The 72,089-nt window shown below is 34.1% G+C and overlaps 3 protein-coding genes and 3 pseudogenes across 5 annotated transcripts; 4 read left to right on the top strand and 2 right to left on the bottom strand.

Moving 5' to 3' along the window:
- Positions 1-6,401: 6,401 nt before the first annotated feature.
- LOC143555418 (putative inorganic phosphate transporter 1-9) lies at positions 6,402-9,439 on the top strand. The gene is made up of 2 exons (XM_077044979.1): positions 6,402-7,571; positions 8,428-9,439. The coding sequence occupies exons 1-2, from the start codon at positions 6,832-6,834 to the stop codon at positions 9,314-9,316; spliced, it is 1,629 nt and encodes a 542-aa protein (XP_076901094.1). The 5' UTR covers positions 6,402-6,831; the 3' UTR covers positions 9,317-9,439.
- A 13,011-nt stretch (positions 9,440-22,450) lies between these two features.
- On the top strand, positions 22,451-24,272 carry LOC143555443 (glucan endo-1,3-beta-glucosidase 12-like). The gene is made up of 2 exons (XM_077044986.1): positions 22,451-24,001; positions 24,143-24,272. The coding sequence occupies exons 1-2, from the start codon at positions 22,654-22,656 to the stop codon at positions 24,172-24,174; spliced, it is 1,380 nt and encodes a 459-aa protein (XP_076901101.1). The 5' UTR covers positions 22,451-22,653; the 3' UTR covers positions 24,175-24,272.
- A 4,904-nt stretch (positions 24,273-29,176) lies between these two features.
- LOC143555442 (putative protein phosphatase 2C 27) lies at positions 29,177-32,320 on the top strand (annotated as a pseudogene). The gene is made up of 4 exons (XR_013139202.1): positions 29,177-29,666; positions 30,298-30,474; positions 30,588-30,793; positions 31,553-32,320. The product of XR_013139202.1 is annotated as a putative protein phosphatase 2C 27 (transcript).
- Positions 32,321-33,448: 1,128 nt separating this feature from the next.
- On the bottom strand, positions 33,449-36,876 carry LOC143555417 (uncharacterized). The gene is made up of 9 exons (XM_077044977.1): positions 36,348-36,876; positions 35,160-35,186; positions 34,954-35,033; positions 34,776-34,848; positions 34,616-34,673; positions 34,395-34,446; positions 34,268-34,292; positions 33,945-34,039; positions 33,449-33,775 (listed from the first exon to the last, which is right to left on the bottom strand). The coding sequence occupies exons 1-9, from the start codon at positions 36,453-36,455 to the stop codon at positions 33,718-33,720; spliced, it is 576 nt and encodes a 191-aa protein (XP_076901092.1). The 5' UTR covers positions 36,456-36,876; the 3' UTR covers positions 33,449-33,717.
- Positions 36,877-48,779: 11,903 nt separating this feature from the next.
- Positions 48,780-50,783, top strand: LOC143555416 (alkane hydroxylase MAH1-like; annotated as a pseudogene).
- Positions 50,784-57,703: 6,920 nt separating this feature from the next.
- LOC143555440 (alkane hydroxylase MAH1-like) lies at positions 57,704-59,589 on the bottom strand (annotated as a pseudogene). Its single transcript, XR_013139201.1, has 2 exons — positions 58,547-59,589; positions 57,704-58,426 (listed from the first exon to the last, which is right to left on the bottom strand). The product of XR_013139201.1 is annotated as an alkane hydroxylase MAH1-like (transcript).
- Positions 59,590-72,089: the final 12,500 nt, after the last annotated feature.

The raw sequence follows: 72,089 nt of genomic DNA, 5'->3' as shown, positions 1-72,089 counted from the left end.
CAGACAAACGTACACGACAGCCTAAGGGCCAACGATTACTTTTGTTCATAATGTTTTAGAGACACGTAATCTCATGTAATCAATTTAGTTAGACTCGTTTAAACACGTTATAAAAGTTGGGCGTATTCACCTTTAGAAAAGATCAGCTTCACTTCATTGATCGGTTCGTCTTTCTTTAGCTATCTCGGACCTATAGTACGAGTATAACCTTTTGTAATTACCAGTTCTTTAATCTAGCTTAAGACCTTTAGTCTCTTTTTGTATAATCTTTACCTCGATTATATTTTCTTTGTGAACCTTTAGTTCAAAATATTTTTCTTTCTTTTACAAGTTTAAAACCTTTAGTTTAACTTGTTTACTTTTCTAAATACAACGTTTCTTCTTCTCGAAGAAACGTATACTTTATTTTCTTACACATTATTTAAATTACAAACTTAAATAATATAAATTACAAAGAATTACTTTATATTTGCATCTCTTTCTTTTATATTTTCCTTGTTATATTTTCATTTGTTTATTCTCGAGGTATTGAGTATACCCTCAACTAGGGTCTAAGCCTTTAATTAATATTTTATTCAGGCATTATCCCTATCTTGATTGGCTTATTATTTCTTAGACTCTCGGCAGCATTTCGACGCTTGCACGTTCATCGAGAGTCTTGATCAACACCTTCTTTGGCATACAAATTAAAGCACGTCGATCGTCGGGCTTCGTTGGCACGCACTTCGAGGCGAGTGTCGGGTCGTCCCTTGATAGCACGTACTTCAAGGAACCATTGTAGGTGTGTGGCACAGACTTCAAGGTAATGGTCGGTTTTGGCACGGAAAACGAGGAGGATCGGTGGCACGCTTAACGAGGTAGTGAGAGAGTGTTTTAGAGAGAGAAAGTGTTGTGATTGAGTTGTGAGATGGAATGATGGGTTGGTGACCCTATTTGTTGCCGATGGTCAGGTGACCCATCGCGATACGCGATGGGTCTTGATAAGGATCCGTCGCGTATCGCGATGGGTTAAAGGATTCTTATATATTATTTTAATCGGTAGCGATACGCGATGGACCTACTTGAAGGTCATCGCGTATCGCGATTAGGCTTGACGTATCATCATATAGTTTTGCCACATGGCTGAAGCAGTGCTACGTGGGGATACGTGGTGGGACACGTGCCTGTTTTCAGACCACGTCATCGTGATACGCGATGACGTTGAGTCTTAGGGGATCGCGTATCGCGATCGGACCGAATAACAAATTTTTATATTTAGTCCTTGGACTTTGAAATTGGTCATTTTTTATCCGACATTTTCGTGATGTTACATGCGGTGAATGGATAGAGCTCCCCCGTACTATCGTGGCGGGAAAGCGTTTCTCCAGTCTTGAAATCCTTCACAGTAAAACCGAAAGGGTCGAATTTCGTAGAAGTCCAATTTTCAATATTAAATTTTCGGACAGAAAGTAAATTTTTATTAATGGATGGTGCGTAAAGGATGTTATTTAACTTATATGTTCGGTTTTGGGTTGGGTATATGGTGTTGCCGGATCCTCGAATAGGGACATGATTGCCATTACCAACAAAAATCGAGTTTACATGAGAATTCGACAAACAGGAAGAAAGTTTACCTGGGTCCGGAGTGTGATGGGATGGTGCCCCAGAGTCCATATACCAAGCCGGGTCAACCATAGTTGAGGTGGATTGTTTCATACCGTTAAGGTTTATTTTACCCATAGCGTAAGTGATAGCATTTGCATCAGTGTTCGAGAAACTAGCAAACTCAAAATTAGAACCGTGCTGTGGTCCGTTTGATGGCAGTGCGGTGGGCTGCCAAGGCTGTTGTTGTTGTCAGCCATAAGTTGGGCTTACAAAATTTTTTGCCCCATTAGTCATTTGTTGAGGTTGAGAGTTGGGCCCAGCCTGCTTAGACCATGGATGGGAATTGGGTTGTCCTCACTGTTGGGCCTTGGAATGTTGTTGAGTTGGATATGAGCTGGGTGGTGGGAACCAATTGCTATTGGGCCATTGATTATTGTTGTTGGGTCCCGATTGAGTTGACCAATTTGTAGAATTGGAATTGATATGGTATGAATTTTGATTTCCTTGGAATGAGCCGCGTCCTCGGCCGCGTTGATTCCGACCTCGTCCACGGTAACCATAGCCACGACCTCCACCTCGATAGCTTGTTGAGTTATTAAATTGGCGCTGATTAAAATTACCATTATTATTACCTTGGTAGTGATCACCTCTGGAAGCCATCAAAGCCGATTGGTGTTGTCTAGCAGCTTGTCTCTTTTGTTCAAGATCAATTTCTGTGAGGGCTTCGTCCCACGTGGGTGTTGACTTATTAATAATGGCTGCGACCACGTCGTATTCACGTGGTAATCCCTTAACCAGTTATAGAACCAGTCGTGATTCACTAACTGGTTGATCAACATCGCCTAATTGTTCGGCTATGTCTTTCAATTTTTGACAATAATCCTCATGGATGTGCATGCCGTCAACAACATATTCGAAAATTGTTGTTCTAACACAGCAGCCCGGGCACGTTTGTTATTTATGTAAATACCTTCGAGGCGAAGCCAAGCCGCACGAGCGGTGGTGTTGGTAGATCCATTGTAGGACAAGTGAATCAAGTTCGGACCATTCTGCATAGTCGTCGGAATCCGGGGTAGGAGATTCGACATCGTCGATGTGCTCCAAAACTTTGTAAACTTTGGCGTGTAACCGGAATAACTTCGTCCAATATGAGCTTTACCCTGGGGTTGCTTTCTTTTCAAATGAGATAACAGAACTACATATTATTAAATGGTATCACAGCCTAACTCTAGATCCTAAAACAAGGTCGTTGTTTTTTTTCTTTCTTCTTTCCTTCTCGGTTTCGATTGACCATGGGAGACAAATCCAAACTAACTGATGGAGAATCATCTGATTCATCCAAACACAAGCCTCTACACCCCACGTACTCCATAACCAACATCCAAACAAAGATCAAAACCTTAGACGGAACCAACATCACGTACTCAACTAATAAAAACTTGTAATCAACCATTGACACCACTAACAAGTCCAGTATGTCTTCCCAGGATGGTCAAGTAATTTTAGATATTACAAGGTCTGTCATAGGCTTCATCTTGAAGGTTAAGGTCTTTCCCATGTCATTTATGAATTCTCTATGCATTATGGATGATGATAGAATTGTTGGAGCGATAAGGCGCTCGACCTTGATGGTTTGAACTTCATATTCATCGAAAGATTCTTAGGGGGGTGTTTGTTTACCACTTAATAGGACCATTCAAAGGTAAAAATCTGAATCGCTTAGACTTAAGAGTGTTTAGCACCTTCAAAAATGAATCTGAATAGAACTTTAAGCCCTGATTCAATCAGATAAAACAAGAGTCTAAATAAGAATGAGGACCAAAATAACCCCTGATGCAACGCTCCTTTCTGTTCCTCACAATCGCCTCTTTGTTCCTCCCTCCCAATCAACAAGCATTTCTCATCGGCGATCGCTCCCGACCCTCAACCAGGTAATTTTTTTCTCCAATAGCAATGAAAGCGAATTCTATTTCTGAAATTGATGAACCGTTTGGTTCATTCTTTGTTCTATCATATGCTAAAGTGTTTGTGTGTTTATAGTTCATATTGACGGTATTGGTCATATTTGTTAGAGATTAGGGTTCAATTCTAGAGATTAGGGCTTCAATGGTGAAACAAAGTTGGATTGTCTGAAAACACATATGGCAAGCTGTTAATAATAAGTTTTGGATGTTAAATGCATAAATGTTTTTTAGGGCTCTTAATTTAATTTGGAGGTTTTGAAAATTGACTGATTTAGGGTTAATTCCTTGCATATTGATAGTGATTATCCTCATTTGGTATGTAATAACTGCATTAGATGTTCCTAACATTTTCTATTTGTTAAATATGTATGAGGTGTAACCATTATAGGGGGTTGCATTTTGAGGGCTTGGGTCGAAGTGGGAAGAACCTTAAACATGATTTTCACAGCTTTGTATTCAAATATTGATCAGACTTTAAAAGATCATATAAAATCAATCGTATATTCGATTGAGGTGTTTAATATATTTTCAGAAAGCTTGTTGGGTCTATTGTTACAATTTCCGATTATATAAATCAATTTGGGTAGTAGGGTGGGTTAAAATCATATAGAACAGTAGCTGTGCAAAAAGTTGTAAAAGTTGAACTGATTTTTATCCTATCTTTCAAAAATCATATAAAATTAACCATAGATCCAATTGATTCGTATAATATATTTTCGAAAATCTTGTTGAGTCTTCTTTTACCAATTTTGATCATATGAATCAAACTTGGGTAGTAGAGTGGGTCAAAACCATCTCGAACAGCAGCTGTGCGTAAAGTTTTTAAAGCTGAAACTTAAGTAATTGATTTCAGAATGGTTTAAATACCAAAATTGAGTTAAAAATGAATATGGTGGTATTAAATGGTTAATTGAGTCTATTGAAATGTGTTTGAAGAGTTTAAAGAGAATTTAGGGATAAACACAAAAATCTATGCAAATTCTTTTAAGCTGTTTAGCGGGTAAAACGTAGGGGTAAGTTGGGAATTAACCCAAAATGTTTTTGAAATGTTGGCATAGGCTCACGCTTGAGGTTGATATGTTTCATCTCAAACAAACCCTCATGTGATGAAATTAGATTGAATGGCAATGTGTTATTATTTGACATGTTATGAGTTCTAGTAGATTCTACGAACGAAGATAAGTGATTCTTACACTTTATCTATAATATAATGCAAAGTTATTGCAAGTAATACATTAGATATAGTAGTCAATGTTAAAATGGTTAGTTGTTAAATATAATATAGGGAAAATTCCCAAAATAAGCGTTTATGAAAACGTTTTTCAGGTTTTAAGTGTCATTTGAAAAAATTTCTTAAAATAGGTATTATAATCTAGTCATGACGAGTAGTTTGTATAACCAATTAAAACTTGAAACGTGTTTTTAAACTAACCATAACAAGCAGATTTACTAACTATTTACTCGTCACGACTAACTAAGTTTTATGTCTCGTAATCAACGCTCACGGGTAATTCATAAGTTCTTTAGTCACGACGAGTAAATTGTAAGGTTAAAGTAGTCGCGGCGAGTTAACATCTAATAAACTACTCGTGTAAGGAATGTAAACTAGGAAAACTAGTCGTCACGACTAAAAGACTTATGAATTACTCGTGGGCGTTGTTTACGATGCATGAAACTTATTTAGTCATGACGAGTAAATGATTAGTGAACATGCTCGTTACGGTTAGTTTAAGGACACGTGGCAAGTTTAACTGGTTCTACAAACTACTCGTATGTAATCATAAACTACTCGTCACGACTAGTTTATAATACCTATTTTGGAAATTTCTTGCAAATGATACCTAAAACCTGAAAAACGTTTTCATAAACCCTTATTTTGAGAATTTTCCCTATAATATATTGTTATCATATGCAATTCTATGTATTAGTGATACTAATTGGTGTTGTATTCATTACGTGACGCTTCCAAGTAGAATGGGAAGGTTGAAGATCAAGTACTCGGGACGTTAACACGCATCTTTAAATTGGAGTTTTATTCTTTTGAAATTTAGAAATGTTGTTTTGGTCAAGTATTGTTTTCTTATTTTAAAGTAATGCATGTAAGGGTAAGGGTTCCAATTAGGATAAATAAAATCTAGTTTGTTGATATATTTCATTTGGATTTTCTATGATGTTCTTTTGTATTTTTTTTTATAATTATTTATCATTAAGAAATCTAACCAAATAAGATTTCATTCGACATAAACTAGTTTAAAGAGGTAAGATAATTATTTGCCACAGTTATACGGATGTCCAACCAAACATACTTAACTAGTTCAACACTTATTGGTTCAAATTATCTTAATGGTTCAACATTTGCCAAACAGCCCCTTAGGTCTGAATCAGCTTTAGGCATATTATGGAGCATTTTCACTCAATCGATAGCATCAGTAAATGTTGTAATTGCTCATTCATTTTCAACGTATTCGGAACATAAGTCCAACGTAAATGTACGCCTTTTTAGCACATATAAGTACCATTTAGAGGACACAAATTGTAGCTGTTGGATTCATATTTTGGATAATGCTTAGTTGCTTGCAAGTCAAACATATAATACAAAGCTAGCCCCCGCATAACAAGAGGGTCATGCTATTTAGTTTGATTCCGAAACACCAATTTGAAGTTGGTGAGTTGACTTTCCAGTTGTTAGCCCAACATATAAATCGTCAGTATATATAAGTGCTCCAACCATATAATCGGAATCCCAAAATCCAAATTACACAACCGATAATATCATATTCCAAGCCCGGCTAACCAGTAAAACTCAAGACCGAGCCTATATTGATCCCAATCGGTCCTCGGGTTTCCAGTTTTGCTATTTTTCGGCTTAATATGGTCCCAGGCCGATTCCATTTCCCTAACTTTGGATTAATGTATAGATTATATTCAGTACCTTTAAATTTAATTTTTTATTAAACGGAAAAAAGTGTCGTCACGTTTTAACAAGTCAACAAGTTACACAATAACGACAGTGTAAAAAAAACAATACTACACCCTTACAAACATAAGTATACATTGTTTGTTTGATTCAACCAAATGGAAGATCATCACAGTACACATATAAAAGACAAAAATAAACCTTAAATTCGACAACTTCAAGAATGTTGTCCCACCATGAAACTCCCTGGCAATTTCCAATGACATAATTTTAGTATTTATGTCAATTTATACTTACCATGTACGTTATCTTGTTTTATAAATTCTTGTGTTCGAATCAAGTGAAGTAAACTAGTTTCAATACAATATGGCACTTAAAGTTTTATCTGCTCTAGACGTCGCCAAGACGCAATATTACCATTTTAAAGCGATCATAATAGCAGGTATGGGGTTACTTACCGATAGTTATGATTTATTTTGTATCCCTCCTATCATGAGAATGATAGGAAGGATATATTATCCTGAAGTGGATAGAACCGTGGAACAGAAGAAATGGTTCGAGGTCCCAACGGTCATTGCATCCACAATGATCGGGTTAGCATTAATAGGGACCGTGATTGGTCAACTAGTTTTCGGTCGTCTTGGTGACCGTGTTGGCCGGCGCCATGTGTACGGCGTTTCACTCATGATGATGGTGGTGGGGTCTATTGGATGCGGATTTTCCCTCTCGAGGTTAACCTCAATGATGTTTGTGAGCCTTGGATTGTTTAGAATATTGCTTGGTATAGGGATAGGAGGGGATTATCCATTATCGGCCACGATTATGGCAGAGTTTGCCAATAAGCGAACTCGTGGAGTGTTTATTGCAGGTGTGTTCTCCATGCAAGGATTCGGGATACTTTTGAGTTCGCTAGTAACGATGATCGTGTGCTCTATTTTTCAAGCTAGTGCGGGTGAGCTAACGGCTCCATTGGACCTCCCACTATCAGAAAGAACTGCTCCGGTACCACCAGAATCAGACTTGGCATGGAGGCTTATTCTCATGATTGGTGCAATTCCAGCATCTATGACTTATTATTGGCGGATGAAGATGCCTGAAACCCCCCGGTACTAACCACAACTAGTTGACTTCATGTAGCTATCAAACTTTCTGTCCCAAGAAAACAAATCAACAACTCTTTTATAAAAACATATAATATAAGTGCATGATGTTTTTCTTAAGTAGCTAACATAAGTCAAAACATTTTAGTACTCATTTTTCAGTGATACATACAGCATACTTTTGTTAAAAAAAAATCATTTAAATGTAGCAAACTTAATTTAAAATTTGTGGTAACCGGTCTGGAGACATTAATTGGCAAGTTTTAAAATTTTGGTATATCCAAAAGAAATATACTTTAGATTCGATACATACAATAACAATTTATTTCAAATTCGGCCCATTTTGATGTAAAGCAAAGTGTCAAGTCCTGTATCGATAATCAACACACAAACTAAACGAATAACTCGCGTTTATATTAATCAGAAAATATAACTCTAAAATCTGATTACAACTCTCTCAAACCCTAACTTGGTTTGACTCTTGATAAACCCTAACTCGGTTACACCAACTCCACACTCTCTAATGTCTAACCATAACTCGGTTTATATGGACTAACCTAACTTGCTAGCCAAAACATTACCAAATATTATAAAACCCTAATTCTTGGATTGGGCCTTACACTTGGGTTAAACAACAATTGACCCAACAAAGTGTGTTTTCTATGTAGGTATTGATGGTTTTGGCTCGCGTTGTTTCCGACATGATTTGTCGCAAATGGTTTTTTTAATATTTATAGAAATTTACTGGTAATTCTGTCGATAATCTTTTGGTAAAATCCGTCAGTTGATTATTAAAATTAAATGAGTTAAAAATAGGATATTAAATCATTTAAAGTTTTTGTTTTTTTTGTTACTTCCACAGATATACAGCTTTGGTTGAGAAAAACACACTTCAAGCAGCAAAAGATATGCAAAAAGTGATGAATGTACCACTGAGTACAATCCAGGAAGATGTAGAGATGATGAACACACCGAAGACTCGCGCAGCTTTCTCGAACACCTACCCTTTCTTCTCTCGTGAATTCTTCAGAAGACATGGCCGGGATCTCATAGCCGCATCCCTCAATTGGTGCATCATCGACATTGTTTTTTATAGTCTCAACTTATTCCAATATCATGCATTTAGAGGTCGCATGATTCCAAAGAGCCACATGAACATATACAAAGATGCATTGCAGATAGCGAAGTTCCAAGCACTCGTTGCGATCTGTGCGACGATTCCTGGATATTTCGTGACAGTTTACATGATTGATTACATCGGGAGAGTCAAGATTCAGGCAGCCGGGTTCTTTTTCATGGCGTTAAGCTTGTTCACAATCGCAAAAGTTAACAAAGGCGGTTGGGGATCTGATCCAGGTATAGGTATCATTATTCTCTATGGACTTACATTCTTTTTCTCAAATTTTGGGCCAAACACGACCACGTTCATAGTTCCAGCGGAGTTGTTCCCGGCTAGGTTTCGTGCAACATGCCATGGGATTTCGGGTACAGTTGGAAAAGTAGGGGCGATAATCGGGACGATTGGGTTTTTGTGGGCTTCTCGTGAACCTCCACATGGGTTTGGGGTGGCACATACATTAACCGCGATGGGTGGGGTGTGTGTTTTAGGGTTTTTCATGACATATTTCTTTACTAGAGAGACAATGGGGCGGTCGCTGGAGGAGAATGAGAATGTTGATGAGTTCATTGGTGTTTGGTTCGTGAGATTTTGGCCTTGGGCTAAAAGAAATGAAATGAATATCGATGAATAATGTCTCTCCATCCTATCTAAAGATATTCTTATCATGTTTTGATACAAGATAATAATAAGATTTGATTAGCTATCCCAAATACCTCTTAGTGGAAAGTAGAGGTGATGATTATATAGATGGTTAAATATAGTTATATGTACAAAGATAAACTGAGATTGTATTGTATCATATTTATTTCAGTAATAAGGAAATGTGGTGTGTTAGTTATTATGTTTACCACCAAAAGGCAAGTATTCTTACTAAAAAGATATCATTCTAGTGTATTAAGTTGTGTGTTGAAAAAGGTAGATTTTAGGAGTAGATTCAGTGTGGAATGGATGTAGGTTAATCATGTTCAGGGTGTTCAACACCAACTCAGATTGAAGACTCCTAATATATTGGAAAGATTTAATATAATAATAATTTGCTTATTATTATAATTAAGTTAGTCTTATCTTGATAGTTTTATTTGATTTGGGTTCAAATATGTATTTGAATGTGAGTAGGACTAGAACCAGGGTGTTATATAATCCCTTGATTATTTGTTTGTTTTATTAAGTTTTTCTTGTTTGTTGTTTTGTTAATAAAAGAGTAGTAGAGAATTCTACAAATCTCGTGTTCGTGTTCTTGATTCACCCGCTAAAAGTTTAACAAGTGGTATCATAGCTATGTTTTGGGCTCGTAAATGCATCCGTTCAGGTCCAAAAGAAGCAATCGGATCCGTAGCAGACTAGAGGAACACTATGGTTCTATTGGAAAATGATATCGTGGCAGATCTTCAGTTTACCGGTGGGATAAGGAAGATTAATCAGATGAACTACAACACTTGGTCTACCTATATGATGTCGTGTCTACAAGGACAAGATCTGTCAGAAGTTGTTAATGGTCCGGATACTGTCCTACTCAAAAACGACGTGAACGGGGCAATCAGCAAGTGAAGAATCAAAACGGGTAAGGCGTTTTATGTTCTCAAGACTACGATTGAAGAGGAGTTGTTTGAACACATACGAGACCTTCAAACACCTAAACAAGCATGGGATGCCTTGACAACTTTGTTTTCCAAGAAGAATGATGCAAAATTGCAACTTCTTAAGAATGAATTGTTGTCCGTAAGCCAAAAAGATTTGACAATACCGCAATATTTTCATAAGGTGAAGACCTTGTGTAGAGAAATCGGATAGCTGGATCAAGAGGCAAGAACTAGGGAACTTAGAAGGAAATTAATCATTATACATGGTTGAAGGATGTTGCTATACAATGTTGTGGTTGAGTTTGAAAACCTACTGGTCGGGCAAGAGTCTTTATCCAAGCAAATGGAGGAGACGTCGATTGGAGGATCAGCAATAGCCGAGGACACAACTCTTTGTGCAAATCGTGGTAAAGGTAAATTGCAGACAAGCAAATGGTCAGGTCAAAAGACTTATGGGGACCGATCTAAGAAACCAAAATGGAAGAAACATAATCTAAAACAAGAAAGGGAAACAAGTGACTCGGGTAATGATAAAAAGTACAAGAAACCTTGGAGAAGTTTTCCCTTTAATTGTCATAAGTGCAGACAACGAGGTCACATGGCTAAATATTGTAGAACGCCACCGAATGAGGAAGGCATCCAAGAATCAAGTACAAAGAGATGCGAGTATTGCAGGCTATGAAAGACCTTAAAGGAACAAGTATGTATCTAGAGGGAGTGTTGAGTTTGACACTTTAGCCGAAGCCGAAAGACGTGATCTGTGTTGAGTTGTAACTATTTCGATTTGACGTTCTTCGTGTGTGTCATGGTTAGATGAAGGTTGGTGTTGAGAGGGAGTGTTAAACATGTTCAACACTAGCTCAGATTGAAAACTCATTTTGGAGAAAATCTAATATAATAATAGTTCGTTTATTATTATAATTAAGTTAATCGAATCTGATAAGTTAGTCATATCTTGATAGTTCTATTTGATTTGGGTTCAAATTATGTATCTGAATGTGAGTAGGATTAGGACCATGGTGTTATATAAACCATCGGTTATTTGTTTGTTTTATTATTTTTTCTCGTTTGTCATTTTCTTAATAAAAAAGTAGCAGAGAGTCCTAAAAATCTCGTGTATGCGTTCTTGATTCACCCGCTAACAAATCATACTATTAAAAAATATTATTCTTCTTGCACAACGCCAGTGCAATGGCATGGGTTTGTTGTGGCGCACTGCGGTCTTGGGTTTGTGCCTTGTGGTGGTGTTTGGCGCCACCTTGCCCGCATGGAATGTGGGTGACGCCCAAGCAACCACCACAATCATTTGTCTTATGTAGCTATCTTTTGAACACCATAATGGAGTACCACCCAACTAAGCATGTCGTTGAAGTTTTCGTTCCCAAAGTATGGAGTGGTCGTCGAGCATGGAGCTAGTGGACCAAATAGTAGTCGCTTCACAGTTAATTGTCACATTTAAGGAAAAAAAATACAAAACATCTTTGCAAGTTCAACAGCAGAGTCAAATGTGACATGTTTACTGCCCTGAATAAGGTGCTGACATTCTACGGAAGTCCCTGATGTAACACTTGATTCACTTTGCTTCAATATTCACCATGTCAGACACCAGCCTAGACATGCAGTTGAATTTAGTAGTGTACTCGCGGTGTGTCATCTTTCCCGCCTTTAAATTAAAAAACCTTATCTCAGCCATCTCAACTTCCGCATCAGCACAGAACCATGTCATAACCATTTTATTCAAATCATCTCACTTCATAGCCTTGATTTCTTCTAGAGTCTTTCCTTGCTCTACTGTCTCCCACCAGAACATAGCCTTATTACCAAACGACTGGGTAGCATAACCCACTGCTTGATCGGGACGGCACTCGCTAATTTAGATAACCTTGTCCATATCGGTTATCCACTGGAGAGTAGCGACTACATCCCACAAGCCAGTCAGCTTCAGCGGGTCACAACCCTTGAATGGCTTGTAGTTGCACCCACCTCGACTTCTCTTCCCTTCTCCAACGTTCACAGACCGAACTTCATTTGATTCATCTTTCTCATTCTCATCATCATTCTTGGAGTTCTCTCTGGTCTTCTCAGTGGTTTTAACTTAGCTTCCAGCAGACCCTTCTAGATGTAGATTCTTCACCGTAGTAGCTACAGCTTGAGCAATGGAAACTTGAATAGCATGGCCAAGTTAATTACCTTCGTCTCGCTCGGTTACATTCTTTCATCTCTGGTGTCAGTAACTAGTTCTTCAGAGGGTATCGGGGTGACATGTGACCTACCACGGCTTCCCGTACGACCTCCTTGACCAATAGCCTTCTTTTCTCTAGCCATTCGTATTTTATAAGGAAACACAAACGTCATCACTCTTGGAACTATTTAGTACAAGGATAATAAGGCAAGCAGGTAATAACAGTGGCCAGCTGTGATTAGTTCATCACGTTACTTTCTGTGTCCTATACACTTCCCTTTGTGAGTCCATTTGTGATAGGTTCTACTTTTAAACAGTTAGACAAACAATCAAACATTTCATATAATTACATAACCCTATCTCTAGTACTTAGGCTAACTTTCTTATACAATCCTACATTATACATGAATTTAATCATGTACTTTACCTTTACTCGGCTTGCTTGAGTGACACATGGCTTTCTTGAACTGATATCTTCTTTTTTTTAATACTTAAGTCTCATTCTTTATTCGAGTCTAAGCATGTAGGATGCTTATCTCTCTCAAACTCATGCTCTGATGCCAACTTGTAAGGCCCAATCTCAATGCCTTACTTTAGCGTTGTATTTACTCATAACCACAGTTCTATAAACCATAGTGAATTAAAACTTTCGTGGAAACATTAAACTTCAACCATATATTACATCATCATCCAAATCTCAATATAACAATCAAACACTTGTTTTAAAGCATAATATAAAACATCACATTAAAACATCATAACATTCTTCTCAAGATACCAGCTTCTTCAGTCCAATATCATGTGTCCCCTCAAGCCAGCTGTTTTAACATATTTGTCTACGTGCATACTAAAAGTTAGCTACACTGAGTGAGTTTTAGTTAATCAGACAACATACATTACATACACATACTTACATATACATATTATATACTTAACTTGTTTGCCTTCCTTTCATGCATACATTCGTACTTTTATACTTTCATACTTTTAACTTAGTTTCAGTAATTAATAAATACAAAAAGAAGGGTCCTATAGAGAGATAGATATGAGAGGAGGGTTTCAAAGACGGAGGAGGTTATGGCTACCAACATTGTTCCTATAAACAGCACAAATTGACAGACACCGCAACCGAACAACCGTGACGGAGATGAGAATGTGGCTTCGAATTTCAATCTGGGCTATTTATTGGCAGCTTCGAATTTGGATCTGGGTTATGGGGGGAGAAATGTGTGATGGTGATTACCAGCAGTGGTTGATGACGGAGTTTGGAAGGTGAAGGTGTTGGAGACGAGATGGAGGGTAGTTGGGTAGTATTTACAAATGGTTTTAGGTTTTACTTTATATTCCAAACTTACTAGCTGACACTTACAGGTTTAATAAATTTATTAATATGTAACATTTATTAATTTTAGAAATAGATAATTCGGATATCTGAAATATCCGAAAATTTTAAAAGTTACTATCCGAATCCTAAATTTCGGATATACGAATTTTCAGGTATCCGAATTTTCGGATAATTCGGATTATCGGATACGGATTTTTTTAGCACCCCTAATCATCACTCCATGATTCTGTTTACTTTTTTAAACGATTAATAATATTTGAAGACCATATTATTCCTTAATTAGTCATAACCAAGCAACATTGTATTCCTCAATAACTTATAAATTATATTGTGTTATAAATTACATTGTTTCTTGGATTTAGTTAATCTGAATTAGTTTTCTTCAAATACCATTGACATGTGTTTATTCTATAAGTTGTTTTGTTTTATCTTATACATTGTTTACTTATTCTAGAAATTGTATGTAAGTTATAGTGTATTATTCTGCAACTTATTTAGCTTATAAATTTGTTTATCTTATGCAAAACACACTACAACCGATGAAATTATTTCCATTCTTATGTGTAGTTTTCATTTCAAAAGTTCTCTTTCGTGTTTGATGAATAACAACCAAAAATCAAAATCATGAAAAGAAAATTAAAATATGAATTCCTAAATCACAGTGAAAATGTTTTTAACAACAATCACAGACCCAATCATTGACATTTTCATAAACATAATTTGATCTCTATTATTAACTTATATTAGTTCATCCCATTTAAAAACTACATGACCAGTAACAATGATTATGTAAAACTGGGTAACCCAAATCGATTGGAACAACAAAACTGTATAATATAATGATAGTCAAATTATAAACTTGATTAAAATCAAATCGACTGGAACAAGAAACCATATAAAAATGATGAAAGTGAACCGCATACGTAATAGAAACTTTAGATGGAATCCATAATTAGTTACTGAATTTTGGTGATGACCACATACACAACACACTAACCTTTTTAATGATCAAATTCCTTTCATAGTTTTACAAACCAGGCACTAACCAAATTTCATAGAAATTAATTACAATTCAATCGATTTCCAATTCCCATATGAAATTAATTACAATTCAATCGATTTCCAATTCCCTCCGGACATTCCAATTCTGTCATAAACATTTCATGAACCAAGCGACCCCTTTCAAAACACACCTAATTACTTTAATGTTTTCCTTCAATTTCACCAGCATACAAACAACTGAACAAGTGACATTCAACTTGGAATACAACACACCATTCAAACCGATTACTGTGTTTTCGTTAACACTCACATAGAAAATACCAATAACCCACCAATCTATACTACAAAACAAACAAACAAAATTAAAGAACACCCTAGAAATTGGGGTGGGGGGGGGGGGGGTTCAAAAACTGCTTAAATCGAACACAATCAAGAAACCCACCTTGCTTCTTCATCAGCAGGTTGATCGGGTTTGTAGGGGACTTCTTCTCCATTATCTTCAATAATGGAAAACGATTTTGTTAAATTAACCAAAATAACCATAAGTTTTATCATACTAACTGAAGAAATAACACAATTAAGGAGACGATTGGTGATTACAAAACCCTCTTATCAATAAGATGATGAAAAAAATATTGATTTTTGAGGAAGATTATTGTAGATTAAGAACACACCTTAGTCTATGAATTTCAAAAAACACTATGACTGTGAATTGGAAAAAACACTTTGTAAATGACGAAAGAATGTGAGAGAAAGATATGTTATGTTTGCTAAATTGTAGGAGTGAACATAGATAATCATGTGACAATTCTGCATGTGATTTTTAAAATATAGACATATTTACCCTTGAATCTCTATAGTTATGTCATTAAAATATAACACACCTTGCTTTTAAACAACTTTCCATCTAGACCATAGGATCACCTCATCCAATGGTCAAGATCATTTTCAAACTTCTTAGACATATTGAACCTTTTAGAATAACCTTACATATATATATATATACTAGGTTAGGTACCCGTGTATAACACGGGTTTAACCGGTCTAATTTTATGAGTCAAAAACGTTTGAAATTTTGATAATAAAAAGGCATGATAAACAAATTTGCTTATTAAATTAAAAAAAAAGTACAAACATACATTACATTTAAAAATAAAAGTTATAAAAGCATAATTAATCAAGTGCATAATGCTAGTAATACTAAAAGAATTCAATAAATGTTTTAACTATATTTATGAAAAAAAAATCATATGTTTAATAGTGTCTTGGAGAACATTAAAGGCGAGCTCTCATTGCTTCTTTGCGCACAGCTCTCGTTGGGTTTCTGCTCCATCTCATAGCATTTGTTCACATCCAATAATGTCAAAGTTGGAATAAAAGTTACAGTGTGGGCATTTCATGTTTGCTAAACAATTATGTATGAAAATGTTAGTTCAAAATACGCGACTATAATGATGTGTAGAAACAACAATCAATAAAGCATGTATGTTAATAATAAATTTGATAGGTAATGAATTCAACAATTTACCTGAATGGTTTCAAGACCAGTTTAGATTACCAATTGCATCATCAAGTTAAACACCCACAACTAAACTCAAGAAACTAAAATGTATAAAACATTAGTTCAAATTATATTACTACAATGACGTATAGAAAATTGTTTTGCTGAAGCACAATGCAATAACTAATGAATTCGATAATTTACTTGAACGGTTTCAGGATACCACTTATTTTGCATTATCAAGTTGACTGTCCATAATAACCTTTAAAAAACGAAAGTATAGTAATCAAGAACATAGAGGTGAGAAAATTAACAAAAATTTGAAAGGAAGGTCAATTAGTAATCAGGTACTAAATCGCAGGTACTAAGTCACAAAGTAACTTTTTTTTGTTAATATCGTAATCGGGTCAATTAGACCCGATTTCAATTAGTTAACGCCTAATCTTTCATCTCAAGTGAGCACTTCTAATGTAATCAAGTACTAAGTCACAGGTTGCATCATTTATTTCTAAAACACTAATCTTAATTGAATTTCGATTCTTAACAGTAAATTATAAATAAATGGGGTTCTAATCATATGCTTATAATTATTTTTTGAAGTGATGCAACAGTGATGTTTATTCAGGGTAAAGACTTATTATTCTTCGAATAATATACATACAAAAGCATCTATATTTTTTAGATAATTAGAGGGACAGTATAGTTATATCTACAGCATGTTGAAAGTTAAGGCTGTAGTTTTCTTAAATTCAGTTCGTTAAAGGAACCTAAACCATAAAATCAAACCAGAACCAAACTATTAGTAACGATTTGGCTTTCGTTTAATCGCACCAATCAAAATTGGCTAAACCTATGAAAATAAAAATACATAAATATAAAAGAGGCATACCCATATTATACATCAGGTAATTAATCAAATTATAATGGTTGTTACCTAAACATTAAGATGTTAAACAATAGATTAAACTAAACAAATCAGACAGATAACGAATTCAAAAATATAATAAATTCGCATCCTAATAAAGGAGGTATAAGAGTACCTGAGATAATAGAACCATGTGTTATACCATGTTCAAGCTCTCAACTTTAGATATAAAATCTTCCTGTAACACATAAATAGAAATTAGATAAAAAAAACTTATAGTCTGATGTGAAATTTATATGGCTGTATATTGATGCATAGTTCAACATCTAATATTAGAACATTAATTTAAAAAAAAGGAACACTCAAAGGGGGTTTGCAGATTCTTCAAAAATCATAAACCCATATAAAACCTTGCTTTTCATATTTCATTAGAAAGCTTGACTAGGTTAAAATTAATCTAAAATTAAGAATATTACATACCTACTTGCATATTGGTTTAAGTGAAAAGGTGTTTATAGCAGCACAAACAAAATCCGAATTCAGACCCCGATGGACAGATTTCTAATTATGTTTACAATTAGTAATTACAAACAGAAAATGATTCAGAAATTAACTGCAATTTAAAAAAGAAAACGACCTAAGATTCCGTTTGCGGTATTTAGGGTTTATGATGTGATAGAAATCGCAGCAAATTGTAAAAAAACAGCAAACAAAATTAGTAAAACACCTTAAACAATCGAACAGCAATGATTGGGAACGTGATGATACGGATTTGTTTACACACTATCGTTCGGTTATAGATACACAAGGAAACTAAGAGAGAGGATAATTATTTGGGGTTTCTGAATTTAGGTTTGGGTAAGAGCGGCTGATTGAGAAAGGAGTGGGGCTTTAGGCGGGATTTTGAGAATGAGAAGGGGCTAAGGTGATAACCCGTGTCAAATAAAAGTTTTATTTATTAATTAGTATATATATATATATATATATATATATATATATATAAAAGGGTTAAAATAAAAATACATAGTTTTGTAGGAAGAGTAGGAATTACACAAAAATTAGAGTTAAGAAACTATATTGCATAAATCTTTAATCCTAGGAAACTATTTGGTAGTTTAAAAACTACCAATCTCAACCATTAGATCATAGATCCAATGGCCTAGATTGATTCTTACTCTTTCTAGAAAACTATTTCTTTTTATTTTAACCCACCCCTATATATATATATATATAGTTTGGATCAAATACAAATGAAATTAACGTACTATTGTGAGAATCGGGTAGAGTAATTACATACACAAGTAGAGTAATTATGTAATTACTCTATGATGTAATTGCATAATTATTCTACTTGTATACATAATTACTCTACTTGATTCTCACAATTAGCACGTTAATTTTATTTGTACGTTAACGTTCCCCTTTATATACAGCTACATACATACGCTCAACCATTTCTATCATTCAATTAAAATTCATGTAGTACACACTTACTTTAAGTGTTACCACTTAAGGTAAGTGTATTAACTAAGCACATAGAAGTATGTATATAGCCCCGAAAAAAAACATAACGGAGAAAATGAGACTAGAAACTCACCTGGGTCATGTTTCTCTTGGAGTTAACTGTAACACCCCTCCTTAGCTGTGCATGACAAAATGTGAAACAATTATAAATATCAATTAACTACCCCTAACTAGATCATATTCTAAGTAAGTGAAACCCCTAACGAATGAAGGTCAGGGGCAGCGCCCCTGGAAACAAGGTCCTAGGGGCTGCAGCCCCTAGCATGGTCCAAGGGACAGAAAACTGAAGTTTAAACGAATCAAGTTACATTTGAGTCGAGTTTCATTCTAATCGAATCGAGTTTTCATTCCAATTGAATCGAGTCTTCATTCTAATCGAATCAAGTTTTCATTTGATTCGTTCCGTTTCATTTTGATTTAATTCGTTTCAATTCGACTTGATTCGAGCATTCTTCAATATACGATTTAGACCGATTTTCATGCCTTTTGCTATAATCAATTTCTTTCGACCCGTTCTACCGTTATGACGAGTCCTGGGCCATAGCCATTCTATCTTCTTGTTTACACTGTCCGAACATCCCTCGCCCGTCCCATTCATTCCAAGCAATTTGTTTATGTTCAAGTTTACGTTTTCTTACACGGTAAGGTCCGATTTGCCTTAGTACCAAATCTTAAAACATACTGACATCTAAAACCTAACCTTTATATCAAGAACATACCTTTTCGGTTCGGATTTAAGTCTAGATGTAGATCTGGACGTGTTTCTTGTTGTGGTGATGCTTGAATCACGAAATATGCCCTCCTTTAGCTCGGATTAAATTCGGGTTTGAATGAGAGTGTTTGTGTGTGTTTTTTAGTGTGTGGACGCAATGGCGTATAGGGTTTAAGGATGTTTAAATACCCTAAGCTCATGAACCTAAGGTCCATCACCATCTCTTATTCAATCTTTTATTATTCAAACTCACACTCTATTATTTATTATTTAACTTGACTAAATAATAACATACTAGGGTCAAGTTATTCTACAAATGGTAACAAAAATGAGAAGTGTGAGAAGTCATAAATAATTGACATGTGTCAAGTGAGGGCCAAAAAAAGGGTATAGAGATAATTGTACACATTTCTCTCTCCACATGCAAGGCACATGTTAATACCCCCCCCCCAATCATTTTAGAACGTTTATAACTTTTTTGTATGATATTTTTTTTTTAAAGAAAATCATCATAATAACAAGCGTTTTTTAATCATTAATATGAGTATGATTTTGTTATATAAATTTAAAACAAAAATTACGTCATTGTGTCTTTTCGCACACAATTGTCTCTTTTTTCGTCATTGTGTCTTTTCGCACACCATTGTGTCTTTTCGCACCCCATTGTGTCTTTTCGCTTATCATTGTGTCTTTTTTCTTCATTGTGTGTTTTTTCGTCATTGTGCATTTTCGCACACCATTGTGTCTTTTGGCACACCATTGTGTCTTTTCGCTTATCATCGTGTCTTTTTTCGTTATTGTGTCTTTTCGCACACCATTGTGTCTTTTCACTTATCATTATGTCTTTTTTCATCATTGTGTCTTTCAACTGATCATTATGTTTTTTTAAATACTAATAACACCGTTGTGTAATAATAATATGTAAAAATAATGATAAAATAACAACAAATTATCTAATACATAAAACACAATGATTAATACATGTTACACAATAACTTGAAACGTAAAACACAATGGTGAATACGTATAACACAATGACCTAAAACGTAAGACACAATGGTGAATACGTATAACACAATGACCTAAAACGTAAGACACAATGGTGAATACGTATAACATAATGACCTAAAACGTAAGACACAATGGTAAATATATATAACACAATGACTTGAAACGTAAAACACAATGGAAACAACATATTACACAATGACTTGAACATAATATACAATGAACGCAATACTATTTTTCTCAAATTAAATTAATTTGTCATATGTCAATCCGAATAAAAGACAATGAACGTATTACACAATGACTAAAAGTTAATGATGAAAAAAACGACACAATGACGTAATCTTTGTTTTAATTTTTGTCTTTAATATGAGTAACAATTAAAATATATAATGATCAAAATGTATAATACAATTCATATGAAAACTCAACAAAAAGACACAATGAACAACAAAAAAACACAACTAAAAGAACCCATTAATTTTTTTTATTTTTATATAACAATACGATACTCATATTAAAGATAAAAAAAACTCTTATTATTATGGTGAATTTTTTTTTAAATAATTTCGTATGAAAAAATTATAAACATTTAAAAATGATGAGGGAATTGACATGTAGTTTGCATGTGGAAAGAGAAAGTCAACAAAGGTGAGTTATTATCTTCATGCCATTTCCATCATATTTATTAAATTAATCTCACCATTCTCATTTTTGTTGTCCTTTGTATTTTAACTTTGGATCGTTGATCGATCAATTTTTTACTTTTTTCACGAAGACCGTTTTTTGAGCGTTTTCTGAGCGTTTTAGGGTTTTGGCTGAGCGTTTAAGTTTTTGTGAGCGTTTTCTTATCGTTTTAGGTTTTTGCCTTTTAGCGTCGCGCGTACCTCTCGTACGTTAAGGCATTAACGTACAGTATCTCTACCTAAAAGTATTGATGTTACATATAAGAGCATTCTCATCCAACCCTCTATTTTATGTGATGGGTGTTTTTATACTTTAGAGAGTGATTTAGGGTGTTGTGAGTGAAGAATTTTTATATTTTAGAAAAAAAAAAACAATAACTTTTTTTATATATTTGAATAACTCCTGTTCAACCCTTATAACTTTTTAATATTTTTTAAAAGTGGTTATGGGTGAGTGAAAGAGAAAAAATAAATGATAAATGTATAAATAAGTATTATTTAATTGAAATAGAGAGAGAAAATATCATAAGTTTTAATGTAAGTTTTGATTTAAAGATAGATGATGAGATAAGAATACTCTAAATGACATACCAATATTGGTCACTCACCTAGGGCCGTCAAACCTTTACTCTAAATGACATACACCCTTTACATCTTAAATTTTTGTTTTTGTTTATTTTTTTTCCTTAACCACTCATATAAAATGTGACCACTGATAATTGTTTTTTTTTTCTTTTATGAATTTTAACATATAATGTTTTGTAAAACTCTAGATATAATGTTACGGAGTTCTTATTCTTAACTATGTTTTATTGTAATTAACTTTTATTCAAAACGAAATTGTGTGATAATATACAAATTAGTAAAACATGCATGTCATTGATCAAAACTATTTTCCTTTTGTCTTTTGATTTTCTCAAGTTTTTTTAATTTACTAAATAGATTTTTTTTTAATAGTAATTTGTATTATTAGTTTTTTTTATCTACATTTTCTTATAAACGTTCTTAAAAATCGACCCTCCGCTACGGTTAGTTTGATTCACACTTTGACATAAATTCATATCGCAAGGTTAATACCGGTCTAAAAGAAGTAGAAACCAGTTTCACCGTATCTACATGTCGAACCCTTCACGAAGCATGGGCAACTGATGTAGAAATAGTGAAAACCGGCCCGCCGTATCCACATTTCGCAACCGAAACGGAACATAGACACTTACCACTAGTTATTACTTCTTATATAAAGATCGCTACAGAAATTAATCCAAAGTAAACGAGTCAAATATGAAATAGTGTTGATTCAAGAGGGTACAACAGACCGAGAGCATCTTTACTCTTTCGACCAACGCAGCTGGACCCAAAGACCAATTCCACCGTAAATCTACTTTTTCACTCACTTTTTGAATTTTATTCACCACTTTTCGAAATATCCAATTATAATGTCTCACTTTATGCTCCCATAAAACCATATAATGATACACATCCTATCAAAAAACATAAATGTAACGTTTAATAAATAACAAGAACTAGTTAATTACTAGCTAGCAATAACTTCACTTGATAACAATGGCCATCATATTTCTCCTCCCTCTCCTCCTCCACCTCCTTTGCCCATTCCCCACCGTGTCGGCCGTCGGCGTAAACTACGGCACGCTCGGAAACAACCTCCCGTCGCCTAAAACCGTAGCCCAACTCCTCCAATCCACAATCATAGACAAAGTTAAAATATATGACACCAACCCTCAAATCCTCCAAGCCTTCTCCAACTCCGGCATTGACGTAATTGTCGCAGTTGAAAACAACAATGTAGCTAACATAAGCGCCTCCAAGTCCGCAGCCGAGGACTGGTTCTCCGCCCGCATAGCCCCGTTCATCCCAGCCACTTCCATTGTCGCAATTGCGGTCGGTAACGAGTATTTAGCATCCGGCGATGATAACATGGACCCAAATGCCCTTATTCAAGCCATGCAAAACCTTCATGAAGTCTTGTCATCACGAGGACTTGATAGGAAAATCAAGATCAGCACCCCGCATAGCATGGCGGTGTTAGCCGCCTCGTTTCCGCCTTCGGCTGCCACTTTTGCCGCCACCCTCATGCCCACAATGACCTCTATTCTCACATTCTTAGCCGACACGGGCTCACCGTTTATGGTCAACGCATACCCTTATTTTGCTTATCGGGACAATCCTGATACTGTCCCACTTGAGTACGCGTTACTTGGGAACGCAAGTGGGGTCCATGACCCCAAAGGGTACGTCTACACAAACATGTTAGACGCACAGATCGACGCGATCCGGTCTGCGATCGCGTCGTTAGGATTCGAGGGCCGACAGATTCGTATTATGGTTTCTGAATCTGGCTGGCCCTCAAAAGGTGAGCCCGGTGAGACAGCAGCCTCACCGGACAACGCGAAAACCTATAACACTAGGTTAATCAACAAGGCCCAATCAAACAAAAGGACCCCAATGAAACCTAATGATAAAATAGATATATTTCTATTTGCTTTATTTAATGAAAACAAAAAACCAGGGGGTGCAAGTGAGAGAAACTTTGGGCTTTTTAATGGGGATGGTTCAAAGGTTTATGATATGGATTTGAGTTGTGAATTTTGTAGTGGGTCAAAAATGGAGTTTGGGTTTGGGCCAGGGTCAAAAATGGTTCAAAGGGGTCCATCGGTTTGGTGTGTGGCTAAGCCACATGCGGATGAGAAGCTGGTTCAGGGTGTATTGGACTTTTGTTGTGGGCCGGGTGGTGTGGACTGTAGGGAGGTTTATGAAAATGGGGCCTGTTTTGGGCCCAATAAGGTTCATGCACATGCCTCATATGCAATGAATGCATATTATCAAATGCATGGGAGGAATTATTGGAATTGTGATTTTAAAGGAAGTGGGCTTGTCACATTCAGTGACCCAAGTAAGTTTTTTTCCATATATTATATTATTTATTTAAATAGTCATTTTTGATCTTTTATATGTGGGTATGTTGGAATTAGTTTTTTGCAAGGGATATTAAGTAAATTATTACTTATTAATGATTTTTTTTTATTTTTAATAGGTTATGGAACATGCAAATACTCCCAACAGTAGAACAAAGGGTTGATGGTGGATGAAATTTGAAAGCCTATGATCATGATTTGTAACTTATGTGTTAGATGTTGCGTAAAATGTATCATGATAAACTCTTATTGACTTTTTTCACGAAAGTGAGTTCGTGTTTATTTCCATGATTGTAAGCAGTAGTGTGCTACGCGAGTTCTAAAAAAAAGGACCCTGAAATCAACAATAAAAACCAAAATATGTTATTGTCAATAGCTCAAAACAGTAACAATTCAAAATAGAACTCAATCTATAGCTGATGCTTTCACCTACCACTAACATAAATAATGGTTGGTTTGTTAGGTGAACAAAATACAATTATCAAAATTCAACTCCACGTGTTAGTTGATACTTATGGACTTATGGTCCTAGGCTATGGATACATGTAATTGCCCAACAGTATGGACACTTCTTTAACCAATTAATTATCACGTTCAATGCAAAGGGGTATTAATGAGGAGCATTCACTAACTTTTCATTTAAAAATGTGTAATGCTTTAATTAAAAAAAAAACAAGTATTATTCATTTCTTTATAGAAATGTGAGTGAGTTATTTTGATTGGATGGAATTGAATGTGGCCTCACCCTCTTTAACTAGTTGTAAAACTATGTGTAACTAGTAAAGCGTGACACAACAGAAGTTGGTTAGTATTGCTTTTGTACATTATGATGTTGGTATGTTCAGTTTGTTGCGGTGATGACACAAACGAAAACGTACAACCACGATTTAAATTGAAGATTATTTTGTTATTCCTTAACAATTGATAAAACCTTTTTTGTAAATAAATGAATTTACTTTTGTCAAATTATTCACCTCCACTTCAAGCTTATATTTTGTCCATCTAATCTCCACTATGCTTTCTTGTTTGTACATTGAAAAAAAAAAAGAAAGAGAAAAATGGACTAATAAAACTATGTCACGTACGTTGCACTGAGAACCAATAGAAACCAACAAAAATAATAGTGATGTTGTGGGGTGGGTGGGTGGGGGATGTTGTTTTTTAACATATAGTTAATGTGAGTCAAATTGCCGCTTTCCATCCTATGTGGCCATTGGTAGCACCGGCCAACACTCCACCTTTGGGGGGGGGGGGGTGTTGTTTTTTAACATATAGTTAATGTGAGTCAAATTGCCGCTTTCCATCCTATGTGGCCATTGGTAGCACTGGCCAATACCACTCCACCTTGTTGGCGCTGCCTAGCAGTGAACAAGTTGTGGGAATTCCCACGGTGACATTGTTGATGTTGATTCAATTAGTAGTTAGAGATACGAATGAAGAAGACAAAGTTTGGCGGATGCAATTGAGGGTTTATTTGTTTGCTAACTTACGCGTGTGAAATATCAATTTAATTTTGCTAACTTACGTGTGTAGTAACGTGAACCGGATCGTTTTGTATGAAGAGGGTTGAAACTTGAAAAGGTTTTTTTAACTTTTTCAAATTTTATGTTTATATTTATTAGTTATATGTTTGATTTTTATATTTTCTTGTGTGACATGATTTCTAGTTTCCTTTTCACTTGAAGTCTTCTGCTTCTACCATGCATTATCGCTAATAATTTTAAGAAAGTAAGGTTATTATTGACTATCATATATTAAAACAAATCGATTAAAGATATTTTGAAAACCAGCCCGCTATATTCATAATACCAACCGTTAGAAGTTGACTTATAACATCTTTTAATCTTTTTCGAGAGAAAAAGGTTGCTTTTACACAATAACCAAATGGTTGACTTTATGAAACTTTATGTAGTAGGTGTAGATGACACATTCAATTGTCAAGGATAGGTGGGGTGAGTGTGGTTAGTATTTATGGTTGTGTGTTGACCTGTGAATTCAAAGAACAGTCATTTACAGTTAACGATAAAAGAAAAAAAAGTCAAAATGAAGTACAACAACAGTCCTTGGACTTTGTCTAGGCTAACCTTTCTAGGGTTTTCCTTTTTTTTGAACGGTTAGGTTATTTGGAACACTGACAAGCTACTGCCCCATCTGTTCATTTTCATTCCACACTAAAAAAGAAACCCATCATAAAATGAGAAAACTTAACCTGATACAACATATTTTTTGTCACAAGTGCAATGTGACATGAACTTAGAACAGGTTAACACTAAAGGTGGGAGAAACACTTGGTTTTGGACCCTACCAGGAACCGGTCCTACTAGCTTGACCTTCAACCCGAACCAGGTTTCGGTCAAAAACCGACAATACTCAGAACCGATTCCTATCCGACCGAATTCTTGACTTTTGTTGACTAAACCGGAACCTATCATTATACGGTTCCGGTTAAAAAAAACGGTTTTACCCACCTCTAGCTAACACCTCTCTCTTTTCAACTTAAAGTATTTGGATGTCTCCACTTGGCCTGAAATCATAGATAAAATTAGATTAAGATAACGTTGTTTTTAACCTATGATATTATGGTTAAGTTAATTTTTAGAAGAAGATAACGGTGTTTTTTAACGTGTGATATTATGATTAAGTTAATTTTTTGGTATCTTAAAAAAACAATTTTTTGTTTCAAAATTTTAATCTAATTTGCAGGATTTTTATATAAATATTAAGTCTCTTCTCATTAAACCATCACCAATAAAAGGTGTTTTTGTGGACGTTTTTGAATACCTAAATGCCTCTGAGCCTACAATAATACCCCCATCTCTCCTTTATTCTCTCTCCTCTCTCCTCCTATTCATTTCACGAATACATTAGTAGTATATTCTTCACTAAGAATCTAACTACAGCTTCTCTCCTCCACAGCATACTCTCTCTCTTTCACATCATATTCTTTTTCCTTAAAAACACCCCAAAAATCTCATATTTCTGATGCTCTTACCGTTTAGTTCACTATAAAATGAAGGGTAAAATGGACAAAACTTTTAGAATAATAATAATAAAGCATATATTCATGACTATAGACTGTAGTGCAAAATTAGGCATCTTTATCATCTTAGTCCAACAAAATTTATAATCCAAATCTAAACAAATCCATCATCTTCATTATAAAATTTATATAAAAATATATATATATCATGTTCGTCACTTATTCCCACAATCAAACAAATTCATCAAATCCACAATGAGTGAAGAATGAGACAGTCAAAGAAATTAAAATGTCTAAAACAAAGACGTTATCCCACTAAGAGTAATGGAGCTACAGAAAATGTGTTTAAAAACACCGCTCAACTTAATTAATTTGAGAAAAACAATAATTATAACTATTAACTTTTTTAATATTTTCAAATTAAATTTGAATATCCAATATACATACATATAAGTGTTCAAACACGTATACACATGTTATTGTTGTAAGATGGTTACAACATACGAATAAAACACATCTAGAAGATGTCACATCGTTTATTATAAACTAGCTTTAGAAACCCGTGTATTACACGGGATAAATTAATGTATAAATTACACTGAATAATTTAATACAAATAAAATAAAGATAATTAAGTCTCTTATATTATGGTAAAAAATGTATTACAAATATAGTTGTTTTATATCATCGAAAATATTTGAATTTTAAATCGAAAATAGGTTGTTCTACTATCGGTATATAATAATGAAGCAATGCCACTGGAAGCAACATTTAAAATAATGAGGCATCTCGATGTGAAAAATATAGAAAAAGTTTTTCACAAAAATGTTATACATTCCATAACCGGCCATAGACAAATCAACAACATATTTTTTTTAAACAACTTTCATGTTGTCCTTATAAGCACACTATTGTTCAACTATCACAATAGTCTTATAATAAATATAAATAATGGAATATTTGTCTATGATTTTTTAAGACTAAATATTGGTAAAAAAATTGATAAAAATTATTATAGTTTTCTTTAATATGAAGATGCCAAAAAAGTTGAATGTTAATGTACTCTTTAAACATAAACTCCTTTATATAGACATTTCAATTTTAAAGAAAATATATTTAGACACGTAATAATTATATTAATAATTTTATTGTATTAAGTATGTTTAGAATATAATTTATGACATTAATAATTCAATCAATGGAGATTGACCAATTAATACGGTTTGTTGAATTTATAATCAATTCTATATTTAGAACCAAAAATTTTTTCTTTTCCATCAATAGAAGAGAAGTGATTTTGACGGGAATTTGATAGTGAGAGTTAATATCAGAATGCAACGTGTCAAAATTATTTTATTTTATTAGTATAGGTATATGTATTTATTCTTGTTAAATTCAAAACCTACATGGACCATCATGACACAAAACTGAAGTTGATGGCAATCTTATGATCTCACTTAATCCAACATGAAGATAGATCTTTACGATATCAATATATCTTTGTCCTAATAATTAAAGCCTTGAGTCTTAAAAAAACGTTTTGAAATTTCAAACTTTGGCCTATTAGCTGACGCTAATCTCAACTAAATAAATGTATGAGAACAGTCCCAACTTTCAACTTATGTTCTTTCATTAAGTTTTTTTTAACGAAGTCTAACCCAGTTATTTTCTATGATGTGGATGATAGTAAGTCCCACCACATCAAAATAATCTAACAGAAAATAGATGGTGGGACCCACCACCATATTCAATACCAGACAACAACCACTACTTGGTACCACACCACACCACCCATCATCACCACCATCGTCGCATCACACCACACCACACAACATTGTCGGTTTGTGAAATATCCTTAGCCAAATAGGGTTAGGTTTTTTGGTAATGAGTATGAAAATGGAGGTAGGTTTCACTATCATCCAAGTCATAAAAACTAATCAGGTTACATTTTGTTAGAAAATAGCTCAGTAGAAGAAAATTATGTTGAAAGTTAGGACTTTCCTTATACATTTCTTTAACTAGGATTAACACCAGTCAATAGCTCGAAGAATTATTGAAATTCATCTTTATAATTTTTAAAAAATAAAACAACTAAGCACTAATTGAGAATTTGATAGTCAATGGGGTGCTAAAGAATTATTCATGAATATAAGGGGTGCAAATGTAACTAATCATTTCATAAATAAACACTCTTTTGGCAAATTTACCCTTTCTTGCTTATTACCACTTCAAGTAGTGGTTTCTAGGGTTTCCGAAATTGGGTGGCATTTGACACCAACAAAACCATCACAATCATATTTCAATTCGCCACGAATTGATTCAAAATCAAGACTTTTTAATGGGTTTTCAAGAAATGATCATGGGTTTTGTGCAGATTACTGAACCTGCAATGATATTAAAGAGAAAGATGAAGTTGTTTTGATTACTATTGGGAAGAATTTTGTGGGTTTTGTTTTGTTTTGTATATATTTGTTTGGTGTTTAAGTATGGCTGCTGGCAATGGTTTTTCACCATCTTGTGTGATTGTAGAAGATGGTTTTGATAATAATATTTCTTCTGGGGTGGAAGAAAGATTGAAGAATTCGGACCCGGAGGTTGGGAAACCGCCAAGACATTTGTCGGTTGTTCGGCGTAGCATGAGCATGTTGCCGCCTTCAAATCTGGTATATTAACGAACTTTCAGTGAGTTGTTTGTGAACTGTTCAACGGGAAGTTCGTTAATTTAATAAACGACTGAACATGAATAAAAAAGTTTGTTCATTTAGTTAAATGAAAGAACGTGAGCATATGCTTTGTTCATTCATTTTGTGAATGTTTGTTCATTTAAATTCGTTTATGTTCGTTCATTTACGCTGAATAGTTTGCATTTGTTTAAGTTTGTTCTTTATGCTCTTTAATATATTCATTTAAATTTTGTAGGCCCATTACAATTTATTATAGTTTTAATTACTTTTTAGGCCCAACACACATTCACTTTTAGTTGGTTTACCTTAGTTATGTTGTCCGCTTACTTTCATGAACTTTTCGTTTATATTGTTAGCTAACGAACATAAATAAACACAAACACACTCATTTTCTTAACAAACGATAAAAAAAACTTTGTTCGAGTCTGCTCTTTTGTCTGGTTAATTATAAGCCAACATACACAAACATGCTCCGTTCGCGTTCGTTCGATTCTTTACAGGCCTATATTTTAGTTTTGAAAACTTGACTGAAACATGTAATTATGTTGTCAAGGTTTTTAGTTTTTCATTCATGTTATCATTTATTGACTTTTGTAAGTAATTCTGTTAGGACTTTGACCTTGGGATTATTGGGGATTCTGAATATAATCCGGTGATGATTCGATCAGGAAGTTGTGCCGAAAAAGGACCAAAGGAATACATGGAAGATGAACATTTATGTGTAGATAACCTTCTAGAACATTTAGACACGATAGAAGGCTTACCTCCACTCGGAGCATTCTATGGAGTATGTACATTAAAACAAATCAAATGTTTGTGATTTTCAGTAAATTTGTTTTATATATATATATATATATATATATATATTAAAAGTTAACGGTTGTGATTTGATGTGAACAGGTTTTTGATGGGCATGGTGGAACGGATGCTGCAGTGTATGCTAGAAAGAACATATTGAGGTTCATAACTGAGGAACCGCAGTTCCCGGGTTGTTTGAGAAAAGCGATAAGAAATGCATACATAAAAGTCGATCAAGCGTTTGCAGAAAACAGTAATGTTGATATATCTTCAGGAACCACTGCATTGACCACTCTTGTTTTTGGAAGGTAGGTGAGCCTCTTCTTGTTTTCATACATGCCCGGTCATTCGGTCAAGTGAGCCGAGTGACGGTCAAATTGGGTGGCTTCTAGTTAGGTTGACCAAGAACACTTTTTGTCCAAAATATATAATCTTTTTGGAAAGTATTAGTGTGCCAAGTATTTAGTTACAATCTAGTTTTTGTTTGAATATAATGGAAAATTTTTGCATTGAAAATTCACTTTGGTTGACTTTCCGCGCGTGTGACTCCTTTGTAATGTAACATAAGTCAAATTGACTCATTCATATTAGGGGTCAACTTTATGCTCAAACCGAACCAAAAACCGAAATTTCGGTTTTTGAAATTTTGAATACGATCGTTTCAATTTTTTTTATTATTTTGGGCTTTGGCAAGAAAAAAAATGGCCCAAAATAATGAATTTGAGCCTAAATCTTTTTTTATTATTATCAATTAATATTTTTTATACATTTGGGCTAAAATGTTTGGATTACACTATTTATTAAACTTTTATAAATTAATTAAATTTCAAAATGAAAAACAATAAATTCTGTTCGATTTGTTTTTTTGGGTTAATTTACATGCGAAACCAAACTAAAAGTTCGGTTTCAACTAAAACATATAACCAAACAGTTGGGTTTTGTATGGTTCGTTTATTTTGGTTTATTCGGTTATAGATCGGGTTTTTAGGTTTCATGCACACCCTAGTTCGTATTCACACAAATACATCTCAGTATATGTCTTTAATTTTTAATCTGTATTTGTTCAGGACGATGATAGTTGCAAATGCTGGTGATTGTCGAGCGGTTTTAGGAAAACGAGGCAAAGCAATAGAATTATCAAACGACCACAAACCGAACAGTATATCAGAAAAGCATAGAATCGAACAGCTCGGTGGTGTAATTTATGACGGGTACTTAAACGGTCAATTATCAGTGTCCCGAGCTCTCGGTGATTGGCACATGAAAGGCCCGAAAGGCTCTGCGTGCCCATTAAGTGCGGACCCGGAGTTGCAAGAAATATTATTGATGGAAGATGATGAGTTTCTGATAATGGGATGTGATGGTTTGTGGGATGTCATGAGTAGTCAATGTGCGGTGACAATAGCCCGAAAGGAATTAATGATTCATAATGACCCGGAAAGATGCTCGAGAGTGCTCGTTTGTGAAGCGCTTAAACGGAATACGTGTGACAATTTAACGGTGATTGTGATATGTTTTTCACCAGATCCACCACCTTGGATTGAGATTCAATCTCAAATGGGACATAGGAGTGTTTGTTTAGAAGGGTTAAAACTTTCTTAAGGGTGCTTTAGATGGTAATTTGTGAAACTTTATGTTTATAACGCGTGTACTTGTTTTGGGAAAATATGATGGAAGTCCGAAATTATCGATCTTTTTGTACTCGTTTCGGGAATATATGTGGTATCAAATAGAGGCGTCAATCATGTCGGCTGGTGGGTTGACAGGTTGAATTGTTTTAATAAACCAAATACGGCTCGTTAAATTATTTGTGTTAAAAACATCAACCATAATCCGGACATACTTAAAATAGAGTAACATGAGCACACCACATCTACACATATATCTAAACGTATCAAACGGGTTGGTGGGCGGTATAATACAAGTTGTATATAGCGAGCCGAACACCCAATCGTTTGCCATTCTAGACCCACTCTCTAAAAACTCGAATCAGGCTTAAATGAGCTTAAGCCCAAAAATAAACTTGTTTAAAAAATAAGCCTGAGTTTGAGCTAGATATGATCAACAAAACCGGTTCCTGGAACCGAACCGGTGGACCCGAACAGGACCCGAACCGGTTCCTACCCGTTTTTTTTAGGAACCGGACCCTATCTGATTCAACCCGATGATCCGTGACCGGTTCTTGCATTTCTGAGTGGGGGCGGGTAGGAACCGGAACCGAACCGGAACTGGTTCCTAACCGTTTTTTTTGGCCGTTTTTTGACCGTTGGGGTCAAAAATAGCCGTTTTTTGACCGGTTACGGTACAGGAACCGGGTTAGGAACCGGTAAGAACCGGTTAGATAGGTTAGGAGTCCGAGGGTGGGAGAACCGGTTCGGTTCCCTAACCGGTTCGAGCCTGGAACCGGTTTAAAAGGTGGTTTTGAATATAGGAACCGGTTAGGAACCGGTTCCGGTTCCTAGTCCCAAACCGTTTTGAACATCTCTAGTTTGAGCTTCACTTATTGAGCTTGAGTCATCTCGTGAATCTAAACAAGCATATATTTATATAATTTGTATTTAATATGTTAAACATATATTTATATAATGTGTATAAAGTATGAAAACCCGAACTAAATAATATATATTAGGTTGCACGTAAAAATATAATTACACCGTATTTAACAAATAATTAAAAATGTAAAAATTAATTTATAAATTATAAACAACCCGAAATGAAGTTTGAGAAACTACTCAAAATCTAACTCGAGCTATAGAAATAGAGCTCGAACCAAGCCGAGTTCGAGCCTAGTCGAGCTCAAGTTTGGCTAGCTTAAAACTAAGTTGTAAATGCGTTAATCAGGCTAGTGTGTTTTTAATAAATGGGTTAAACGTGTCGTAAGTTGACATGTTAAATCAAACAGGTCAAGCCAAACACAACCCGTGTGTATTAAAACAAGTTAGACATGACAACCAAAAACCTAATTAACTTCATGTCAGAAATTCCCATATCAAGAAATGTTTTTGTGGCTTGGAATGTGTTATGAACCAAATTTAGGTTACTCAACTGGATCAATTAATAAAAATACGAAGATTACAAAAAGATGTGCCCTGTTTTCGGTCTAAATTGTTCACATATTGAACTCGTACAATGGGTTCAAAGCTTACAAAATGTATATTGTAAAGTAATTCCTAAGTGTTCTTTAGCTTCGCGTCTTCACGAGCAGTTCATACCATTCCATGATCACAGGTTCTCAAAGTTCACCATGAACTTCATCATCTTCTTCATCGTGGCTCGACTCATGCTTATGACTGCAGACAAACATTAAGACATCAGGTTCTCTCTTTCGAGCCATGGTTATGTTTTATCTCTTTTATAATAAAAAAATTTAAAAATCATGCAAATTGTATTTTAATGCATAAAATCATTTTATAATCAAGTATAAAAATGAACCCAATCACCAAAAGATTTAAAATTTACCTTGAGGATGAGCTGCAATGTTTGCTAAGGTTGTGACATAAAACTTTGCTCACCCCTCCTACTTTAACCGATCCTTTCTTTATCAATTCTGCCAGCTGCGGTTATGAACCATAACAGACGAGTAAGCACATAAGAAAAAAAAATAATAAAATGCTCCAGGTCAAGACATGTTGAGTAACGCGCCAATATGGTCCAGATAAATTTTGAATACCGTCCGGACCATATTGTCACGTACCATCTTTTGTTCAAAATTTAATCATAAAAAGGTGCTAAATTAATTCAAAATTTAATTATAAAACAGGTTGTAGAAAGCATAGACTCACGTCATCTTCGGTTTCCTCAAGTAATCTGGAACAGGTATACAAAACAAATTAAACATGCTGGTATATTTTTACAAGTAAACAACATACAAGATTGAATATGTTTTGGTAGATTGATTTCATATCTCACCTTCCACAATAAGAGGATATCTCCTTTGAGTAAGCCCGCAGTTCTTGCTTATCTGGAAAATGAAATGAAAACTTACACGAGAAAAGACCTTTTTTGTAAAATATATAAAGCATTTACATAAACAATCATGCTGGTTTAGTCACTAGGGATAATATAGTCCTGTTAAGCTAAACTATAACTGTATAAGACAAGTTACTGAAAGAAGTTTCACCAATACATACTGCTAGTGATGTTATCCCAGTCATCCACTTTCATCCATATTCTTTTATTTGAATCTACCTGCATAAATGGCCACAAAGCACCATTGTTAATATCAGATATATATGTTTAAGCAATTATTAATTAATTAATATTAGATATATGATATGTTTAAGCACGCACCTTCTGAAGAGTATAGTCTTGCATCTTATCACAAAGCCCATCCAGGAGGTCAACCACTCTCAGATCACTGACTCTGTATAACAAAAGTTAGTTAATTTAGTAAACAAATGTTGGTTCATCTGATCACTGCAAAAGTTTCTAGCTTTAGTACAGAGTGGTAAGTATTTTGATATATTACTTGTAATCTATCACTTTTCCTTGGCGTTGACCTTTGGAGTCCAATCGGTTTCTCAAGTCCAGATGGCTTTTTGGCTTCTCCTAGAAAGATACAAAAAGTAAAATTAATATTAATAGAAAATTCATAGGATTTATGTTATAAATTCTTCATAAAAAGTATGATGCGGGAATGAAATAATGCATTTGAAAGAAAGCAGAAAGACATACCTTTATCATTCCGTGTTCCAGCTCCTCCTGCAAAATTAAAACCAGTTGATCAATTCATAATTTTACCATAAAGGCTCACTTAAGGTGTGTCACTAAGAATGTGCATGTATTAAAATTCAACTTCCAGTAGATAAAAGTTAAAGTTCACATTATAGCACCTATGATAAGCTTTGTTCTTAACAAAACAAACCGTGGAACCTAATTTTAATTCTAAACAATACATCTCTTCATCAATCTCCAACTAAAAAACTCACCAGTTAGTCAATTTAAACTTTGTATTATAGTCTTATAGGGTCACATGCTCAATTCACGCAAAATCTAGTTCCAGATTGCTAGAACGAATTGCAGATAGCGGCGCAAACGAGCAGAGCTGCTAGAGAGCCACTCCAGATCGGATCGATAAAAAGCTCGAAATGAGCCGAGCCTTATCGCGCCCGAGCCATTCCTGAGCCTCAAATAAAGCTCGTTTAATTATCGGGCCTGAGCTCAAGCTTTGTATGGAAAGATGGTTTAGGCTCGTCAAGCCTCAACGAGCTTAGCATATTTTAAGTTTCAACATTCAACTCTTTTCTATTAATTTTACATTACACTACCAAGCTCGAGAGCTTTAGCTCGTTTAAGGTACTACACACGAGCTCGAGCTGATCTTAGGCTTGTTAACGCCTTTATCAAAACACATAAATATAACTAAAAATGTATATGAATTAATCAATAAATAGTAAATGAGCCAAACCTAAGCTGAGCTCGAGCTTGATAAATTTGATTCCAGAGTCGAGCTCGAGCTTTAGAAATAGAGCTCGAAATAAGCCAAGCTCAAGTACCGGTAAGTCAAACGAGCCGAGCTCGAGCCTATTCTCGGCTCCGCTCGTGTACACCCCCAATTAGTTATCACAGACTATTTAATAGACATTCAGATACTTACTTCTATTTTCGTTACGAGTATTACCAAAAAAAGTTAAATCTACTAGTTACTTGTGTCTAAGTTTATAATTACCTAACCTACCTCATGACAGAACCAAGTATTAAGTTGAAAAACTAATTTGTTAATATTTGTGCATTTTGCTCTGTAAGGATTCATACAATTTCTCCAATCTTACCAAAAGCAATAATTAGATACGAAATAAGAACCAGATCGGACAATTACAAAACCTAAAACGAACGAATTGTAATTGATTACTATTTACTTACAGCTACGGCATTACACGCTCTGCATTTATCATGAATCGAATGAGCAAATGATAATAAAGCCACGAATACAGTCACGGCGAAGATCAACCGTCGCAACGCCGCCGTCATCTTCGGTTATAATCTTCTGCCGGTGTAAACCTACACAGTACACACACTGAAACACGCACTTATTCCGTAAACTGTGATTTAAAAAACTGACCGCTGACCGGAGATTTTCGTTACGTGGAAGACGAGTGTTTCGACCAATCAGAAGGAAACACCTGGCACCGGATGGTAGGGTCTTGACACGTCAGGTTAATTAATTGTATTATTCATTTTACACCCCTTAAGTTTCGACTGTTGTAAAATACACTTCCTCGTCTCTTGATGCCAGATTTTTTATTAAGTCACATGCTTAACCGATGTTTGTCATCGGATTTGAACCCTTGACATTTAAGGAATGAAGCACCTTGGCCAGCAAACAGGGGGCACTAGTGGCCAGCCCTTGCCACGCTGGTCGTGTACACCACAAAGCCAGCCAGCCAGATGAGACACGAATGATAACGCGTGCCCCTCTACAGGGCCGGCCCAACAGTATATGAAACTAAAGCCCTAGCTTTAGACTCTCAAAATTGTGAGACCCATTTTAGAACAAAATTATTCCTTTAACTTTGATATTAATATACAGTTGCATTATTTGAGTTTTATCAAATAATCAATCTGCATTGCACTGGTATTCCCATCTATTTCCTTCCACAAAGAGCATGGGATTGAATCCCCTCCATGTCCTTTCATTCTTTCTTTCTTACAACTTATTTTTTGTGCAACCAATTTTTTATTTATTTATATATTTTTACTTTCTACAATGTGTACTTTATATTTCTAATACTTAGTTCCCTATTTGATTGGAGTATATTAAATTTGATTTGAATACATGTTCGCTATTATATTTTAAAAAATACTTTATCGTGTTGGTCAGTTTGATTGTTTCTTTTTAAGAGTGTTATATTATATTATTATATGATATACGTAATTGACCCTTACTATCAACGGACTTTCATGGGTTAAGGTTTCTAAAATTTGATTATTTTCATCAATCTTTCATGATTCAATGTTTAATTTCATAATTCAAGATTTTTTCTTAGTTGATTATTGGCGTAATTTTTTCTCATTCATTAAATCTACTAAGTTCGTTAGTTGGTTTATGTTAAAGTTCTTTTTATCTGTCTTATAATTGTCGATTTTGAATCGGAGTAGCTAAAACAACATTCCATATAAAATCTTATTAGTTAATTTCATCACGTTTCGACGTGTTATGACCGTAAGTAAAAAAAATATATATATTTTGGAAAAAAGACCTCATATATATTAATTCGCTTCAGGCCACTAAAAAGGTTGGGCCGCCACTGCTCCTCTAGCGGCCGCGAGTGAGAGAGATGACCATCTGAAGTGGGGGATAAGCTTGCATATTCATTTGGTGTGTGCTTGATATCTGTTGTATAGACTACATATTCACAATGAAGAAAAAGCTATGGCTATTGGCCTGTTTGTTGTTTTACAACATGGGCTTTTTTTATAAGCTATTACATGGGCTTTTTTATAAAAGCTATTTCCTGGTCCAAGTGTATTTTTTTGGCACAATTTATTAAGTTCTTTTGTTTTTAAATGGTTTAATGTTTTACTTGTTATAAATATAAAAGTAAAAAAAGTGTAATGGAGAGTTGACTGAATAAAGATCTAAATGATATAAGAAACTTACTCTGTAAGTGATGAGAAAGTTGTAACTTAATCTTGTGGTCTAGAATATCATCTAACCTTATAAGAAACATAGTCATGGTGATGAAACATTCAATTTTATAAATTATACACATATCTCTTAGTCATTCCAACAAAACTTTAGATAATAAAAAAAGGTCAGCATGCAATTCAAATAAGCCTAAATAGAATTAGAGGCACACACACAAAAACGAAAGCCCTAAATTCACCCCCAATTCTACATTTATGATCTTCCTCTATCACCACAACAGATTCACACTTGAAAAATAAATTAGCTATATGTATTGGATTTAGTCATTTTGACACCTAATTAGAGTACCTTTTCAAAGACATTGTAATCGATAATGAACGATCCAGGTTTGTAGACGACGTTAAAGGAAACAACCAACAACAAAATTGTGGCATATTGGTTGGTGATAGGTAACGACACTTCGTCCAAGTACTTGGTACTATAATCGTTGGAGGAAGAATACCGACTCCTGAAGATGCTCCAGAATCTTTTCGGTTGTTCGTCCGAGAACTACGATCTTTAGCTCTGGAACTGAATCACTTTCTTGTATCTGAGAAGACTTTCCTGCTTAATAGGAAGGAAGCTTAATCGAAATGAAGCAGAAGTTTTCTTCTATGATCGATCGATATACACATCAACAACTCCGAATTGGATTAGTTTCTCCTCAACAAATAAGTGCTTGGTCCAAAAAAAATCCTGCCTAATGGCGAGATTGTTGGAGAGGTGACAAAACCTTATAACTTTCATTACAAAACCAATAAACAAGAAAAAGATGGAACCTCCACGCTCTTTAGCACGAGATTTTGAGTCTCGCGTGTCAACCATTTCACCACCAAGGCATCTTGAAAGTGAATCGTATTCCATGAATATGATATCTATCTAGTGTGATGTATGGAATAGTGGAGTGTTGGAGTCTTTCTATTGATCGGTCATGTCATATAGGCTCGAATTGGACGTCCAATTTCTTTGATTTGAATTATCCAGAGAATGCCTTATATAGATATCCAATATATCAAAAAGATGGACAATCAAATCTATTTCTCGATTCAATAGAACCCCAAAGAGGTGAATAGGGTCCCAAATAACGAGAGATATGTAAAAAGCAGGTCCGATATGCCTATTCCTAATCCTAAATGGAATGTAACGACGTAGGGATCCATATGTAAACATAGTATCTATTTAGATACGCTCAAATGACCCCTTCTCACGGTGAACCCATAATGAGAAGTTCTAACGAATCACCTACGAAAATTAGCCAAAGAAATGAGAAAAACAGAGGGCTGATGCTCAATGGAGCCAGCCATGGTGACGAAACGCAATAACCGTCCACATAAGCACCCAATCATGAAATCGTTGCTATCCGGCGCCACCGAGGGTTACGAATCAGAACCCGATAACACCACAACCGATTTATGATGAAGTGGAGAGAGACTACCACTGAAGATACACACCATCACTGTCGGGCGCCACCAAGGGTTCCGAATCAGAACCCGGAAACACCACATACACGATTTAAGGTGTGCCAAAACAATGGTCAACGACAAAAGATCAGGAAATATATTATTCTTTGTTTAAGTAATCAAATAATGAACACACTGCTAGTGTTGTCAGTGGTATATTTAGTTGTCTCCTAGTTACAACAAATGAAACAACAGATATATGCATTTAGTGTCTACAAAGGCTCATTACCATTTTTACATAATCCTTTTGTTTATACACTTTCTGGTGAAGGTTTTACTCAACCCACATGAGCTTCAACTGTGAGCACGAATCTCGCTTTTGTAGCATAACAAAATACTCCATTGACCCATAACCTCATTCATAATCCATCTGGAAGTTTATGTTAACAAAAGAAGTTAATAATTTTTCACCTTTCCTTAACCAACATATATAAGTTGGTCGTCTTCTGATGTGTGTATAATGATGCTCTTTCTAAATGACTCACAACTAAGCTTTAAATTTATTAAACGAAAATCCTAATGAATCCACACACAACCGGCAAGTGTACCGATCACTAATAGTATAGACCTAAGGAAGTCCGAGTATCGAACACAAGGACACTTGAAAACGTATATGATACTTAACCCTAACCAAGACTCACCTAATAATATTTAAATGATTTTTAATATAATTAACTACTTAACCTAACTTACTTTAACTAAATTAATTAACTAAACTTAACTTAATTAAATGAAACTCTTGACGAAACTTGGAAACTTTACTGCAATCGGAGAAAACGTCTACCTAGGTAAGAATCATATTGAAGGTATAATAAGATAATGGATTGAGGATTCTCACGACACCGATTCCTAAGGATGACACAACTAAGGTTCACTCAAGAAAGCTAGATCACCTCTCAGTCTCACTAACAAACTCTAACTTACACTTAGTTGATTTTAAGAACAAACCGAGAAACGAATTGTTAAAGTGCTCTAATGTCGACTCTCCTCTCGGTCTCACCGACACACTACCCTAATGGAGACGAATACTACGCAACCAAGGATAGAAGAACAATTTAGTTTAACTTAAACTAGATCAACTAATCGCTCAAAACCCAAACCCGACAAGAACCAAACCCGCTCTCGCGCGATCCTAATCCTAACAAGTAAAAGCTATGAGACGACTTTACTTCCTATCACCTCTCGGTCTCTAAGAAGGTGTTCACCCGCTGATTATATTCAATTAAAACACTCACTTAAACCCTACGGTTGATCACCCCGCAAACAAACCCTAAACACCAAGTAAAGAGTTCTAACAAGCAACAATCAATCAAAACGTATTCAATTAATCAAAGCAAGAGGTATATGAGTGTAATTAATAAATTCACAGCCACTAAACACAACCTAATTCAATATTAAACCAAACTTTTCATTAACAATTCAAGCCATGATAATCAACAATCCATATTACTCATTAAAACCTAACAATATTCATCTAACCTAGGTAGAACTAACAAGTTTAGCCGAACATGATATTTGGACAGCAGCTATACATCAAAGTAAACATCATATAACTCAACATAAACATAATTAAAATCATTCAAGAATCGATCTCAATCAAGCACAAGTCAATCTTCAAGTTACTTGCAAAACAATTCAAGTTAAAGATCAAAATTAACTAGTTATGAATCTTGAACAAGAACATAAAGTTTATGGATGAATACTTAAGATATATGGCTGAGTTTCTTGATGAATATGATCCCTAGCTGCTGTACCAAGTTGTCCTAAGCCTCCTTCTTCTTCACTTGGTCACACAAGATGCAAAAACGACTTTCTTTGAAACCCTAGATGCTGCCAAACGGAAGTTTTATGGCTGGTTGATGCTGATTTGGGGATTTAGGGGCTGTTAGGGTTCTTTTTTCTTTTGTTTAATTAATATATTATGCATGTAAGGCTTATAACTTGTGGGCTTGGGTCGGGCCTTGAGTTGTAGTTTTCAAAGTTTCTCAAATAAGCCCCTAGAGTCTTCAAACTTGCCACTTTTCTTCATTAAAACTCATAACCTACAAGTAAACATCAATCTTTGTAAAATTAAGCAAAAACAAGCTAAACCTCTTAATAATTAAACTAAAAAGCAATTAAATCATGATAAAACGATAAGGAAATTAAGTGTGTTTTACAACACATCATCTTCCGCCGCCATCTCCGTTTCAACAGCAACGTGAAGGTTCGACTGGTGTCGAAAAAAACTGGCGGTTAAGCAATCAACAACCCAGTAACCCAAATTTAAAGACAAAAACATGATCAATTGAAGAGATTGATTGAATCTGATTGGCTGCCCAGAACAGTGGCGGATCTAGACGATAATTTCAGGGGTAGCGTAAGCAAATTTAACCGTACTTTAAGATTTGTATTTTACCGGTTTCGCGTTTACCGGTGCCTATTTACGTGTTTTGCGTGTAGCGGAGCCCAATATAGGGTTTCGCTTGTACAAGTGTCTGGTTAGGCGTGTGTGGCGTGTCCCAGGCCCGACTTCTTGAAACAAGCGTACCGACATCCGATTAACCCGTTTGCAATGACGGATCAAAACAAGTTGGTTTATAATGGGTCGCCCCAAAATAACTCAAACTTGTTTGCTTATTGATGTTGTAAAATTATTCAAACTTAATTAATATATTAATACAATAATTTTATTGATATCTTTTGATCATATTATATTGTTACTGAGTAGTTTTAGTGTTTACTCAACAAATATATTACTAAACACAATATTAATTATATAAGAAAATAAAAGACAATTGTAAACCAAATATAATAAATAAAAAATCTAAATCTATTAACTAATCTAACAACAAAACGTATCATTTAAACATATTAATTTTATCTATTCAATTTAACTAGAATTTTTTATTAACAAGTAATGTGAAATGTTTAACTATAAAGTGATTTAAAATTCAAATCAAACTAAATAGTATTATTTGTAACTTTGTTGAACTAAAAGGGTTAATAATAAGTTTGCTTATAATTTATTTTTACTTTTTATAAAATCCACGTTCCTATTCAATCTTCCCCACTCATCTTTCTCTCTCTTTCAAGATATCATCCTCTATAGATTCCAAGTTAGTTGCAGGTTTTTGTTAATTTTGAAAGGTATCGTTGAAAGGTTTTAAAACATTTTTAAGGGTAACATAATATAATTTCAGGGGTAACATAATACATAAAATGTAAAAAATAATTAAAAATTTTCACTTCGCCGGAATAGTTGAGGGGTAGCGGGTGCTACCCCTCCCTCTCAAATAGATCCGCCCCTGGCCCAGAAACACCCTAAAGACGAATACCATAATGGTAAATGACAACAAATTATCACCATCGTAACACTAATGCAAAAGCGATGCATCGCTGGTAAAGAAGCAAGGAGATGAGAGAGACGAAGGTAAAGTATGAGGGAAAGAGGATACGTGTGATGTAAAGAAAGAAAGACTGATGAATGAGTGAAGAAATAAGGTTGCTATATGTACAGCCACCTGTCGTTTACACAACACCTGTGTAAAGTAATATTAACACGTGGAGCAGTGTACCCAACCCACAGCCAGAGTTATAACATTTAAAGCTAAGATTACAATATTTAAAGCATTATGTACAACTTTTCTTATTAAGAAAGTTGTTATTTAATATATATATATATATATATATATATATATATATATATATATAGAATTTGTATATAATTATCTTTTATTTTTAATTTATATTGTTATTTCACATTTTTAAACACAAAAGAAAAAAGAAAAACAAAAAAGAAACTCGATGGAGCAATATTAGAAGATAAATCCTAAAACTGGCTTCAACTACAGCACACAATCTTAGACTAAATATTATTTGGTTTTAACTTATGATGATGATATGTACATAAATTTGTAATCCATTGACACATTCACATAATATATGATAACATATATTTAACTCATGATAATGATAACATAAACTTAACTCATGTTTAACTTCATGATAATGAGAACATTTACATAAGTTTGTAATCCACTACTAATAACACTTTTTTAGAAATAAAAACTAAAGAACTCTAATCAAAATTGTATTACATATATAGATAAAAGAAGAATACAACAATCTTTATCATACACTGACGTACGCAACTACAATATCCGTGGATTTCAGAAATACACAAATCCTAAACCAAACTTTCCTCCACCGCCGATCTCATCCTCCTCTGTCAATCCATATCCACCACCACCGTCCACCACTCTCTGGCATCAACAATCCACCGTCACCATCAGCAACTTTGATGAAGAGTGTCCGACAACTCGTCGAAAAATTGCAGTTACGCTTCCCCTTTGTTCATAGGTTTGTTTTAAGCAATTGTTTTTAGAAATTGATCAGTTTAACTTCTAAAGTGATCAAATTAATCATCAATTCATCCAAGCAAACACACCTGAATCTTCAATTGAATCAATTTTTGACTTGAGTGTAACTGGCTTCCTTGAGGGTATGAGCGTTTTCTTGAAATCGATCTGTGAAATCACATCAAATGATATCAAAATTATCAATATATATATCTAATTAATCATCAATTCTTTCAAACAAACACACATGGATCTTCAATTGAATCAATTTGTGACAGTTTAGCACTTGTTATTTGGCCTTGATTAATATTTTGTAATTTATTGGTTTATGATTTAATCTGCAAATCTTATAGTTTCACAATAGGTTTTTATTTTGTCAGAACATGGGAATATAACAAAACAAAAAAATTAAATTGAGAAACCTATAGTGACGATTTCTTGTCGCTAAAAAGTGAATCTATTTGTTTTTTAATTGCTATTAAATATCCTATAGGGACGAAAAGTCGTCGCAGTAGGTAAAAACAAATTTTATTAAATACTTATTTTTATTTCTCAAAATGTAGGTGACGAAAACCTATAGAGACGACAAGTCGTCGCAATAGGTGTAGTCTATAGCGACGACGACATCCATGCCTATAGCAACATCACTTAGGCGGAGACAAGACTCGCAACGAATTGTCACCGCTCAAGGGTATGGCGACAAAAATTCGTCACTATAGGCCTTCATATCAAACGAAATTTCTTGTAGTGAATGACCATGACTTCCAACAAAACTTCAGCAGCAGCTCAGAAAGTAATGATCTCGGCCCACAACAACCAACGAATAGATTCCGAGGAATTTTTACCATACAAGAGAAAAGATAAACATTTTGAGGGGTTTGACGTAAACCAAGCACCATCCATTGACCATTCAAGCACCACAAACAATCGACATTCTTCCACATTATACCCTCTTTCCAATTATTTGTCTTATGAAAAATTTTATAATTCTCGTAAAGCTTTTTTAGCGGCTATCACTTGCAACGATGAGCCGAAAATTTTTCACCAGGAAATAAGATATAAGACTTGGGTAGAGGCTATGAAAAGAGAAATTGAAGTACTAAAAAAATTAAGACATGGACCTTGGAAACGTTATCGAGTGGTAAACGACCTATTGACTCCAATGGGCTTATACAAAGAAATTGAAAGATACAAGGCTCGGATAGTGGCGAAAGGTTTCATATAAATGGAAGGAGTCGACTTTCATGAGACTTCCTCTCCAGTTGCAAAAGTTGTTACGATAATAACTCCTCTTTTTGTTGTCGTGAAAAGGGGTTGGGCGATTGATCAACTTGATGTGAATAACACTTTTTACATGGAGATTTGGATGAAAAGGTATATATGAAGATTCCTCAAGGTTTTGCTACAGAAAATGAAAACAGATTATGTTGGCTACGTAAATCTCTTTACGGCTTAAAACAAGCCTCCTGAAATTAGTATCACAAATTTACCATAGCTTTGGTAAGCTTCGGTTGTACTGAATCTAAGGCGGATCATTCTTTGTTCTCTTTTGCATCTGGTGACACCTTTGTAGCCGTTTTGATATATGTGGACGATGTCATTATAACAGAAAACAACATGCAAAAGATCAAAGAAACAAAAAAGTTTTAAACGATCAATTCAGTATTAAAGACTTGGGGGCATTTGAAGTATTTTTTTTTTTGGGATTGAGGTTGTCCATTCAACTGACGCAATAATCGTAAGTCAAAGAAAGTATACGTTGGACATCCTCAAAGACAGTGGCCAAAGTGGTTGTTGCCCTACTCAGTTCCCAGTGGAGCAGATTTTGAAGATTGATCACTGTATTGAGAGTGAAAAGGTCGATGCCTCCCAACACCGTCGTTTAACTAGAAGACTTTTATATTTGCTTACCACTAGGCCTGACATTGCATACCTAGTTAATGTTCTGAGTCAATTTGTCTCGGATCCTAGACATGAACACATCGAAGTTGCTATTCATGTGCTCTGATATTTAAAATCAACTCCCGGGCAGTGCCTTTCTTTTACCAAAGGAAGGAGTCTTGGATCTTGTTGCGTGATGTTGACTTGTTGAGATGCCCATTTACGCTTCGATTGCGCACTGGTTACATATTAATGATAGGAGGTGCTCCTATTTCTTGGAAACGTAAGAAACAGTCTGTCGTCTCTCGCTTTTCTATCGAAGTCGATATCGTGCTATGGGTATACGACGAGTGAAGTGTTCTGGGTTAGATGGTTACTAAAGGACCTCCAAGTTTCTTGCACAAATGCCACTCCACTGCATTGTGATAATCTTACAACTAAACATATTGCTAATAACCCAGTGTTTCATAAACGCACAAAACACGTTGAGATTGATTGCTACTTTGTAAGAGAAAGGGTCAAGTCAAAAGAAACAATGCCTTTTCAAATTGGAACCAAACAACGGATAGCCAATATATTCATAAAATAATTAGGAGTAAATCAGTTAGATCGATACTTCATCATGTGTGTCATCAAACATTTAACTATTGTGTTAATTGTTTTGACAATACACATAATCATAAAAAATGGTATTAACGAGATTCCGATGAAACTATTTGACTATTCATTGAAGTTGCCATTGGACATAAAAGATTAAAGATTTCATGCAAAATGTTCGGGCGAAAGCTCCAATTCTTGCGAAGACACAACTTGCTAAAGTTTGTAGTTTCATGAACCAATATTGGATGTGCAAGAGTTATTTGGTTTCGTGAGAAATATTAATATATGAAAGCTATCAATTTTCGTATGCAAGTCATCCAGCTAAGCATTTGCGTGATGATTTATGTGTAAGTTCCAATGTCACGCGTTGGCTGATGCATGCCAAAATTCCATGTACTTGCGAAAATTGCCATGTTGTATGCAAAAGTTGTCTTGCAAATTACAACCAAGTTCCTGCGGAAGTAAAAGAATTTTGTTTCGTAATATGTGTGAACGAAAGTTATACTTTCGCATAAATAGTTTCTAGACTTTCGTATACAAAATTGATTTGATTAATTCACATATATATAATGGATTTGCATAAACTTGAGTTGCAAAAACAAAAATCCAAATGAATTTAGATCATGATAGTTGAATTTGAAAAAAACATAAATATGTGAGTAATGAGTCTTATCCACATAATTCATGAATCTGTGAAAATCAATGTTATCCAAAACAATACAAAACAAAGACAGATTGAAATTGGTATTAATCCGATTTCGTCATATGTATTTAAAACATTAGATTGATTCATACACTGTCATAATGAATTGATGCGATTGTTCCCAAGACATTAAATTCGTCACTTCGATCCATCAATTTGCCAAATCAGTTTTATGGGGTTTTCTATTGATGTGAATACAAGTCAACGAATATCAAATCATTTTTTTTATTGAATGGATATAATCAATATTAAGACCTTAGATGAAGATGACATGATGATTATCAACAATATTAAGACCTCATGTTAATTTTATCTTGAAATATGAACATAACTACAAAATCCTTATCATACTACCTCGATCATCAACAGGAATTATATTAGAAATTAGTTAATGGAACTTGAAAAAAATTAGACCTTAGATGAAGATGACATGATGATCAATGATAGTTATTTATACATAGAAAACAATAACCAAGTCAATCTAGGACCCACGTGCTGCAACGAATCAAGCCATTAAATGGGAAAAAAATAGGCCTGAAAACGTTAAACCATGCACGCACGGTGCGACGTGTTAACTCGCGAAATTTAGATCAAAATCTAAAACGAAAAATTGTAAAAGATGAAAATTGTAGGGAACCAAATTTAAAATGAAAAGTATTTGGGTTAAAACATAAAAGATGTAAAAGTATTGAGGTTACAACTAACAAACAAATAAACAATAAAAGTAAAAAAAAAAACTAAAGATGGATACAACCAATCTCATGTACAAAGTATGATGCATAGTTTAAGTTGTATACATATACGATTTACCTACTATTATTTAGCAAAAACTTCTTCACTTACAAGTTTATTATTCCTTTGTTTACATGCCAATCTACTTGGCCACTAGAAATGGACCATGTATGTATATCTTACTGGAATTTCTACTAACTAAACATAGGATATACATTCATATTAGTAAATATATGACATAATCCTTGCTGGTTAGTTTAAGACATGTGAATCAAATAGTGTAATTATAATTATGTAAAGCAGTTGTTTTATATGTAGTGTAATTACACCACTTGTATATTATACTATTTGATTCGCTCATTTAACACGCTAATTTAATTTGTATTTGATTTAAACCATATTATTATTTAACAATTAATTTTGAAAACTATATTCATATTTTACGGCCAAAGGTATAGAAAATGTAATGTTTGAGAATTCTAAATGCTATATATAGATACCATAAAAATTGAGTATTCCATTATTTTTCTAAGTCATGCCATAATTAAACTTTTATATGCCCAGCGCAATATGTGATCCTCAAAAGTAGTTCAAGTTAATTTGTAAAAAAAAAAAAAAAGAAGTAGAAAATAGTAATTAGCATTTATGATTGTTGAAACTATGTCACTTAGCTTTGAGATAAGATTTAACATTTAATTATATAAAATTCACAAGATTGAAACAACTGATAAGAGATAAGTGACTTTAGAGAAGAGAAAGAGTTAGTGCGATGAACACGTAAAAAACTTGATTTTTCTCTCTTCTAAAATAATTTTAGGGTAGGTTCTGTTGGGCATAGTGAATGCTAGCAGCCAGAATATTGTTGAGGTGCATCTATTACATAATGTATCTTCTTTGTGGACCTATTACATATAAATCACTTCCACTACGTACCTAATTAAATCAATAAATGTTTTTAGGAAGATAAGTTGTGGCTTATTTAAAGGCCGAATTAAGAAAACACCAGATATACACATTTCACACCACTAGTGTATTCCCATCCCGTCAAGCGCGCATAAACCCAATATCCATGGCTTCTCTAGTATACGCGGTCATTCTCTTAATATTTTTCATTCTCGTTTCAATTTTAATAACCATATATACATATAAAAAACATAGAACTGTTATCCCCACAAATTGGCCAATTCTTGGTATGATACCAGGGGTTATTGTAAACCTTCACCGACTCTATGATTATGCCACCGAAGTTCTAACACAAAGTTGTGGTACAATTATATTGAAAGGCCCTTGGTTAGCCAACATGGACATGGTAATTACAGCAGATCCATTAGACATCCATCACGTTCTAAGTAAAAACTTCAGCAACTATCCCAAAGGTGACAAATTTCGTAAGATCTTTGACATCTTGGGAGATGGAATTCTGAATTCTGACGGTGAGATGTGGGAGATAGGCCACAAGGTCATATTTTCTATACTAAAGCATGCAAGATTTCAAAGTATGATGGAAACAATTATTTGGAACAAAGTGGAAAATGTGCTTCTGCCTATACTTGAATCTGTTTGTAAACATGGCGTTGAGATCGACTTGCAGGATATATTTCAAAGGTTTGCTTTTGATAATGTGTGCAAACTATTCCTGGATAATGACCCGGAAAGCTTGTCTCTTGATTTTCCATACAACCCGTGTTTGAAAGCCTTCGCAAATGCTGAAGAAGCTCTTTTGCTTAGACATGTTACGCCTCCTTGGCTTTGGAAATTGCAACAAACTCTTAAAGTGGGCAAGGAGAAGAAGTTGAGCGATGCATGGAAAAATCTCGATCAATTCATATACAAATGTTTGGCTCAAAAACAAAAGGAGTACAATAATATGAACCATGACGCAGAAAAGTTCATAATTTTTGCAGCCATCATGAGAGAGCTTAAACATCAAAAATGGAAACAAAACTTTTAAGAGATACCTTATTGAATCTAATGGCTGCAGGAAAAGACACCATCGACAGCGCTCTATCTTGATTCTTTTATATGCTTGCAAGAAACCAAACTGTCCAAGATAAAATTCTAGAAGAGATTCTTACACATTTGGAGGTATGTTAGCAGACTTTGTTATCTATTATAATTACTTTACGGTTATTTAATATATCATTTATATTTTGTAAGTTATTATTATATTTCTGGTTTGAATATTCGGATAGTTGTAGACTTTTTATAAAATTCACTGGATCACTAATATAAAGAGATCAACTTTTAAGTTATTCAACATACAATACGCTTTTTAAGTTCTCATGAATTTTTTCAAGGTTAATGCAAATAAAAGATGGAACACTGAAGAGTTGAACAAACTGGTTTACCTTCATGGAGCTCTATATGAATGCTTAAGGTTGTATCCCCCTGTCCCTTTCAATAATAAATCTCCGTTACAACCAGATATCCTTCCAAGTGGCCACCAAGTTGATCAAAACACCAACATTATTCTCCCTTATTATTCTATCGGAAGGATGAAATCAATATGGGGGGAGGACTGCAATGATTTTAAACCTGAAAGGTGGATTTCTAATAATGGAGGAATCAAACATGAGCCATCGTACAAGTTCCCGACGTTTAATGCCGGACCAAGAGCTTGTTTAGGCAAGAATATGGCTTTCTCTCAACTGAAGATAGTGGCAGCCACAATAATTTACCATTACCACACTCAGCTGGTGGAAGATCATCCTGTGCTTCCAGCAGATTCTATGGTACTTATGATGAGGTATGGTCTCAAGGTACAATTGGATAAAAGAAGTGGATTGAACTAAAACCAAGTTAATATCGATCTACCGTGAATAAATTTATGGTGTACTATTTGCTATTGTGAAATTGGTATTTAAACCTCAACTAGTTTAGTTTGCTTACGCATGCTTCGTTTGGTGTCCCGGGCTTAATTACTTTAGTAATTGAAAGATGTTTCGTGTAAATTAGATGAGCAATATTAAAGCATAGGTGATTTTACAAATAAAACATAAGCGGAATCAACCAGTTAAGAGATAGGACAACCCAAATCGATCCGTTACAAATAAAACATAACTCGAGTTTGACCTGTTAGATTGACCATGCATAGGTTTGACACGTTAAGATAACTCAAATCGACCTGCTAATAGATAAATTAATGGCGTCTTTTGATGAAAACTTTGCAAAAAAGTAAGCAAAAATTTTGACTCAATAACCTCTTCTTTCCTAGTACTGTCTATAGTATTAATGACCTTTGCAACAACAAAAAAGAAAATAATAATAAAAAGCAAAACTTTTGACTCCATAACCTTTTTTCGCCTAGTGCAGTATACAGATCACAATGAGTTTCTTTCCAAATCTTTACACTTAGGAACACAATATAGGTAAACACAACATATATCTTATTATCATGTTAATGACGTAGATTTATGTTGGAAGTAATTTCCAACTTAATGTGTGCGTCACGTGTAGGTAACCAGGTTGAACCTATTGGGCTTATGGAATTTATTAATGTTGTAATGGGTTTATAGGGTACAATTAGGCTTTTATAATATTTGGTAATGTCTTGGCTAGCAAGTGATGTTAGTTTATATAAACGGAGTTATAGTTAGACATCAGAGAGTGTGAGGTTGGTGTAACCAAGTTAGGGTTCATCAAGAGTCAAACCGAGTTAGGGTTTGAGAGAGTTGTAATCAGTTTTTAGAGTTATATTTTCTGATTAATATAAACGAGAGTTATTCGTTCAATTGGTGTTTGATTATCGATCCGGGACTTGAATTGGTATCAGAGCCAAGTTCAAGAAATCGATAATCCGTTAGCGGCAAACGGTTGCTTGAGGAGAAGCTATCTGTCGGCGCCACTAATTCGGAAAGAGGAGGTTTCCAATGGGTGTTGCAAGGGATTATTCAAATCGGACTGAGGGTGATTGGAATATAGACCGAAACAACAGTTCGGTTGTTACGACGTGGTTTTTCAAGTTCTGAATCTAGTTTTTCTGTAAGCGGTGGAGTAGTTTACGTAGCTTGCAATTAATTAGTGGAGACATAAGATTGGTTGTTTGACGGCAAACGATGATCTGTTTTTTACGTGAGGGTTTTACATGAATATTGATTGTTTTCTTTTGTGATTATCAGAAGTGGATTCCCAAAAGTCAACTTTGTTTTCTTGCATATCACCAAGGAATTAGAATAACAAAAAAAAAGGCATTAATTGGTTTGGTTTTTATTCTTAGGTGATCTATTAATTAAACAAGTTGGTTTAATCACCTTTGTTAGATATTTTTATTTTGGGTTGAACAAGTGGGTTTAATTTAATGTTCGTATTTTATACGGGTTAAACGAGTTAGGTTTTAACCAAGGTTTGAGCAAAAGAGTTTGGTTCTGAAAAGTTGTTCAGACTAATTGGTTTGTATTTGTTCAGACTAACCAAGGATTTTAGTTTATCGATTTTGAAAATGGGTGGTTGAGATTAATTCAAGGGGAAATCAAATATGAAATAAGAGGAATGGTATTAAAGGAATCATTTGTTGACTTTGCTCTTCACATGCAAGACACATGACAATTTTTTGAGGTACGAATTGACGTGGCAATGATGGACCTTAACTCCACGCACTAACCCGCGTTGTGGGAGTAAAGTTCGGCTCCAAAGTTTGCATTGCCGAACTAGTCCCGGACAAAAATAGTCTCCTCCGACGCCTATTTTTAATAAATAAAAAACAACATAAATTTTGGACATCTACCAGCTTCTTGTAATAGATCGTCGACTTTATTGTCCTCCTCCGGCTACCAAAACACTTGATGCCATAATTTTGGTCCCGACCTGTTTTTGGTGTGTTAATAAAAGTGGCACAATGTCACACCCTCAAAATCCACTAACGGAGTCTTACCGTCAGAGGGTGTGAACTAACAGGATCGGAATCATCAGTTATAATCAAACCATAAAACAAAGTTTCAAAACCATGAAAACGTTTACGAGAAATTAAATGCGAAAGCGTAAAAACATTTAACCAAAAGTTGCGTCACGCAGGACGACTTAAAACCAATGATAACTGTTAAAAATAAGTTTGCATAACAAGAGCGTTTTCAAGCAATGCATGTTCCTAAACCGCGCGCCCGCCTCGGCTACCTGAGAATAACATTCTAAAAGTGTCAACACAAGGATGGTGAGTTCACAAGTTTATATAAAAATAAATGTTTAGCGTTTGTGTTCAGCGTTTTGCGTTAAGCGTTTTGCGTTACAGCGTTTTGCGTTACCAGATAGTGTTATGTCAATTATATATCTATAGGTAGCTAGCCTATAAAACAAGTATCACTAAGTGTTCGACACCGAAGCTGACTGTTTATCAATTTGCCTTGCCACCAGGTCATCCAGACCATGGTATGTGTTTAGCCAAGATTACACCCGCTCGACATCCAGTCGAGTTTAGCGTTGGGTGGGGTTTGTCAAACCCAGTAGTACTACTCAACAGTGACTCGCTATTATCCAAATATTAACCGGTTCGATGTTATGAAGGACTTTAGTTTACGCGTTTGCCACTTAGTCTTTACAAGTGATATATAATCTATATTAACAAAATCTTAAATGCGTTCGGAGTATGTTATCTCCCCCGAGAGAAAAGCGTTTAAAAAGTTTAAAAGGGGAAAGTGAAACTCACTGTTTGCGAAGAAATTCCCAAATTAAATCACCAAGATGCGCGTTACAGAAAAACTCTCTCTAGCGTTCTAAAATAACAAAGAGATTTTTCTAAGTGTCGGAATATTATCGAGTCTCTAGACTCGGCACATAATACCTATGCACATAACATGTTTCGTGTTTCGTTTGTGAATCGTGTGTGACTTTAACAAGTGTATTTGTGATACATTACATGTGCAAGCAATCATATACGTGTTATGTATTCATATAGTACATCACTAGCAATTACTCCCCGTAGGGCGTTTTGGTCAAATCATGACAATTAACTAGCCATTATTCCTCGCAAGGGCAATTTGGTCAAAACACGATAATAAATTAGCAAGTATCATGTTTCATGCATTTTCACAAAACTCAGCAGCTAGTTTCACCGAGACAGAAATTCTACTTGAAAGATTGTACTATTCCACCGATCATAGCATCTCAATTAATTTACCAAAAATTATCACAGAAGCATATATGTCTTAGGTTTCCAGAACATATTTTATTATATTTTTATTCCACATAGTTTTCTCACAATTATCAAATCATTACAGCAAACTCATAACAGTCAAATTCATGCGCAACAGAATGTTATTTGCAATTCCCGTTAAACGAAAAATCCAATAAATGCAAGACCACTTGGGTTAGGTTCCTAACTCAATGAGTCGACTTCCAGAAGTAAAACCAACCCAATTGGTCTCTTAGTTCATGAGATATAACATTTACAAAACAACCTAACAGCAGGTCTAACAACTCAGCTTTGCACAACGTTTTTGTAAAATCATAAAAGTTAACTTCTACTTGTCCAAAAATTACAAGTTTATATTCTTTAGAAACTAGACTCAACCTAGTTTACTGTAGTATCAATAATCTCAACCAATTTTCAGATTTACACTTCGTTACAGTCACTTAAACATCAATAACACATTCTGTCCAGAAACTGTTTGCATCCAAACTCAACATATTAACAATCTATGAACTATCATGCATTCATATAACACTCTAGACTCCATAAACACCATCCATGCACATCAATTACACATTACATACATGATTAGGGTTTTTGTTTGAACTCGAATCAAAGACACAACAATTAACGTGTAACAATATCAATACTAGTTATCAAATCATTACCCAATCAACAACAATCATATTAACTATACACACACACAAAATCGGCTCATTAGGGTTTTCTATTAACCCATTAAACATCAAAATCAAGTAATAAGGATGTATAGGATAATCGATTATACCTTCCTAGCACCTAATTCTTCAATCAAGGGCTTGATTTGATGGTTGTATGTGTGTGTGTATGTCGACGGCAGCCAAGGGGAGGGGGCTTGGGTTCCGATCGGGGTTGGGAGAAAAGAAAATAGGTTAGGGTTTAGTTGTTAATGATATATTTATAATAATAATAAGTTACACTCAAGTCCCTCCACTATCAATTGTTGTTTTTCTAACTTAAATAACTAGTTTACATCTTGAGTTAACGTTTATAACCATGTTATCACACAACACATAAGTCTAACACATAATTATCACATAATTACTGTTTTGACGTTTTTCGTTTATTCATCAATCGTTTGCGTCAACTCGTTTGCGTTTCGGTGCAACTCCCGAAAGACTACACATGTAGTAAGTGTTAAGCGTCATTTAAACCCTAGTTTAAATGTAATGAAGTGTGCGTTATAGATTCAGTGATCTTAAGTTTGAATTGACGGAGTTGAGTTAACGGAGTTAACCTGAAATTGACGATTGTCACACACAACCACAAAATCATCATGAGATTAACTTGTTTATATTGCATAGTAGTCGATGATGCTAGTATAGAAACACAATAGTTCTTGGCTTGAAGAAAAATGGCGATAACATTTTCTATCTTTCATCTTTCATGTTCTAGGGTTTTATAAAACAACTAGATATTTTGGGTTTTGGGCTGGATTTTAGATAGCCCGCCATAATTTTGATCCATGTAGTTTTTTTTCTTAATTATAGATTTCAATAAAAATATATACGTCTAAAAATATTTAAAAATATAGGAAATATAAAAAATAAAATTGTTATAAAAGCTATCTGATTAAATTAATTCATCTAGATGGAAGTGAGGTGGTTTATGGATGTTTGTTGTTGTAAACAAAAGTGAAAGTTTTAAAAAAAGTTTGAAATTTAATATAACAATGATGTGACAGTTTATAAAAGTTTGTTGCTATATATGCTCATATATGATGATATTGATTTGTAAATTACAATTTACAAACACCTCTTATAAACCACTCCTCCTATTTGAGTGGTGCCATTTTCTGCCAAAAATTTGTGAACAAGAACCACCACATGATATGGACCCCATTAACATTAATTTTATATTAAACTAGTTTGAGGCCCGTGTATTACACGGGTAATTAATGAAAAGTTTGTACTTTAAGTGAAATATAGTTAACAAAACGATCATATATTTTATACAGTTACAATTTACATTAAAATTACAAAAGTTACATAACTAAGATTACAAAAATATGTTACAAATAATTAAAATAGTCATTGTACACTACATGTGTGATTGTATTGATTGGTATACATTGTTTATCGCAAATCAAAATCTTTAGTTCATGCCTGCTTATAACTCTTGATAAGGTAACATATAGGTATGCTTATAACTCTTGATATAGCCATGCATAATTGGTTATGTGATAAATAAGATTCTTCAAGTACATACAACCATAGATAAATGATAATATATCAATGAAACTAACAAATAAAAATATTCATACACATAAAATATCATACTTTTTAATCAGTTAATATATATAATGTCATTTGAGATCATGTGCCCATGTTTATCCTAAAAACATGATTGTCCAAAAAAAAATTACCTGAACTTTGATGATATAGTTATCCTTATAATTTTTAGAATTTGAAATTGATTTATAATGATAAATTTGGTGTCATTAATATTCTGTGTATGAAAAAATTTTAATTGATTTTATATTTTACAATTAACAATTGTATAATTAAGCAACATATAAAACCGGAAATTAAAATATAACAAAATGATTTTTTTTTTCATATTAATAGAAAATGACAAAGACATACTAACCTTAAAGTCAAGTAAAATAAAAGTGAGTATTCTAAGTTAGCATAATAATAGAAGATTTAAAGTTACATAAAGTGAATGTAGTAATTCTTACTTATAATAGTTGAAATAATTGGATATAGAATGTTTAAATTTTGAATACTAATCCCCTTTTATTAGTTAATATTATGGGGTTGTCGGAATATAAATTAATCGATATATATATTTTAAAAACTTATAGAAAAAAAAACAAAGATTTCAAATTTGTTGGAAGCATGGTAAATGACTTTTAACCAGATTAACTATTTTTTAAAATTAATGTAAAAAATATATGTTCTGAAGCATTTGGTCTAAATTATAAAAGAAAATATTGAAAAATAAATATTGATTTTCTTATTGCTAAAACCCTTTATACTACCCAAGAAAATCATATAAATAAATGACATATACTTCATATAGTAAATTGGTATACATAAGATTATAAATATAATATCAACTTCAATAATTTAATGCTAAACACCAAGATATATATAATAGATATTCTCTATGTTTGCAATATTTATATAAAATGCTTGGAGAAAATTAAGAAAATACACATTTTCTCGAGTTCAAATGCATATGAGAAGATTTTAAATCCAATTTTGAAACCAATCTTATATAAAAAATTATGCATTATTGCTTGAATCATAGTTTAAAAAACAAGTTGTAGTTTATCATACAAATCCTATTTTTTCAACAATGATGCACCTTTATTTATTTTAATTTGCAATTACCTGTGACTTTAAAACTATATTCTAACAAACCTGCAGCATCAATTTTAATATTCCTTATTTCTTATTTCACCATTAATGTCAATGAATGAATCGATTAGGATTTACATATAATAAAAACAAACTTGAATTCATATATTGACATGGTTTAAAAGATAAAGACCATATATTAAAATAAGTGAAAAATGTGAGGAGGGTTATGAGAGTGACAAGTGGCAAAAATAGGTAGTCTTTTATTAGAATAGATACTACAAAACATGTCGGGTACGCAATACCATTAATAGTTTCCTAAACTACTTAATTCCGTAAAAAAATAATAAAGAATAAAAAAAGATCCCTACTATGATGTCTCAAAACTTCCCTATTGTTACTTTCAAGTTTGGTATACATAGATGTTATCATAATTTTTTTTTCAATCATAAAAAGATCACCTTCTTTTTCTCGCTTCAAACCAAGGAAATATTAATGTTATGAAATTTAAATTCACACCAACAAAATAGTACACAATTAAATTATTTAACACCTAGTATACATTGAGGTTATCAAACTTTTCACAATAGCAAAGTAGCACACAATAATATTATTCCAAGTAGATATTTAACTTCGCTTTAGTTTAATTCACTTCTTTTGTTCAATCGGACCATGAGACCATGCTTCATATGAAGTATCATAGAATCTGCGGGAAGCACGGCATGACCTTCCACCAGCTGAATGTGGTAATGGTATATGATCATGGTTGCTACTATCTTCAATTGAGATAAAGCCATAGTCTTGCCTAAACATGTTCTTGGTCCAGCATTAAATGCTGGGAACTTGTATGATGGCTCATGTCCAGTGACTCCACTATCAGAAATCCACCTTTCAGGCTTAAACTCCATGCAATTCTCCCCCCATATTGATTTCATCCTTCCCATAGAATAGAAACAGAGAATAATGTTGGTGTTTTGATCAACTTGGTGGCCACTTGGAAGGATTTCTGGTTGTAATGGAGATTTGTTGTTGAACGGAACAGAGGGATATAACCTTAAGGATTCACATAGAGCTCCATGAGGGTAAACCATTTTGTCCAACTCTTCAGTGTTCCATCTTTTACGTGCACTGACCTAAAAAGGATTCAAAAGAACTTAAAGACGTGTTGTGTGCATTGAATAACCGAAGACCTAAGTGAAAAAATATATAATAGTAGTTATATAATAGATAACACACTAGCTCTACTAACATACCTCTAAATGTGCTTGAATCTCTTCTAGAATCTTATCTTGGACGGTTGGATTTTTTGCAAGCATATAAAAGAACCAAGATAGAGAACTGCTGATGGTATCCTTTCCTGCAGCCATCAGACTAATTAAAGTGTCTCTTAGAAATTTTGTAGGATCCTCAATAATGCCAATATTGTCTTTAAGCTCTCTCATAAGAGCTGTGAAAAATATGAACTTTTCTGGGACATGGCTCATGTTATTGTACTCTTTTCGTTTTTCAGACAAGCATTTGTATATGAATTGGTCAGGAATCTTCCATGCATCGCTTAACTTCTTCTCGTTCCCCACTTTAAGAATTTGTTGCGCAATTTCCAAAGCCATCGGGGTGTAACATGTCTAAGAAAAACAGCTTCTTCAGCATTTGTGAAGGCTTTCAAATACGGGTTGTAAGGAAAATCCAAGGACAAGCTTTCTGGGTCGTTGTCAAGGAGTAGTTTGCATACGTTGTCAAAAGCAAGCCTTTGAAATAAATTTTGTAGATCTATCTCAGTGCCACGTTCAAAAACATAAGTACTGGGAGAAGCCCATTTTCCACTTTGTCCCAAATAATTGTTTCCATCATACTCTGAAATCTTGCCTGCTTTAGTATAGAAAAAATGACCTTGTGTCCGATCTCCCATTTTGGACCGTTAGAGTTGAGAATTCCGTCTCCCAAAATGTCAAAGATCTTACGAAATTTGTCACCTTTGGGATAATTGATGAAGTTTTTGCTAAGAACGTGATGGATGTCTAAAGGATTGGCAGTAACTACCATGTCCATGTTGGCTAGCCAAGGGCCTTTCACCATGATTGTACCATGACTTTGTGTTAAAACTTCTGTGGCGTAATCATGGAGTCGGTGAGCATTTACTAGAATTCCTGGTATCGTACCAAGAAATGGCCAATTTGTAGGGATAATAGTTTCATGTCTTTTATGTGTATATACGGTTAATAAAATCGACACGGGAACGAAAAACAATATGGGAATGACCAAGTATTCAAGAAAAGACATTGGTATGAACTTTATGTTTGACAAGAATATGGGATTACACTAAGCAGGGGCGTGGTGTGTGCTGTGAAATTTTGATGTGTTGATCTGGCCTTTAAATGAGCCATAAAGTAATTATCTTCCATTCTTCCTACAACCAATCACTGATTTGAGGTAGTATTCTAGTATACGAGTAATTCATGTAGCAGGACCAGCAGTTGTAGATTCGGACCTAAAACTAGTGGACAAAAATCACTAAATAATTAATTTTTTTAATAATTATTCAATTTTAATAAAACTAAAAAAAATCACAAATTAGTCATCAAGATTCTTATAAGATAAATTTAAGTCACGTAGTTCTTTATTTTTTTTAAGTTTTATAAACTTAATTAAACGTTTATAAAAAATTGTAAGACCAGAACAATTAGTTTTGAAAGCAAAAACACTTCAAATGACTTCATTAAAACACATTAAAAACTTACTACAACCACTTACTACTAAATCATTGAATATTTTGGGTGGTAAACCTTTAGTAAGTGGATATGCTAACATGTCATGTGTGCTAATATATTCAACAATAACACTTTGATCTTCCACTCGCTCTCGCACAAACAAATAATTTGTGTCAAGATATAGTCCAGCATCACTTGAGCTATTACTGTTTGAAAAACTCACAACTGACAAAACATCCTTATAGGCCTCTGTATTGAAGTAAAAACTTTGAGTCCCTTAATCAGATTTCTTAGAATCATTGCTTGGCACGTGGCATTATAACACACAACATATTCTGCCATCATTGTTGATGTAGTAGTTAATTGCTGCTTATGACTCTTCCATGAAATAGGCCCACCTGATAGCATAAAAATGTATCCCGAAATAAACTTTTTGTCATCTTTACGCTTCGAAAAATCAGAATCGGTATAGCCTATGAGTTCAAGATCATCTGACCTTCTATAAGTCAACTTATACTCTTTTGTCCCTTGTAAATATCACAACACCTTTTTAGTAGCTTTCTAGTGATCCAGGCCAGGATTTGTTTGATACCTACCTTGTATGCCAGTTATGTATGCGATATCGGGACGAGTACATACTTGAGCATACATTAAGCTTCCTACAACATAAGCATATGGTAGGAGTCTCATTTGTTCAAAATATGCCTCTAATTTAGGGCATTGATAAGACCCAAAACTATTACCTTTAACTACAGGTGCTACAGTGGGGGTACAATGTTCCATATTAAATCTTTTAAGTATCCGCTAAATATATGCCTTTTGAGAAAGTCCTAATGTCCCATTTCATTGATTTCGATGGATTTCTATGCCAATCACATAAGAGGCTTCACCGAGATCTTTCATGTCAAATTTAGCAGATAATAATCTTTTGGAATCATGCAACATGTCTAAATTATTATTTGCTAGTAAGATGTCATCAACATATAAAACAAGTATGATGAATTTACTCCCACTCATCTTATTATAAACGCATTGATTTACTTGGTTTTTAATAACATGATGTCTTTTCATGACTTCATCAAACTTTATGTACCATTGTCTAGACGCTTGTTTTAACCCGTAAATTTACTTATTTAGTTTGCATACCAAGTGTTCTTTGCCTTTAGGCTCAAAACCTTCAGGTTGTTTCATGAACACATCTTCATGCAATCTCCGTTTAAGAATGCCGTTTTAACATCCATTTGATGTAACTCTAAGTCAAAATGTGCTACCAAGGCCATAACTATTCCTAGGGAATCCTTTCTTCACACTAGGGAAAAGTCTCCTGATAGTCAATTCCCTCTCTTTGGGTATATCCTTTTGCAACCAAACGTGCTTTATAACTATCAATGTTTCCATTAGGGTCTAATTTAGTTTTATAGACCCACTTACAACCTACAGGCTTAGCACCCTTTGGTAATTCAGTAAGTGTCCAAACATTATTTATTTTCATTGAGTCCAACTCATCTTCCATAGCACTCAACCATTTGGCTAATTGGTCACAATTTCTGGCTTCTTTGAATGTAGTTGGATCATTTATTTTACCCAAATCAAAGTCGGTCTCATGAAGGTAAGTCACAAAGTCATCATAAACTATGGGTCGCCTAGGTCGAGAAGACCTTCTTAGCGGCGGTTCTTGAGTCTCTTGTTCATTAACTTCATGAGATGTTACGGGATTCGATGTAGATGGTTCCTCAGTGTTAGTCACATTATCATTATGAGAAACCGGAAATCATTAGATGGCTCAAGTGACTGATTAATTTGAACCGGTATTGGTGCCTCTTCAATTTCTTCTTGAAGATCTATTTGCCTACCATCGTCACTCCCACTCAAATTTGTAAACTCAAGAAATTCAGCATGTCTAGTTTCAACAATTCTAGTAGAATGACAAGGACAATAAAATCGGTATCCTTTTGAATGTTCGGGATATCCAATAAAAGAGCAGCTAACAGTTTTCATATCTAATTTATTGGAATGTGGATTATATAGTTTAGCTTCAGCTGGACATCCCCATACTTTAAAATAAATTAAATTAGGTTTCCTTCCCGTCCATAGTTCAAATAGAGTCTTGGGACAGATTTAGAAGGAACTCGATTAAGTATGTGGACAGCTGTTTTTAATGCTTCAGTCCAAAGAAATAAAGGGAGATCACAATTAGCCAACATACTACGTACCATATCTATAAGAGTACGATTACGCCTTTCAGCTACACCATTTTGTTGAGCAGTCCCGGGCATGATATAGTGATTTATTATACCATGATTCTTACAAAATTCATGAAAAGGCCCCGGGCTTTGTCCAACATCGGTGTGTCGGCCGTAGTATTCTCCACCCCTGTCTGATCTTACAACATTTATTTTCCGGTCTAGTTGATTCTCAACTTCAGCCTTAAAGGTTTTAAAAGTTTCTAAACTTTCAGATTTTTGGATTAAATACAAGTACATGTAACGCGAATAGTCATCAATAAAATTAATAAACGACTTATGCCCTCCAATACCCGTAAGAAAAGGACCACATATGTCGGTATGGATATAATCAAGTAATCTTGTGCTTCTAGTGGAACCTTTTCTTAATTTTCTTGGTCATTTTTCCTTTAATACACTTAACACATTTTTCTTCAAAATCGGAAAAGTCTAGTTTTGGTAGTACTTCATTTTTCACGAGTCGATTGATTCATCCTTGTGAAATATGGCCTAATCTTTGGTGCCACAATTTAGATGAAGTCTCTGTAATTCTTTTCCTCCTTTTACATTCGAAGTTTTCTTCTACATTATAAGACAACAGGGATTCCGAAAAATTATGATCTAGACGTAATTTATAAAGATCACCATCTTCCAATAGACCATAACCAACATTGCGGGAATTGAAACTTATAATACATTTATCATTTCCTAATGTAAATACATATCCGTCACGATATAGTTTAGGAACATAAATTAAGTTTCTAGTAATAGTTGGTACATATAAAGTTTCAGGTAAGTTTAAAATGAAGCCTCCTTAGAACTAAAGAAAGAGTCCCCACGTCTTCCACTTCGGAAACCAAGCCATTTCCCACTTTAACCGTCCGCTGGTTTCTTGCCAGCTTCTTTATTGTACGAAATCCCTGTAAAGAATAAGAAATGTGTACAGTGGAACCAGAGTCAAACCACCATGTATTACAAGGAACATTAACATTAAATGATTCATGAATCATAAGATTTAGGGAAATACCTTTTTTCGCTAGTCATTCCATAAACTTTGAACAATCCCTTTGACAATGCCCTTTCTTGTGACAGAGTCGACATTTAGGAGTGCTTTTAGCTATGCTAGTACTTGCTCCAGGTGTAGAGAACTTTTTGGGTTTTGACTTATTTCCCATTTCACCCTTGCCTTTGAATGTGCTCTTTTTTTTCTTGGAGTCAAAAGTGGTTACGTGAGCAACATCATGTTTTTCTAGCTTTAAGCGTTCTTTTTCCTGAACGCACATAGCAATCAATTCACTCATCTTCCATTTCTCCTTTTGAGTATTACAGTTGATCTTAAAAAGATCAAACTGAGAAGGGAGAGATGTCATAATGAAGTGAACTAAGAAACCTTCACTGATTTCCATGTCCAGAGTTTTCTATTTGTTAGCCATGTCATTCATCATCATGATATGCTCACGCACACCACTAGTCCCGTTGTACTTGGTAGTTAACATTCTAAGAATTAAGATACCGGCATTAGTTTTTGAGGTACCTTTGAATTGATCCTCAACCAAGTCTAAGTAGGTCTTAGCATTTTCCGAATCAGGGATGGCTCCTCTAATGGTAGGAGAGATTGAATTCTTGATTACCATAAGAGACATTCTATTAGAATGCTCCCACAAATTATGAATTTTCCTTTGTTCTACCGTTAATTTATCGGCAAGAGGAGGAGGAGCATCATGCCTTAAAGAATAATCAAGGTCCATAAATCCCAATGCCAACTTAACTTGTTCTATCGAGGTACCAAAGTTATTTCCGTTCGAAGGTTCTATTCCGTGAAAATAACCGGAACCTGATCGTAAGTTAGATGCTGTTGCATGTAAAGAATAAATATTATGCTCAGTTATGACTATACACACCATAATTAGGATACAAAATAAAACATATTAGATCAAAATAATGACCTATTGCTAACACCAAATAATAGGTAAAATTACACATAACATGTTCAACTATTAACATCTCGTTGGTTTAGTTAACAACTGAACTTAAAACGCTACATTAAAAAAAAATACTTCCTTAAACATATTTATTTCAAAACACCGTTGAGTAAGATGAAACAAATATATTTATTTCCATTATCTAATTTGTTAAACCAATTCACGTTGGGTTCATGGAATAGCAATTCAGACAATGTATATATAGTGACCTAATATTAGTACTAATACTGACTTGAGTAATCTTCCGTTGGTTTGATTAATCAAATCAATTAAAGTACAAGCCATTTTGAATGCAAACAATATACATGAATAAATCAAATAATCAATCTTCATACTACAGTAGGAATGCATTTTTAATAATTTATTTTCATTTTATAAAATTTAGAAAGGAAATCAAAACATGAGCATGTAAAAACTTGCATTTAATTCAGTGCAGTATTTCATAATTTGTAGGCACTAATGATGTGAATGGTAGAGAATGAAAACAAAAAAAAGAAGCAAAATTTACAACTTTCTGAAAATCAGTTCAATAGGGATGAGATCGGGACTGTACCGGTACCGAGCGGTCCCGGTCCCGAAATTCGTGAATTCTTGGTACCGGTACCGGTATCGAAATATTCGGTTCGGTACCCGTACGGGACCAGGATTGAAGGTAAAAATTCGGGAAATACTGGTCCCGTCCCGTCCCGTACCGTACCGGTACCAAAAATTAAAACTTTGGTACCGAATCGGTACCGACAGTACCAAATCGGTTCCGATACTGATTTCACTCATCCCTAGTTCACAACATCCGATTTAATTTCATCACCATATTTTTATCTCTACTGTAGTATGGCAAAATATATTCATGGGAAAATTTACAACTTTCTACATAGTTGTTAATCTCTAGAAATGTCCATGACAATTCATTAAACACTCATCAAATATCAATGCATAATTATTATTCTTAAACCAAATCAATTCATGGCAAGTCATTAAATAAGAATTTAGTTCTTCAAACTGATTATTCAATAGCCATTTGTTTAAAGTGGATTTCTAGAAAATTCAAACTGATTATTTAATTCAACACAATTTGTAAATCAATTCTCTTTTCAATCAAAATCCATATGCGTCTAGGAAATCACGCATAAATCATTATTTATTTTATTTGCAGAAAACCACTTTGAGATGATGCAAATCATATAAAATTGAAGTCGGAATTAATAAACTACAAACAAAAGAAAATTGATTTACAGGAAACAAATGGTATGATTGATTATTGAATTAAAATTTACCACATGGCTCTGATACCACATGTTGAATCAACTTCAACATATGATATCAATTATACAAGTCCCAAATTAATTTACCACCAATAATGGGTTGTAAAACTTACTTAATTGAATTTCTTTGAGTGTTTGATGAAGATGATGCCATGATGATGATCTTGATTAAGAGTCTAATTGTCCTACAATTAAGATGGATTGAGTTATGGTGTTAGAGAATTTTATCAGTGATCGAATGAATGATGAAACGATCGTTCAATTCTGACAGTTAATTAGGGCAACGACTCAACAATCTATTTAACCACCATATTTACATATTGAACCCTTATGATATTAACTCCCATCAAATTAGATACCATAATTATGAGGCTACACACATTTAGTCCATATAAATGTTAAATGGTCAAAACTCATATAAATATTTCCAACACTTCTGTGGCGTAATAATGGAGTCGGTGAGCATTTACTAGATTCCTGGTATCGTACCAAGAAATGGCCAATTTGTAGGGATAATAGTTTCATGTCTTTTATGTGTATATACGGTTAATAAAATCGACACGGGAACGAAAAACAATATGGGAATGACCAAGTATTCAAGAAAAGACATTGGTATGAACTTTATGTTTGATAAGAATATGGGATTACACTAAGCAGGGGTGTGTGCTATGAAATTTTGATGTGTTGATCTGGCCTTTAAATGAGCCATAAAGTAATTATCTTCAATTCTTCCTACAACCAATCACTGATTTAAGGTAGTATTCTAGTATACGAGTAATTCATGTAGCAGGACCAGCAGCTGTAGATTCGGACCTAAAACTAGTGGACAAAAATCACTAAATAATTAAATTTTTTTAATAATTATTCAATTTTAATAAAACTAAAAAAAATCACAAATTAGTCATCAAGATTATTATAAGATAAATTTAAGTCACGTAGTTCTATTTTTTTTAAAGTTTTATAAACTTAATTAAACGTTTATAAAAAAATTGTAAGACCAGAACAATTAGTTTTGAAAGCAAAAACATTTCAAATGACTTCATTAAAACAGATTAAAAACTTACTACAACCACTTACTACTAAGGGGGTATTTGGGATTGCTTCTTAAAAGTGCTTATGGCTTTTTAGAGAGACAAAATATCCAAAATGCCCCTCCAAATTTAAGAAGCAATCCCAAATACCCCCTAAATCAAGTGAATTCTAATATCTTTTTTTTGAACAACCAACAAAATAATTATATAAAAAAGAAGAAAACCCGAACTAGCAAGCCAATAGACCTGGATTAAACCCAACTCACCCAGAAAAACAAACCACAAAACATGAAGTGACATATAAATAAGTGGATTATAGTCTCATTTAAGACGACACGAAGTGACATAGATGGAAAAATAACTAGTTGTTGAAAAAAAAAAACTTACTAATGAATCAACTTACTCCCCCCTCCCATTTTTTTTTTCTCTCTCCCTAAACAACTAAGGGTTAACTTTTATGTCTTTAAACTTAAAACTACAACTTTTGGTTTTAACAATTATTGAAGTGGGTTAAAATAGCTACATAGTTTGCAAAATCTAGAAAAAGTATAAAGACATCATGGATCCAAATATAGTACAATACTGAGCAAAATATTACATAATATTGGGTAATATATATAATGCCGTGGAAAAAGACATAATGTCAAAGATAAATATAAAAACACAATTAATGATAAATAAAAAGACACAATGATGTGAATAAAATTTTAAAATCTACAATTTTGAAATCGAAAAGTGAAAACCTAAAATCTAATATTGTAAGTAAAGTTCATTGAGATGGACGTTCCAATACAATTAGTTTGAGTTCAATTGCAGCCCGTTTGATACACGTCATATGATTTCCTATTTTCTAATGTATTTAAACCTAAACCTTATTAAAGTAATCTGTTTAATAAAAATAAAGATATAAAAGTTCTATAAAAATACGTAATCCTACGAAGAGTTCATAAATTATTATCTTCTAACTTTATTTTATTCTTTTTTAAGTAGAGCATTCATGGTTAACTTAAAAAGTTAAAAATACCAATGAAATCGTCCTTGGGGTATGGATACTTTTACAACGACGTTTAAAAACTTTTGTTTGTAACAGGCCCTTCAAGTTTTTCAACTGTTGTCAATGCATACAAATCGATAAGCCTGTCAGTTTTTTAACGTTACATAAAAGGTAAAATAGTATCACTACTGCAGTTGCTCTTCCTATTGGCGATGAAGACCCGTTTTTCAATATGGTCTTCCCTAAGGATGAGAATATCCATGAATCAAAATCAAGTATTGTAACACCCTAACTAGCGGCGTATTATATATAGGGGCGGTAAGTTGATTGTTCTTAAGCTCGTAACATTATTTAAATAAAAGTATAAATATTTATTTAATTTCAAATAATTCGTAGGTACACGATAATAATCCCAAATAACACCACAACGAAATAAAACATAATAATTTATTTAAATAATCCTAAAGGTCCAACTAGATTATTTCCGTCCTGAACATCATCGTATCAACCTATATCATGTTTAAAATAATAACATTTGTTAACAATAATGTTGGTGAAAGTTTGTAAGTTTGACTCTCTGTGTGTGTGTGTAGTATATAGGTTGATGTTATTAAAAAAAAAACCATAGTGTTTAAGAAGTGCAGGAAATTAAGTAATGCAAACCCTTAGATTTAGGAATTAATGGTCAAAATTGAATGTTATTTAAAACCATGTATTTTATTTTGTAACTAGTTTTTTAAGTCACTGGGAGTATAATCTTTTGTAGGTCCAGGAATGGATCTTGACGAGATTGATACGTTCTATCAGAGGTGCGAGATCCCTTTGATTAACGCTAACAAGATGTGGTAAAACAATAAAGAGATCACCTTAATACTTATATTGATTATAACGAATACAATCAACACTAGAACACATGACTACGACCTAGTTGTTTGTTCGATCTATGGAATACGGCTGGAAGTGTGTAACTAAAATCCTAAGGCCGACTTGTCTTTATATAATAGACAAGTTCGCCTAACTTATGTTGGGCGACAAGTTCGCCCGTTAAGTTCACTCTAGCCTAAATCCCATTCCAAACATAACATAAAATGTTTTAGAGACTTGACACAAAAATTAAATTGTATAAACCTAATAAGAAACTCATTTTTATGAAGGCCCAAAAAAAATTTCGCCTCTGACACAAAAATTTTTAACCGTTCTCAGAGCCGAGCCTGACTATAGCCAACCACCATCACCGCCGCCGCCATTCACCACCACTAGAACCGAGGCGAAAATACATCTAAAAGACAAAGAATGAAACTCATTTTCAAAAAAGACCCGTCATAATTTCTTATATTCAAAAGAACAGAAATTATAATTTTATAGAAAAAAGATCTTCGTTTTCCGTTCCATCACCTCCAATGCAAGCATATCACTGCTTCCTCATATCATTGCATGATCATGTCAAACGTGTTGGCTGTTATCTATAACAGACCGGGTCGGTTTTCAAAGATCCTCTCACGAAGGCGATAATGGCCGGATAAATGTGAGATCAATGTTGTGAGTCTCAGATACACATTTTGCTGCAATTTTGAAGATTAAAATTGTGATCTGTTGTGGTGTTTTTGAAGTTTAATTTCACAGTTTGCGAAGTTTTTGCTATGTGATTTGTTTGTAATCTTGTATGCTTGTGTTTAAATTAATTATGATGCACAAGTGAATCAGTCACCTCTGGTTAGTGTTGTAAAAATCGTTAGTAGCTAGTTGGGCGGTGGGGTGAGGATTAGTGATTAATCAGGATTAATCAGAGATTAATATATAATTTTCAGTTCTATATATACACGCACGCATTCTTATATGTAATTTTCAGTTTTATACATACACAAACACATTTTAGCCGGAAATTGGCCGAAATCTCACAGGAAAACGCTGATTTTTGTTGGAATATCACCAGAAATCGCTAATTTTGGCCGAAATCTTGTTGAAAACCGCCGAATTTGGCCAGAATCTCATCGGAAAAAGCCGTTTAAGTCTGATTAATCCAGATTTTGGCAAGGTTTGACCATTGACCGATTAGCCCAAAATTAATCAGTGAAGCAGAGACTCGATTAATTGGGAATAAATCGGCGCGTAGTCGAGATTTTTGCAACACTGTCGGGCTATGGTTTAAACAAAAGGTTAAAACTTGTGTTTATGTGATCTATTCTATAAATTTAGGGTTAAATATCTAACTATCTATATAATTGCCTACCATAAAATCCTAGGTGTAACTCTCATGTTGTTCCCCCCATTCTCTAAAGCCACCAGATTGCTTGATTTCCAAATGGAGGTTTCTCATTCAGTTGGCCCGAATTCGCGGTATGGGTCTCACCAAACCCGGATAATCTTTAAATGGGTTATAACATCTCATTTATCTGTGAAACTCTTTCATAATCAAACAATAATTTTCGCGGGTCATGGGTCTCACCAAACCTGGATAACCCTTAAACGGGTTATAACATCTCATTTATTTGTGAAATAACCATTAATTATCAAAGAATAATTTCCACGGGTTATGGGTCTTACCAAACCCTTATAAGCCCTCAAATGGGTTATAAGATCTCATTTATTGATAAACGATTTCATCATCGATCAAACCCTAATTTAATGTTATCTGCTTTACATGTTCTCCGTTGCTGGTGTATTATCTCCATCGCCGATTAACTTCTGATACTACTCACCATCGTCAATTACATCAACGTCCCTCTTTCATTAGACAAATATTTGTGTTCATGTTTGTTCATTTGAAAAAAATCAAGATGTCCGTGTTCATTTATGTTTGTTCGTTAAAAATCTAAAAAACCTACACATCTCAATTGAAAAAATACAAACGTTAAAAAATATAATAACAAATTAATATATATGTATTAAATTAAAACAAAACTATGTTAAAAAAATAAAATAAATCATCATAAAATAGCAAAAACGATTAAAAGCAAAACTTTAAATAAACTCCCGTAACACGGGAGGATCAAACTAGTGACGTATATTTAAATGTTGAATTGATCATATATATATATATATGAACCGTGTGTGTCAATTTTGGATACATTGTTGCTGCGTTACCATATTTGGGTTTTTAAAAGTTGTTTGCTACTCATTTGTTTTAATGTATTGACTAACTTTAGGTTGATTAAATTGTTTGTGTAACTATATAAGAGATTGAGAGGATGGATTCTATAAATTTGTTGTTGTTTGGTAATTTTGACTTGCTTCAGATATGATTCTACTTTACTTATTTCCTACTTTATTTGAGGCTATCAAGGAAAACTCATGAATACTTTGGGTGAAATAAAAACTAGCTAAAAGAAACGAATTCAATGCGTCAAAACAGGTAACATGTCATTCTTATGGGGGGGGGGGGGGTCCAAACTCTGAATGGAAATTTTATTTGAGTTCATTTCCTAAGCCGGGTGAAAAAGCGTCAATTTTTATAAACCGATGACTTTTTAATGCAGACCCAAACGGATTATTTTCTCAACACATGAAAAATATGGTCATCTTTTATACCAGTGACAAAAAAAGTATACAGGGTCAATTAAACCAGTGTGAGTGCTTTTCATCTTTTGCGCTTGTTATGTTTGGCTGTTTGCACAATTATTTAGTGGAGGCTGCTATAGAAAAACAAATAATATAACGTATATACTTGTACAGGTAGCTAATTATGATGATTTTCAAACGCATTGAGGCCATTACAGGTAGGCATTTAACTTGTTAATTAATTAAATTATATTTTGTATAAAATATGACTTGCTAATAACTCTTTTTCTTTATCATGGGCGCCTAATCTGTGATTGTTGCTAAAGGAGCTCTTTGGAATGCTTCTGTTTTGCATCCTGTAGAATCACCCATTTGAACATTTACCAAATATAGTTTGTCTATAAAAGGTTTAGGTAATGAAAAAGAAATTTAATGGTTTTAAAGCATTGTATGTTTCTCAAATTGAGGGAATAGAGACGGCGATCACGAAGTGATAATTAAAAGCAGCTTGCTCATTTTGTTGACGATACAATGAAGTAATCTGAAGAAAAACTAATTGAAATCGAGATTGATGCAGAAAATCTTCTACTTGCAAGACACACTGTAACAAGCTTTCCCTTCACTTTATATGAATAATAATTTCTCATATTATTACAAACCCGATAAATTTTTTATGACAGTTAGTTCTGAATGATAGAATGAGAAACTGGAACAGGGAAGCCTTAACTAGTGTTAAGAAGCTACAAAGTTATGTAAAAGAGAAGTATTTCTTGATATCAGAACATGGTGTTCTTGCTAGCAAGATCGGTCCAGAATATTAAAGTTAATGGTCACGTTACAAGACAAACCAAATTGAGGGTTTATGTACAATTAATCAGTTCAGTTAATGGATGTTATTTTGTTATACAGCTCCCGTGTAGTACACGGGCCATAAACTAGAAACGAAAAACTTCAAAAAAAACTCGCGTAAAGCTAGTTCATGAATAAACGAAAAAGAAAAGTTGAATAGAACTTAAGTATAGTGACGACAGGTGAAGAAACACTAGTTCAACCCTTGGCCTAATTTAATAGTCCTTAGGCCAAAGTTTGTCTTTCCCAC

The sequence above is a fragment of the Bidens hawaiensis genome, unplaced genomic scaffold, assembly GCF_021521415.1.
Source record: "Bidens hawaiensis isolate Kalapana, Puna unplaced genomic scaffold, B.hawaiensis_p1.1 tig00018131_1, whole genome shotgun sequence".
In the NCBI taxonomy this organism is placed as follows: Eukaryota; Viridiplantae; Streptophyta; class Magnoliopsida; order Asterales; family Asteraceae; genus Bidens; species Bidens hawaiensis.
This window is presented reverse-complemented; position numbering and strand designations above follow the sequence as displayed.

Bases quoted from the DNA above. Each gene is read 5' to 3' on its own strand.
- LOC143555418 (XM_077044979.1), top strand. From the start codon at position 6,832: ATGGCACTTAAAGTTTTATCTGCTCTAGACGTCGCCAAGACGCAATAT. The intron at 7,572-8,427 runs GTACTAACCACA...TTACTTCCACAG, and splicing joins AAGATGCCTGAAACCCCCCG to ATATACAGCTTTGGTTGAGA.
- LOC143555443 (XM_077044986.1), top strand. From the start codon at position 22,654: ATGGCCATCATATTTCTCCTCCCTCTCCTCCTCCACCTCCTTTGCCCA. The intron at 24,002-24,142 runs GTAAGTTTTTTT...TATTTTTAATAG, and splicing joins TGTCACATTCAGTGACCCAA to GTTATGGAACATGCAAATAC.
- LOC143555417 (XM_077044977.1), bottom strand. From the start codon at position 36,455: ATGACGGCGGCGTTGCGACGGTTGATCTTCGCCGTGACTGTATTCGTG. The intron at 34,849-34,953 runs GTAATATATCAA...TTTGTTATACAG, and splicing joins GGAAAAGTGATAGATTACAA to AGTCAGTGATCTGAGAGTGG. The intron at 34,040-34,267 runs GTGAGTCTATGC...TCATAACCGCAG, and splicing joins TTGAGGAAACCGAAGATGAC to CTGGCAGAATTGATAAAGAA.